This window comes from Centrocercus urophasianus, unplaced genomic scaffold, assembly GCF_019232065.1.
Source record: "Centrocercus urophasianus isolate 14NV4802_14NV808 unplaced genomic scaffold, USGS_Curo_1.0 seq_26, whole genome shotgun sequence".
In the NCBI taxonomy this organism is placed as follows: Eukaryota; Metazoa; Chordata; class Aves; order Galliformes; family Phasianidae; genus Centrocercus; species Centrocercus urophasianus.
In genome coordinates, this window is record NW_024884822.1 from 10,673,876 (window position 1) to 10,732,738 (window position 58,863).

At 44.3% G+C, this 58,863-nt stretch overlaps 1 protein-coding gene across 1 annotated transcript; it reads left to right on the plus strand.

Annotated features, from left to right (window-relative positions):
• The first annotated feature begins 12,737 nt into the window (after window positions 1-12,737).
• Window positions 12,738-51,053, plus strand: GLRA1 (glycine receptor alpha 1). Its single transcript, XM_042826646.1, has 10 exons — window positions 12,738-12,793; window positions 29,157-29,287; window positions 33,208-33,275; window positions 41,230-41,453; window positions 43,100-43,182; window positions 44,156-44,293; window positions 44,833-45,047; window positions 46,410-46,556; window positions 49,819-50,105; window positions 50,798-51,053. The coding sequence occupies exons 1-10, from the start codon at window positions 12,738-12,740 to the stop codon at window positions 50,889-50,891; spliced, it is 1,443 nt and encodes a 480-aa protein (XP_042682580.1). The 3' UTR covers window positions 50,892-51,053.
• Window positions 51,054-58,863: the final 7,810 nt, after the last annotated feature.

The window sequence follows — 58,863 nt, forward strand, 5'->3', positions numbered from 1 at the left end:
GGACTCCTTCTCTAAAGAGCTGCTGATAAAATGGAACTGATAAAACGGAGGTAATTTAAAGGTCAGATGAAATCCAGTTCATGTTCATCCTGCTTTATAATGGAACATCACCAAGATGCTTCATCAGCTAAAGGGCATTTATATGTATTTTTATTTTTTAAGAAAAATTGTTTATCTGTAACAGAGACACTGAATGCCTGATATGAACCCTTACCGCATTAATCTGCCCAACAGCTGGCATCCTACTGCCTGCCTGGGTGTTCTTTTCTGGAAACCAAATCTCCTATCATCTTTTTATCACACTACGGAGGAAAGAATAGGGAGCCAAATGTAGCATTCACAAAAGCAGCAGAAGAAGGAGCTGAAACTGATAGGGCTGCATTAATTCAAGCATGCAAGAGATGAGTATGAGTCAAGTTACTGCTATACAGTCACATTCCTCCCATAGTGCCCCTTTGTTTGTCATGGGACTCACAAGTCACACAGACTGAATCTTGACCTTGAAACCAAATGTCTGTTCTCTTTACACCTTTCCTTTTCTCATCTAAAGGCCAGTTAGGTTTCCTGATCAGGTTTTAGTCCAAGGCCATAGAAACTGGATGTCACCCATCGACCATAAACACCCCCAGGCCAACCAAAGAGATCCATCTCCTCTGGCTGCTCCATTTCCTTCTGCAGTAAAAGACTGCTGCAATCAGATCTCTCCTTCCTTCCTGTCTGTTCTCTGCCTCCATCCTTCACGTGCTCCTCCCTAAGTCCCTATAATTAATATTAAATGTTACAGTTTTGTCCTATTAACACAAACTGCCCTTTCCAGAGGCAGATTAAAGGGCTTCCATTGAGGATTTCTCCTCTCCTTAATAATTTTACTGCTGTGATCAGTGCTGACTGTGTCTCTTACTAGCTCCTAGGGGAAAAGAGTGGGAGGGAAAAAGAAGACAAACACTTATTAGCAACTCCTTTAAAGAGCTGGAGATTATGAATTAAACTGGTGATTAACTTCCATCTTACTGTCATGGCAGGTTCCCTTTTTCTTCCTCCTTCCGTTCTTCCTATGGGAATAATAGTTTGGAATCACACAAATCACTCGCAAAGCTTCGCCTTAGTAATTTACTGGGCAGCATAATTCAAGGCTCTTTCTTTTCCTCTCTCTCTCTCCATTTCTTTCTTTTTTTTGTTGTGGGGAGAAAATAATTGCACATAGAATACTTGAGCATATAGGCATGTGAGTGCGGAGGTGCACATGCATCCCCCTTCATGATCCCTCCAGTTTGGTTCTCGGATAGGAAAGAAACCTACTGGCTCTAAGGCAGGTCCAGTTCCCTTCCCAGCTTGGTCCTTAGATATTTTAGCTCTGAATTTTCAAGAGGCATTTAGGGACAGACCTGACTCATCAGAGAGCATCACCTTCATTCAGCATCACAAGGGCTGGCAGAAAGTGCCCATACTTCCAGCACCAGCCCACATCCTACTTGAACCCATGCATCAGCACAGCCAAATTCTTCCAAGTTCCCCCTGGGGCTCCTTCCTACCAGCAGTTTCCAGAGGTACTCAAGTCCAAAAGAGAAACTAGTTGTCCCCAATATGAATTTGTGAACTTGTGACTGCAGTCTTTGTCCACCTGCAAATTTGGTGATTTGTGAAATATACCCCACAGCCACATCACTTGTGCTTTCCCAGAGATGATGGGAGGCAGCTGAGCTTCTCCTTCCTAAAAGCACCATCCCAGGGGAGATTGACCAGCTGGTGTCATTGAGGGCTTTAGATAGAAAGCAAAACAATCCTGAATCTTTTGAGCCAAATGAAGAGGAGCATGCACGTTATCTGGCTTATTAGAAGACCATAAATAAATTACTATTTCTAGGGCTGTCATGACAAATGGATAACTGAATTTTGACACTCATAGTATCACTAAGAAAATCTGCCCCATAAGAATTCACTATGACAGCTCATCATACTAATCGCAAATCGATATTATCATGAGATTCAACATCTGTGAAGGTGCTTGTTTATAGTTAAGCTATTTATAATCAAGATGCACTTATTTAGTGTACAAATACAAAATCTGAGTTAAATACAGATCTATCTGTACACCCGTGGCATTTATTTAAAATGTTTCAGGATGTGGCAGCTCTTTCAAAGGGAACTTAATCAGTCCCTGGAGCTTTTCCTTCTCCTGCTAGGGAAGGAAAGTGCAGCTATATTGATTTCTAATGTACATTTCTGCCACGTGAGCCATTTTATTGAGCCAACAAACTGTTTAACGGACAGGGTCCCAGAGGTCTCTGATTTTCACAGGAGCATAGACACACCCTCTGTAGAAAGCTGATGTAATGTTAACTGGAATTTACAAGACAATACATCATGTTACACGGCAGAGCCTGTACTTCAGCCTGCCTGAAGTCCATTGGATGGGAATGACCCCGTGTCATTCATTTGCCACTTTGACCACCTCCTGCTATTAGTTCCATCATTTTCTAAACTACTTTTCTCCCTTCCACCAAAAAAACAACAGATTTTTAAAATAAAATACGTTAGAGTTTTGGCTCATGGTTCCCATACAGAAAGCCCATGAAAGTGTTTCTTCACAAATAAGTCTCCCAGCTCTCAAGTACCAAGAAAAGTGTATTAGAGTACTTGTCTCTGTGGAAGAAAGCTCTCTTAAAAATTGAACCCAGTACCCAGTACCTAACTTCTAGCTCTTCAATAGAGTTCTTTCAAATCAGACATATCTCCAGTGTTATTTGTCCATTTAGAAGTCAAGTATTAGTAACCAGTGATCTGTTTCTCCTTTACAATGCATAAGATTGCTTTGAACCAATTTTACCTCTTGCTTTATTCTCGTCATCACAGCCTGAGATGATTTAACATAATCAAATCAAAATAAAATAAAATTATCCACCAGTCAAAGGCATTGATTTCCCTATAGATATGTTATCTGGGAAGAGAGGGGCAGATTTTCTTTCCAGCTAGGAAAAATCTCTCCTAAACCAATATGCATTACGTGAAAAGTTTAAAAGTTCTATTTGCAATAGCATATGCAAGCAGAAAAGTGCATAGATATGTTATAGCATCTGCTACATTCAAATAGTAAGCCAAGGGAGAATACAGCTTCACAATCTTCTTTGGTTCCCACCGAAAGATGCCCATTGATTTGATTTACTGCCTTTTGTTTCCAGACAACGGCTTCATAGATTCAGTAACCAAGCAGCAAATGCAAAGTGAGGCCACGTCTGGTCATAGGCATGGAGATTTAATGAGAGGATTGTGATTCCCCATGTCTCAGCCAAGCTGTTTCTCACCCTCAGTGTTCCAAATCTTCCCTGAAACCTAACAAAGCCTTTTCTCTCAGCACAGCCTACATAAATCACTTTTGTCTAATTCAATCACCTTGGCAGTGAACTATCTACACGGGAAGGGAAAGCTATATAGAAGAAAAATGCTGTCATGTTGCAACATCACGAATGGGCTGCAATTTTTCTCTCCGATTTTTCCAAAGAAAGTGCATGATAATATTCCAGTTTTCTCCAAAAAGAACTACGTTGATGGTTGGAAGAAATCGGAGCATTTCCCCCTTTCTCCCCTCCCCTCAGCAAATTCACACTGTTTACATCCTGGGTTTTATGCTTCCATTCCTCTTAACAAGTAATGGCCACTGATGCGTTGTGCGAATTTGCAGAGTTTTTGCAACTTTAGCTTTTGACCACATACACAGCAGGCAAAGGCAGCAACAGAATGGTACCACAGCACTTGTGCCCAGCAGCACTCAAGCGCCTTCGCTGTAGCCAAACTGCAGACACAAAAGCTGCCTGCCTTCAGAGTTTCTCAAACCAGCAGTTACGTAAATACTTTGGAAAAAATATAAGAAGATTTGGTGCTGTTCCCCTGTGCATGACTCAATACTGCTCAGTGTGTAGAAGGAATGTCATTAGCCATTAGTGTCTCAGGAACATCGTGAGCTTCCATTCACTGACAGTGGCGACCTTTGGAGGAGGAGCTTTGTCAACTGCTGTGATCAAATAGGCCATGCACAAACTGTCAAAGAGGAATCTTTGACACTCCTTCCATTGGAAGGAATCCTTCCATTCATATTTCACAGAGTATGTCAGCAAAAAATAACTACTGCAAATTCCTTTTGCTAAACCTAATGAGTAGACCACGTTTTCTAGCACCTTTTTCCCAGTGGAGAATCGACTGCATCACACAAAAAGTAGATAACAGAGTACATTGAATAAACTTCACAAACATCTTATGGGGGCAAAATTTTGCCAGAGCCCGGGGCAAAGAGCAGGCTGAGAGATGGCACGAAAGCAGGCTTGTACCTGTCATAGGATTTAACACTGCAAGCTGCAAGGGAAAATATTGCCCAAGGCAACAACAAGCTACTTGGCAAGTGTGTTGAAATCCCAACTTTTTCCAGTCTTTATGAGAAGGGCACCTGAGGTGTGAGGTACCTCACCTGGGGCAGTGAGGATTTAGGTGAGGTGAGCATCGTGATTTGCACACAACCCAGCCAAGATTTTCAAATGACAATTTTCACCTGCAGGTGGATTTCCAGAAACAGAAACGTGCAATCCTAATGCAGAAGCACTCTTAGTAACCCAACAGCAGCTTTCTATCTCAAATAAGAGGGTAAAAATAAGGTGGTTTTAGGAAACATTGTTAGCTAGCAAGCTGATTGTTTTGGATGGCACTGAAGCAAACAGAGCTTCCAGAACATGTTAATAAAATAAGTACATTCACTAATCTGAGCAATTCAAAGAAACTGCGACGCCGAAGCAAAAAACACTTGTAGTGAGAAGCCTCTATCAGAACAGTACATCTCAGCAGAGCAATCAAATCCGGAAGCATCTCAGGTAGGTGAAAAGCTTTTTTTTCTGCTAATGCATTATGAAAACATACCTTATTATCAGCACTTTCTGGAGCACGGAGATTGTTAGAAAGAGCAGTAATACTTAATACTTCCTTCTAGAGTCAAAGATCTTCATTAGAGTGGATGGAGGATCAGACCATTCTTATTCACTAAAAGAAGAATGATCCTACAGGGTTTCATTTTATCCTTCACGTCTTTGACACGCAAATATTTCCATTGTCAAAAGCCTTAAGAAAACAAATGAACAGAAAACAACCACAGCTTGCTTCTTTCACTCCAGAAGACAAATTACTGTAGTTGGTCCTGTGAGCAAATTTGGGCATGTAGGAGGATGCTTCAGCCTCTAAACGTGTGGACACTGAGGGGCCACTTCAGCATTGCAGGCTGTCATCTCCCCATTTCCTCAACCTACTGCTGGCAGTTGGAATTTTCCTCTGCAGGGTTCTGCTTCTTGGTGTCCCCTCCACACACACTCCATTGAACTCAGCAGGCAAATAAAACAATGAAGGTAAATAACATTTGTTTCTTTCATTTCAGTTTTATGTATTTATTTTTAAACCACAACAAGAGGAATGAAGAGGATGAGGTGAACAGCTCTTGGACTGATATGCACGCCTCTGTGTAAGCCTCTCTCAAAACCTGGTCGCCCCTCACCTCAAAATAAATGGCTTCTTTCTTCTACAGTCAAGACACAGAGTAGAAAAGTTTTATTTCCTGCAGTACCTGAGAGGGATGCTGAGGCAGGAGCAGGGAGCTGCACAAAAAATAGAGATCAAGATAATATTCTCAACAACTGCATGATACTCAGCACCTGGAAAGAAAAGTTCCGGCAAGATTGGCTCTAGAAGCAACTCTGGTTTATTTCTTATGCATATGATATCGTAATCTAAGATGTTTTATAGGCAAGACCTTGGAAAGAAATAGTAGTTCTGGGTTCTCAGGGATCGCCTGGTAATTATTTTGTACAGGTCAGTACATAATTAACTTCTGACTTTTGGCTCAAACTTCCCATGGAAGGAGCAATGTATTTTCTCTAGGGCTACAAGGCCTATGCTGCATCTTAATAGTTACCCTCCTGATACTACATAAATCATAATAGTGCCAAGCCCATGGAATGCATCAGGACAGCTCACAGCTAAATTCAGGTGTCATTAATATAAAACACAAGACATTGAGAACTATTAATAAACCAGCAGTGATGGGGGGAAAACAACCATCCTTTCCTTTTCAATTCCTCTTTTTCAGGGATTACTGCCTTAACCTGACTCACACATCTGGCACAGGAGCCACACTCACAAGAAGACCTGAATGCCTCACTCAACAAGCTCTTCACACAGCCTTCTACACGCATACAATCTGTCATGCAGTCATCTAACCAAGGGCTTTGCACCACTTCCCAGGACTCCACAACCACAGATGGGCGATGACTAAACTTTCCATGGAGACTTTCCTCCGATGATAAACCAACACAGCCCCTAATCCTTTTGTCAATAAGTACATTGCCCAGGAGAATGAGGGTCAAGAACGATCTATATAAAAGCAGGGAAAGATGTAGGGTAGGGGTCTTCATATGTAAGACATTAAGCTAAAGTTTATATATGGCCTTACAAGAAGGGAAAGCATATCTGCATTGGTTGAAACACGACAGTCAGCAGACACTTTGAATGACAGCCTGCACAGCCTGTAGGGCAGGAGGAAGACAATGCAGCCTTTCTGTACAGGCCACTTCTGTTTTGAACATCCTTCAACCTGAGGTGCAACTCCCAATAAAGAAACATACAGAAACCAGGAGATAATTTTGTAGGGACATACCACACACGATGGAGTACTTCATAACCAATAAGCTCCAGCATAGAGACCATATACAGCTTTATTACTTTTTCTAACTAAAGCTCTGTTTCTAAGATTAGACCTCTCAATTTTTAAACAAATTGAAAACATTTTGTCACATGATACGGGCTCTGAATTTCAGCCAAAAATCACTCACTCACCCCACAGATCCCTCACCTCCACTCTTAATGGCCTCTAACTTCACTCTGCAATTTTCTATGCAGAGGTCTCCACTGGATGTTTTCCACCAATCCATTGCATATCAAAACAGACCTCATCAAATGTCTTACCAATTCAATTTTAAACATTCTTTTGGAACTGTAGATAAAACAGACCTTTAAATTAGTTTGAGTGGATTCTCTTTCATCTGGATATCTTTTCAGCAAAATTCTTGACTAATCACTTTAGAAAACACTGCAGGAACATTCTAGGGTGTTATTTTACCAGTAATTGTGAAAGAAAATGCCACAGGCTCTTGAGCTTCTAGGAAATTTTTATTTAGTTGCACTGTCTTACATACAAATAGTTCACTACACACAGAAATAAACAGGATATGAATGTACTTCATAGAATTCTTTGTAAAATCTACTAAATTTACATTTCAGATCTGCTTTTCATTTTACAGCATCAGAAAGGCAAGCATTAGTACTGTAGCAATTTGAACCTCTGCCTTGAGAAACACAATGAAAATACTGGGGCCCTGTTTCTTCATTAGCTATTCTCCACAGAACAAACTGGCAATAATGGATTTAGTATTCCCAACATACTCTGAGCGTTCTTTACTGTCATGCTAGCCACTTCTTCACTGAAAATTCTGTAACATATTTGGGGAAAGAAGGCAATGTGCATGTTCTGTTTTCAACTTGAAGGAGCTTACCCTCATCTATGAGTTTAGTATCAGAATTTTAACAAAGGAAAGAAAAGAAACTGAACATGGTGTTGCTGTAAAACCCAGAGATGAAAATCAGACCATAAACAGAACCAACTTGCAGCTGTGAACGAGACTTTAGGTGAATTATTCAAATGGGGTCCATTTTCATTTAGTCACAGAGGGATTTCCACAGCCTTACGGCTTCTCCCTTCTCTTAAAATGATAACAGGGGTCAACTATCAAAGCCAAAATGAACTCACAGACTTCCAGGAGCATTGAAAGATTCATTGACATGCTTCAGAGGGAAAGAATCAGTGAGTAATCATTTGAAAGAACAACAGATTCTAAAGGAATCTGGAGGAACAGGTACTCCCTGACTCTCACTAGAGAAAGAATGAAGAAAGAGGAGACACTTAGAAAGTGGTTTGTTTCCAGCCCGAAAAAGCTTGGATCTACTGACAGATGTATCACCTGAATATATGTACACTCTTTTCTACAGGTGTGCATGCAGAGTAACAAGTTTAGCAAGTCAAAAGCATTCTGCACATTCCTCATAGCATCCTAACAAAAAGGGCTGATCTGCTCCAACTGCACAAGGGATCAGGAAGAGAGATACTGAAACAGGCTTACAGCTACGTGTGTGCGTTGCAGCCACTCCATTCCAGATCAGATTCAACCTTTCATCTGTAATTAATATATTGCAAATAAAAATGCAGTGATTTTTATTCATTTCAAGCCTCATTCTAACAAATAAAATTCCGAAAGCTTCAGATGCAGCAACTGAGCTTTTGGGAGAGAAAATAGGCCGGGAGATGTTTTCTTAATAAGGTACAATTGCCTTATAAGACTGATCTAGTCCCCCTGGCCTAGACTGATGAAAGGGATGAGTTGAAGTAACAAGAGAAGGCAGAAGAGTGATTTCACAAATTCTTTGCCATGTTCCTGTTTCCATTTCCCTCAACAGCTGCCATTCATTGCACTGCTAATATGGCTCAGTCTCGATTACAGTCATATCCTGCTCCTTGCTATCACCATTCGTAGAACAGCCAAACGTAACACTGAAGATTAGTATCTCTTATAGGAAACAAGCATTAGAAGCCAGTTATCCCTAAGCACTAATGAAAGCACAAAGAAAAACAGAAAAACCATCAGATGAACTGGATGGACTACAGAGGCCTCATTCATCAGTACCAACTGAAATGTTTGAATCACCAGAAGGAAGGATAACAATCAAATTCACCTGTAGTGAAGACAGTAACAAGACTGATGATAAAACAGTTAAGATTTCTGTTGTAGAACAAGCATCTACAATCCCAACCATGCAACACAAGCAGCTTCATTTTTATTGAGGTAAGCCTAGAACTGCAGAGAACAAAGTCCCATCAGTTGCTTACTGCAAAGGTGACACTCTACTGTCAGCAGCTGCAATGTTTAATAGCATCTTCTGATGAAAAATTATCCACCAGTCACAGACCAGAAAGATGAGGACACAGAAGTTTCCTGGACAACTTTATCCAGAATGAGTTCTACAGGATTGTTATTGTTTTTATTGGTTTATTTCAAAATGCAGCAAAGTGAGCACGCAGCAGGTAATCCTGGTTTTGAAAGCCTCACTGAGATTATTATGGGTTAACTTTTATCCTGCTTGAATGAGTTACACAAAGGAAAGTCATTTCATAAATGCCTTTCAAAACCATTTGGACTCAACTTGAAAAATAAGAGATCTGGCAAGTAAGTCCTCCTAAACATCACAAAAACTCAGCAAAATCAAGCACAGAGCTAAAACCCAGCCTACGAACAAAGCAGGGAGAAATGTCTTGCCAACCAGTAGCATGAGGATCCTCGTAGAAGGGTTTCAGCAGGGGTCAGTTGCCTGTTTCTTGAATCAGCTGGATTAAGCCAGAGAATGGGAACTCCAAGGAACAGGAGCCAGCCCTAACCACATACATAAGTAGCAAATACAGGGCACTGTACCAAGACAAGCAAGTAACAACTGCCTTGGCACCAGGAGGACATAGAAGGGTATATAATGCAGAGGCAGACATTAGTCAAAATAAAAAAATAAATTAAAAATAAAACAGAAGAGACTCTGGATAACAGCAAAACATGTAATATGGGAAGTGCAGGTACATATGGGGCCTCCATGAGAAGACATACAAAATTCACATCTCTTAAATTCACATCTCTTGATTTTCTTACCTGATCTAAATTGTCCGAATGCCTAGACATGCTTCAAAACATGTTGTAACTTTTTTTTTTTTTTTTGCCTTAGTTTCCCCAAATATCAGAAAAAGCAAATTCTTTTCTTTCTCTTCAGTAACAAGGAATGTTCAAGGACCAGCAGAAGAGTCCCCAGACCTAAACAAATCTCTCCAGTCTGCCAACTAACATCAGCAGGACAGAGGGCTGCAAAGCAGGTAAATTCTTCCCCTGGCAAAACAAAAGAAAAAAAAAGAAAAAAAAAAAAAAAAAAGGAAAAAAAAAAAAAAAAAAAAAAAGGAATTTTGCTGCCTTCAGCAGGAACAGCTGTGAGGCATCGTTGTGTTACACACACAGACATCTGCTTTCTCAATCTTGTGCATAGCCACTCTACTCCCTAACCCAGGGCAGTGCAAGGAGAGCAGGTGGTTGGGAGAAAAGAAGGCAAGTCTGAATTCCTTTGTTATAAAGACGATATTTGCAACCAAAGGAGAAATCCCACAATCTGGTCATATCTTTCACAGAGCTGATTTCTAAGGGAAGCAGAGGTCTGATTAGCCTCAAGATTTAAGGCACAGCTGCCAAGAGATGTTTTTGCCTTCTGCCCTTGGTCCTGCTTTCCAATAGAAAACACAGGGAAACACCATTTCCCTTGTAATCCGTGGGTCCTATTAGTGTTCCCTGTTTGGAGCTCCTCCTCTCGACTGTCAACACAGTGGGGGCTGGAAAAGAACAGTGACAAGAATTTTGCCCATGTGGGGATAAATATCAGTAAAGAAAGTACAGCAAGAAGCCAGCAAGCAGCAGGGAGAATGCTCCTGCACAGAACCACATCCCCAGGAGTAACCATGGACTGAAATCAGAGCCTGTTATTAATCTAAGTAGACACTGAGACCCAGTAGCTGGAGTAAATCAGATTAAACTCCTTCTCTTCAATAGATAGGAGCCAAGCATATTAATTTCTTCCCCCTTTCTTTTGAATGACAACCCAGGGGATATTTTTGTCTGTTTGGCTATACAAACATACTAATTGGAAACAAATAGCAACTGGAGATCAAAAACATCAGGTTAATTTTGGCACTGAATAATGTCCATTGTGATAAAACCAAATGTGAGGAGAAAGACTTGGGTAATTCCTAGCCTGGGGGTTACAGTACTGGTGAAGCAAGCTGTCCGTTTCACACATCCCCACCCCACCTCCAGGATGGAAAGATTCTTTGAACACATTGGAAATAAAGAAAAACAGCTAAAAAAGTGTTAAAAGTGACTCTTTCTTTTCCACAAGGAATTTTACGAAGCACAGGACAAGTCAACAAAGTAGGACTTAAAGAAGAAAAATCCCCTTACAATGGGATAAAACAGAAGGGAAAAATATATCCTATGCGATGTAGGAGTGCTACATTTTTATTTAAATATTCAGAAATTAATGAGAAGCAAAGCAGAGTGGCTGACTTAAACTATGGCTGAGGAGCCCATTCCTCCCTCCCAAGCAACCACACTCAGCACCCTGAGAGCACAGCAGGAGCCCAGGGTACTGGAGCTTTTATATGAAACTGCTAAATGCTCCTTACCTGCCCCAGCCTTGATGGCTCTGGTGCTTGCCAAACCTCTTTGAGAAACCTCATGCGAGAAGGAAAAAAAGACAAAAAAGACCAAAAAAAAAAAAAAAAAAATACAGCAGGAAGAAGAAAAGCAACAGAGATGATCCTTAAAAACCAACAGCAACACATAGCAACTGCAACTCAAGTAAATCTTCCACGAGATGGAGACTTAAGGCACGTTACGCTTGCCATGTCAAGGGAGATGATTTCAGAGACTTCTTAAAAAGACAGTGATTTGAGTTAAAAAAATGGAAATAAAACAAAACGTATCAGCGCTTTAAAGGTTAACATCCTCTGCTGAACAACATGCGTTTATCCAACCACATCCTAGAGTAGTTTTTTCAACCCTGAGACCAATGAGCACAGCTAAGAGGAGGGCCTTTGGATGGTGGAGAGGCTGAGTTACCCCCTCCTTTCTGCTTTGCCTCTTTTCCACCACCACCCCCTTTTTTTTTTTTTTTTTTTTTTTTTTTTTTTTAGTTTAGTAAATTAATGCAGCAAGAAACTCCCAAGATCTGGCAAGCCCTAGAAGGGGAGAGAGGGCAGAGGGGAAATGAAATGCATTAGGAGGACACTGAGCCACTTCCTTCCCGAACGCAATGGGAGTGCTTCCCAAGAAACTTCCCCTTCACTCCCCTCCACTCTGGCCCTGAGCAATGGGACATCTTCCCTACAGCAGCAGTAACTTATTCGGGAGGAAAATAACCCAGGAAGCTGGAATCAACAGCAGCCAAACGGTGAGCAGGAAAGCGACACAACCGGGACTGCAGCACAGCTTCACACTGACAAATTCCTCTGGATGTAATTAGGAAGACACCCTGGCAAGCAGCAGAGATTAAAGCCCCGGGTTGTTGAGGATCGCCCCCTCCCATCCAACCCCACCATCCCTATGGCAAATCTACACCCCCTGCATCTCTCCCACTCGCCAGCCTGATGTCCGGAGCGGGATCCCGCTGAAGGGAGATCTCAGTTCTGGAAGCCTGTTCCTCCGGCCCCGAGCAGCACTGCAGTGGCGGGGCACAGCGGAGAGGCGGGCCAAGCCAAGCCAAGGCAGCGCCGGAGCGGAGCGGAGCCCCCGGCAGATCCGCAGGCAGCCGCGGAGCGCCGATCACCGCCGCTGTCCAGGGTGCTGAGCCGCGCTCCCGCCGAGCGCTGTCCGCGGTGCTGAGCGTGGCCGCCCTCTCTGCTGCTGTCCGGGGTGCTGAGGGAGCCGCCCGGCCTTGCCACCGGCTCAGCCCGTCTCGGGAGGGGTGGCTCGCTTCCCTCACCAATTCTCCCCAAGTGCCGGGCTACTTTATTGGCCAACCCCACCGGCCCACCCCTCGCGGAGTACAAAATAAACACCACAGCGAGAGCTGGAAAAATGTGCAACGTCAACGTGCTCGGAGTCTACGTGTGGGAGACGATCGTTTTCTTCAGGTAAGGCTCGGCTTTGCGGGAGGAGTGTGTGCACACAGGGCTGGACTTCCGTGCCCATCTTGAGATTGGGGCACAGACCCGGCACGGTCTCGGCCTTAAGAAAGAAGCGTTACGCCATTCTCGAGCTGCTTTTTCCCCTCCTCTCTGTTCCCCGAGATCAGCTATACTACCTCCTCGGGTTTGGGACTTTCTGTAGCTTTGAGAGTTTCTCTGTTTAATTAGCACTGCAATCTCGCTAACCGCAGTGCTGAAAACACCAACCCCCGGCTGGTTGCAAAGTGACAACTAGTGGTGGATGGGAATGCTGCACTTGAATTTGCCCGGGTAAATATCCCCGCTTCACCCCCTCCCCATTCTAAGATTGCAGGTTCAGATGAGTTCCATGGGATGCTTTCTCTCCTCAGCTCTGTTATCTTGAGATATTGGGCTTTCCTTCCAAGCAGAACCCACCCTATTGCCCCAGCTTGCCTACATTCACTGAAAGCAAAGAAATAATAACTTCAACTTTGTTTTTCTTTCTTGTTGTTTTTGATCACTTCACTTGTGGAATCTAATCAAAAGCAAGAGGGGTCAATGGGAGGGGTTTTTTTGCAATTATATCTATCACTGAGTAGCTGTATTTTGACTTTGTTTTAGATGCATTCCATTACTCACTTAAGGAGCAAGGTAGCAGAAGGAGCCGTTTTACCCTTCAAGAATTGCTTCCACTCTGACTCTCCTTGCAGTGCTTTTATTAACCAGATAAGGGAAAATACTCTAAGGAAGAAAACTCTTCCCATCTGCATGAATGGTGCAGCCTGCTGTATAGCAAGTGATAAGTGCCAGATACATGCAACTGAAAGAAAAAACACCTTTCATGATCTGAACTATTCAGTCTTAGATTTCATTTCAGTTACACGACTCTTGCTTCTACATTTCTGACTTTTTTTCATTGTCTCATCTTACAGACATTATTTGTATGCATATCACTGGAGTAATACTTCTTATTTTATAAACAACACTAACATTCCTGCTGACACTGGACAGAGCTTTCTAGTTAGCACTCCCTTTCTTTAAGAGCACCAAAGTGTTTCCAAACACAAAAATCAGGATATCTCTACTTCTCTTGTAATTCCATAGGAAGTCAAAGACAGGATGTCTTAACAAAATTTGTCTGTTAAACCAAGAAAGAAGTTCTGGAAATAGCTGAAGGTATATTCACTCATACTTTCTTATTATTCACTTAAACCTTCTCGTATCACTTATCATTATTGGGAATATCTGAAAAGCAATGTGCAACACTTAGTATTTCAGAGCCATTCTTTCCTGTGTTATTTAGTCATAAGCATATAAGCAGCACTACAAAACACAGTGGGGTGAAATAAAAAGATGTGTATGTATGTACAATGGAAACTCTTGACTAACATACAACATTGAAACAGATACGAAAAGCAAGGTTACATAGCACAAGTACTCAGGAATGGTCTTCAGAAAAGCTAGAAGACAAAAGGGGGAGGAAGGGGAGAGAAAAAAAGAGTGCATTTCCAGGCTTGAGTTTCCTATGGCTGTAATATTAAAGCCATATCTCCCTGAACTGCCTGCACAAATGAATTGGTACGCATTTGTCTTGCCAATCCTGTTTTATGATGCACACTGTTATGCATCACACTACACATCTGAGGACCTACAGGTTCTCAGCTCATCAGTTAAAGTCTCAGACATTCAAAATCTCAGTAAAACAGTACATTCAGGTTCTAATGTAAATGTTTACACTGTTATAAATAATATATATGCATACTTATATACATATAGTGTACATTTGATTATGACATATTGCATATAAAAAGTATGCAAGATGAAGCCCTCTTTGAATATCAAAGGTATGCAATATCAAGTCAAGTATTCTTGAAATAAATACTTAAGAAAATTCGAAAGTGTTTAATTGCAGGAAGTCATGACACCAAATTGTTCTCTGTACTGCAGGCATTTTCCAAACAAAAACCGATTCAACAATTCCTGCTTGAAATCGACTCTCAACAGTGCTTTTCTTCCCACCCTCCACCCCCCTTCATGTTACGCTTTCCATTTATTGCAGGCCAAAAATCTACCAGCCTTTCTAGTCTGGGAATAACTTTGCTATTTCAGCTTCAGTAAGAAAAGTTTATTCATTAAGAGTCATTCATAAACTTAGCATGCCAATTACTCAAGCGCTCAGTAGTGCATAATGTTAAAAAAACTCACCAACAACACACATACAAAATGATAATCTAATAATCCATAACACAAGTATACATTGCTTGAAATTACAGAGCGTACTACTTCATTGACAGCCTGTTGAAAATATTCTGGAAGGAAAATCCATGGTAATATATACACTACAAAAAACGAAAGAAAAATTCAAAGTCTCAAAGGAAAATGCAACAGAGCCAATACAAGAAGCAAGACTAGATCTGTAGCTTAACAAAAGTGTCCTTTGCCAGCCTTTTAAAAAACAAGACCCCGTGGGAAAGAGTAGCAGCTGGTGTGTGAACACAAACATCATGGTATTGCCAATGTAATATTTGTTTCTGCTACAGCCAGGGTGTTTTAGAAAGAATTTGCCATCAGCAGTTCATTCCAACATGCCTTTCTTTATGGAGAGCATTTCCTCTTTTGCTACCTTTCTCCCCAGGCTGCAGCCACTTAGCTATGACTAAGACATTTACTGAGAACCTGGGTAGACAGATAAGGATGGAAGCTGGGTTGGAGTGGGAGGAGAAACGGGTCTTCTGACAGTCAGACTGCTTTATCAATTCTTCCTTACACATCTCTGGAAGACAAAATACTATTTCTTGAAAATAATAATGGACTGGACAATATTTACACAGGTTCTTCCATATGCCTTCCTACCTCTGGAGATTCTCCCAAAGTCTAACTACGTACACGACATCTCCGTATCCCAGTTGGGAATTCCTTCAAGCAGAGCAAAACACTGCCCATGCCCCATGATGATATTGCCTGGACTTTTTGCTTTATGATAGCCTTCTAATGGCTGTAGTGATCCAGAAACACTGCTGCAGGTGCCTAAGGATTGGGAGATAAAAGAGAGCCTAAGGTTTGCTTTTTACCCAAGTGGACACTGTTCTGCGAGGCTCTGAGGTGGTTTGTGCCTCATTCTCATCTTAATCACTCTTCTGCATGTCAGGAACCAGAAGCATGACCTTCATCTAACCAAAATGAGTTAGCTCCTTCTGAACAGGGACTTATCAGCTAGCAGGAGTGATTTAAGCCAACTGCTCTGAGTAATACAGAGGCTCAGACACTATTGGATTCCACTACTAGGCTTTTCCTACTCCCTCTGATCAGTAACAGAGCTCTTCAATTTCATCTTTCATAATAAGAAGATACTATTGTGATGCTATTCTTAACTTCAGAAGAAAAAAAAAATTTGCTTTTCACAAAATAGACTTTCCAGTAAAATAGGTAATTTGAGATCTGCCAATTTCAGCTCCTTGAAAATGCAACAAAATGGAAGGCAGGGGAAAGAAAAGAGCAGTATGTATGCTTTTCCAAACCTTCTGCTATACCTCTGCAGTGCTAGATAGCATTGCAGAAATGTGACCGAAACATTAACCAGAGACTGACAGAACTGCAAGCTAAGCAACATAACAAACACTGTCAGTAGATAAAGAGTGGTTTACTTACACTAAAATCTCCTAGAAGTTGTGCTTTTGACCTGTTGTGCCTCTGCTCTGAGGCTGGTAGCTCCTCCATGAAATAAAAATGATTTTGCAGAGCCTTAGACTAGGCAGCTCTAAGGATATTCTTTAGCTTCTTCGATCTGCAACCTGTGACAGCCCCATTAGAGACCCTGCTTAAACAGTTACCGATTTAAGATTGGAAAGCGTGATGAGGTAGACAATTCTACCTAGAAGACCTTTTGAATCATCCAACAAAAGAAGATAAATTTGCTGTCATCTCACAGCAGATGCAAAATATTTGGGACTCTGTCTTCTACAGGGATTTTATGCACACTTCCGTCCATTCATAACAATTCACTCACAATTTAGGTAAGACAAATTAAAATATGTAAAACACTTTCTAACTTGCAGCCATCTAAACAGCTGGCTTAAAGAACCCAAGACCTACTCTCAGCGCAAAAGAAAGGCTCCATGTGAGAACAGAAGCTTTCTGCTTTTACAATGGATGCAATGAGCAGCAGAATAGTAGATAAGCAAGGGGATTAACAAACACATCGCCAAAAAAGCTGCTGTCTCGCATGCATCAACAAAATATCTACAACTCTGGGGCACTGGTGCTGTGCAGAATTCAGATTATGTGGACCAGCTGTCCACTCCTACTCCTGATGAACATTGCACTACTCTGCAGAGAGTCTCAATAGCAGAACACATATTTACTCTTCAAATACGTCATGGGAGCTGCTTCTGGAAAGAGAGCCATATGCAAAGGGAATAGTACACATTGGGGTGTTCCATCATACAAACTTTCTACAAAGAATTCCTTTAAGAACAAAGCTTTGGGCATGTGATTTTGGCCTTCCTCTTACTCCTTTCAAGAGGTGTTGGAGACACCTTTCTTATATAGAGCAAGTCAGTAAAGGGCCTTTGACTCTGTTTCAAGTGTCTCAGATTTGCTAGCAGAGACTAAAGGCTAACTCCTTCTTCCTGCTACATACCAAGTGACTCAAGGCAGAAAGGAAAGCACTTGTAAGCAGCAGCACGCTTATCTCAGCACGTTAGTGAGATGAATCTCATTAGCCAACAGATCCTTAGAAGACAACCTGAGCAGAAAAGGATTCCAGCATCTGAATTAGGATTTCAATCAGTGTCCAGAATTAAATTACTTCATTATCCCAACACTGACCAACAATCATCTGTGATAGAAAACCAGCAAAGAAGTCTGTTTTCTTCTTATTCTAACAGTACAGGTGAAAAGAGCTCTCCAAATTTCAGTATTAAGAACACGATGTCAGACCACCTAATGAATATAAACTGCTATTTAGTTACTGATGAAACAGAAAAGAAATGATTAAGAAATAAATCATGCTTTAAAATCACAACACCTAAGTACATCAAATGACCGGAGTCCATCCACAGAGCTTCACTTGCTCATTTTCTTTTAACTCCGGAGTTTCTCTGAGAATGCTGGAGTGACTAGCATTAAGATAGATAGAAATCAAAAGGAACTACCATTCTTATTTTGTCTGTATCATTTCTTCTTGTTGTGGCACATTATATCAGGGCATCTCTTTTTCCAGTAAATTACCTTTTTGGTTTGGCCATTGTCTTGCATACTTTCTATTGACCTTTGTGCCCATCAGCAAAGGCAGAATGATTTCCATTCTTACAAAGAGTGTGGTTACACTTGCACACTCCACACTACCTTTAGAGAAAAATGGTTGATTCTGTTCTGACATAAGACACACTAAGAAAAAGAATAATAATTTCTGCATATCCTCCCCACCATGTTTTGATTCACCAGACCTGACAAAAAAAAAAAAAAAAAAATTCAAATGCTTTTGAGAACCTCATTTTGGAGGAAGACGGAAAGCTGCTAACATCAGTAGTCCTGGGATAAATGGAGCACAGAGAAAGCAGTGAGATGTGCTCTGATGCAAGGAACAGGAAGAATCATTAGCAGCCATGAGCTTCATCACCATGCTGTCTGGCTGCTGCCTTCTAACCTACTTGCACAGCTCAGAAAAGAGCAACTTCTCCATTACACTCAACCTTAAATATTGCTTACTCAACAGGTCACTTTTCCTGCAAAGCAGCAAAAATGAATTTCCCTGTCCTCTCTTTCCTCTTCCTTTCCCCAAATTATCCAAACAGTTTACTTTTGCATTTGCAAAGCCAAATAACAGAGGGCATTTCCCCGGAGGGGGAAAATTTACATCAGTATCTCTTAACTATGATGACTACAGGATACAAAATAATACAGCTCCCATAACCTCTTGGGAATCTGCCAATTTGCTGTAGCTGATCTGGTCTTGGAGGTCTGCATGCTTTGATCTCAGTAGTGCTACAGATTAGATATAAACCTCCCAGCTGCTACTAAACCTCTATAGATACTTCAGGAAGCCAATGCTCTAAAAATGAAGGGAGAGAAACGGAGCTTTTGTGCCTCTCAGTAGGGCCTAAGCACAGAAAAATCTCGCAGAGAACAGAAATAGATGGAGACAGATGCACCCATCATTTACGCGTGCTGAGCACACCCCATTATGCAGACAATTATTTCATCCATATAATGCACCATGGTAAGCTGCTGATTTGGGGACTGCACCACATCTGGCTGCTACATAGACACAGTTGGCATTCTGTAAATACATCTCTGTTGGATTTAAGTTCTAGCTGAGAAAAACAGGAGAAATCTTAATTTAACAAACCCCACGATTTTGAGAGGGAAGGGGAAAACGAAAGTGTTCTGCACCTGCTTTCCTTTTGATTTCTCCTTTTACCATCTTTCCACCCTGGCTCACAGCTCACTAATGGAAAAAAAAAAAAAAAAAAAAAAAAAAAAAAGGGAAACAAATGCCTTAGCAGACAGTCAAGTAACTCTATTGTTTTTATCAGTGCCTCATTGTAGGGTGGGCAAAAAGGGGGAGAAAGCCACTAAGAGGTTGCCAAGACAAGGAGTGTCGCATGCACAGAACAGCAGGGCTTGCAGTGCAATCAATCATTGCATGTGCTGTCTTCAGCTGAACGCCCACAGCAGCTCCCAACACGCCTGCCCTCCGACCACGCAAGCCAGAATGCGGATCCTGTCCCCCAGCCCAGGCAGGGCTGAAGCAAACAAACACACAAATCAATGTGTAACAGCTGAAATCAATGGTGGATCGGACCGCTATCACACACCTCTGTTTCAGCAGCGAATTCAGTGAGCCAGAAATAGGGCAGGAAATCCAATAGAATCCATCAGTTATCCTCTCTACTCAATTTCATTGGAAGCTTTGTTTGTTTTTTTCATTTTGCATGATATGGGTAAACAGATGCTTTGCGTAAAGCCCCAAGGAGCCCAAGCACCTCCTTCCCCCTCTTACTGAGGAGGCATAAACCTGAAAGCATATAAGGGTCAGCTGCTATCAGCAGTGTTTTAAACAATTCTTAGTGCTAAATGTCCCTATTGGTGCCAAGAACACCTATGTAAGATGGGTAGAAGTCTAGCCATCATAGTAAGATCTATGCAACACACACATTAGTACAGCTGGGAGCAGGAAAGTAAGATGCTCTGAATTCTAAGGTGAGGCAGTTTTCTCTTATCTTGTAAGAATTGCAAAGTGTGTAGACGACAAAGTGACTTGTCATGGGTTATCCTTACAATCTTGTCTCCCTGTTGACTCCCACTTCTTTTCTCCTATAGAAATTCTGCTGAGCCAGGCAACCACTCCTGGCATACCCCAATCACAAAGAGATCATGTTCCTGCAACAAACCTCCCAAGATCTGATGTACAAATTAAAATGCACGCACCCCACCCCTTTTGTTGCCCCTCACAGCTGTGAACCACAAGTGTCCTCCAGCTTCCAGCCCCATCCATCACAGCATGACACAGGGCTGTGTGTTTAGAAACCAGCTGCTGACAAAGTACAAACTCCATCAAACATGGCTTGCTCTACTGCACCAATATGGACCCTGCAGCATTGTCAGGACTGAAAACATGGGGTTTTTTGGTCAGGGAGCTAAAAAACCCAGTCAGAGAGTGGCCAGGAAGGAAGAAGAGCCCACCTGTGCTGGGGTCCCAGAGCTTAGCCATTTGGTCCAGAAGTCACATTTCATTATAGATCATTAATAAGCCGATTAATTACACCAGAAATCAAAGATGGCACAGCAGAAAACTGTCTCTCTTGATGCCCTTATAAGGCTGGGCATTTGCCTTGTGTATGCATCCCCAAAGATACGCCAACCAAACCGCACTACGCCTACAACGCTTCTGGACAAAACAACAATTTGTTCTATCAGGAAGAGACAAAATAAGTTCTCTTCCCTTACACAATATAAGATACGTACATCAGAGAACACTAGCTGTACTGCAGGGACCACAGTTTTGTAGGTAGGTGGCATGTAAGCTCAGGTTTCTCCAGCGAAGGATCTGTAATAAAGTTTCAGAAAATAAAACCTCCCCGAAACTCAGCACTGGATGTTAAATCCTTTTTAAAAGGCTTCTATTCATACCACCTCCGATTCATTATAAATGAAAAAGGCGCTTGCAACGTTCTCACTCGCTCACAACAAGTAGCATAAATCCTTAAACTACAACTAATTTTTAACAGGCTGCTGTAGCAAAGGATTTGAACTGACGGAAACGCGGCTGATAGCGCGACTGCAGAGCTATAGATAGAAGAGCATCCGCGACTTCTCGTAATTCTCTGACACTTGTCTGGTCTGTGATCTAAAACCTTCTGACGTCAGTAGAGGTTCCCACTGCAGCTCTCCATCCTCACGTTAAATCAAGAACGCGTCAACAAAGAGCATATTACCACCTGGAATGTGAAATCTTTTCTTGTGGAGACGTTTCTCTTCTTTATTCACCACATTCAGGAAGGTGGTTTATACATAGCTTTATACATCTGACTAGTCCCCTTGACTTTAAAGGGAATATTCAGTGTGTATGAGGATAGACACACGCTTTTGTCTTCACAGGATCTTTTTTCCTTTGTTGTTCTATGAAACTGCAATTAAAAGTCTTTTTTTAAACCCTTCAGTATACGCACATGTAAAATTCAGTGCTGGTGTTTGCTGGATTTATTTCACATTGTTAAAATCTGAGCACTGACTTGTGATCCTCCACTCTCTATGAGGTATGTTTTCAACTCTGTCTCAATGGTTTGGGTTTATATATTTCCAGAAAGTCAGTACTTATGCTCTAAGTGATGTGCTCTCTTCTGGAGGAGATTTTAGTTGAGAACATCACCAGAGAGAATGGCTCTGATTTCAAAAGGATGAGTTTAATGTTCTCCTTGAGGGAGAAGGGAAAAAAAAACCAAGAACAAAAACAAAAAACCCATCCCAACCTCCATGAAGCAGTATAAAGAAGAAAACAGGCTTAGTTTGAAATACTAGCCACTGAAAGCTTAATCTGTAATAAATGAATGAAATCAAAGGCTGAAAGAACCTTCCCTGATAGCTGCCTGTGGCACATCTGGATGCCATGGGAGAGCAGGGAGAGCAGTGCTGCAAAGGTGAAGGGGCAGAGGTTCTGTGACATGCAGAAGGAACTGTGACAGTGCGAGAGACTTAGAACAGCAGCCCTTGAAGAGCAGGGATCTTGCATGCAACTGAACACTGCTACCACGCAAACATTCGTACTCACTGAGCTCTTTCCATCTCAACTATCTACAACACAGATTTCTTTTGCCCCCTAGCTGGTTGCATAGTCATTTATTATTTTTTATTATTATTGCTCTGTCCAGGCAGTGTCAGCAATTGTTCCAAGTGCTGGTGTCTTTCCATAGAGTTAATCAGAGTAATTGGGATGCTTTATAGCTCCAGACAGGATGTTTTGCCATATGGGGTAGGAGCCATGGGCTGCAGGAAAGGAGCAGTGGAATACGTAGACGTATGAATGCTGCAGTCTGACAAAGATTCTCTGGCTCCACTGAAGTTGTCGCAGATTCCCTTGGCTGGGAATGATCATCAAGGGTTAATTTGCTGAAGGCTGTGGAAAAGCAACTCCCAGCTCCTCTGCTCGTCTACAGCTACAGAGACAAATGGTAAAGCAGCGTGTGGGAACTTTAACCCAGAGGATCCCTAAACACTCACAAAACTTTAACTGATTGTACCCTGCGGCTACTGCAATGCAGCTACTTCTGGTGCAAGAGCTGGAATTGGTCTAAACAGCTCACAGCAACCGAGTACAACCACCCAGGACAGAGAGCAATATTTCACAAGCTTCCTTTCCCTTTTCTGCCTTTCTCTTTCCTCTGTGAAAAATGATATTAAATAAATAATAACCGAGCAGATCACTGCATAGCTTACTGCCCACTTCTTTTTCAGGGTGAAACATCTTCTCATATTCCATATCTTACCAGCCTCGCTGCACACTAATATCTTTCTGTCCTGTCCCATGCTCCTATTGCACAGAGGTTCTCAAATAGCAGTCCCCCTCCTCTCAGGAAGCCAAAACACAATAAAGTCCCAATTTTTCCCCCCTGGCCGCCACCCGCCCCCGAACTGTTGCAGTACACCCCACATCTGTACTGCATTGCCTCTAACCTCCAGCAGCTGAGCTTGGCCACATAGATTGCAATTAGCACACCTGTAATACTCAGAGCTTCTTCAGCTCTGCACCCCATCACACCAAAACACAGCACCAGGGCTCATGGGCTCATTGCTTCCCCCACATCTCCTCTCCTTCCATCCTGTCCTCCTCTACTGATGCAGACCAGAAATTCGGAGGCAACGTGACAGAAAAAAACATGCAGAAAATGAGATTCATCCTTTTTAATTGAATTGTATATCAATATTGATTGTGCTATTCATTTTGATAGTAAATCTAATTATTTTTAAAAAGTCAGCTTGCAGTCTCTGGCAAGCACTCCCAGGCCAGTGTCTGGCAGCATTTCCCTCAAGATAACACATCGATGTGCAGTCAGAAATAGCAGTCTGGGTGCGGGTTTTAGGGCTGCCCCTTCCACCCCTTGCCGGGAAAGATCTCATCTATCTGTCTGTCTGTCTGTCCTTCCCCCCTCCCTCCAGCTGCTGAGGAAAAGAGAAGCAGCCCCAGAGGCACGCTGAATGCAGGTTGGGCTGTGCTGGGCTCCAGCTGATGAGGTCTCAGAGGTGGGGAGACAGCTCAGGAAGCCCAGGGGAGCAGAGTGGGATGGAAAGCGCTGGTGGCCGTGCTGGTGCCTGGCCTGACGGAGCTCCCGCAAAGCCCCTTCCCACGGGAGAGTTGCCATGGGTACGGCAGCTCTCACTAGTTAATCATGGACAAGGCACTGCATTGCTGTGCCCAACAGCCTGGCGTTCTCCTTGCGCCTGTGCCTCTCCGCAGCGCCTGCTGTAGTCCATAAAACCTCTGAGTTGCTGCTCCATGATGCAGGTGTAAGTTGTTGGCCCTTCTGCAGCACCTGATCTGAGCACCCACTGCTTCCAGGTGTCATCAGGACTACCTGAGTTTTCTTTTCAAGACTAAACGCATCCAAACTGCGCCATCAGCATCCTTCTGCCTTTCCACTTCCAATGCACAGAATAGTGAGGTGCTGCTGCTTTTCCACCTCACTCCCAGCTTCTTCAGCTGCAATGCTGGGATCGCTCAGATTCAGCAGACTGCATTAACTTAAGCACTTTACGAGGAAATTACTTGGAATTCAAATCCCAAGAGAACAGTTTCCACCAGGAGCTTAGCTGGCCCAACTCAGCTACTTTGGCTTACAGAGGGGGGACACTGTTTGCATGTAAAGTGGCCAAAAAAACTAAAAAGAGGGAAAAAAAAAAGACACCTGCAAAAGCACACAGCATGCCAGCAGACAGGTGCTGTGCTTTATCATCTCAGTGCATGGTGTAGCTGTCACTGGTGCAGCCTGTCTGCTTCACTCTTTTTCTTCTTTGATGCCCAGGATAGGGATTGTTTCTTCTTCATCATGAATAACCCCCCTCATCCTCATCCAGGAGGAAGGAAAAATAGATGTCTCCATCCCAGTGCTCACAATCAAATCAAACAATCCTCCCAGGGACAAACTGGGACGCTCTCCAGCCTGGGAAGATGCTTGTGGAGGTATCAGTACTGCAGGGCCGAAGCACAGCCAGCTCCATGCACATCCAAGTGAACAAGGCAAAGGCTGAGACCCAAAGCTGTGCAGCTGCAGCAGCGGTGCTGCTGTGTCAGAGCTAACGAGCACGGACAGCAATTTCCTTCTGCTGCATCCCAAACCCCTCCAGTCACAGTTACAGGATGTGCCATGAAATTTGTATTATGAAGGAAATATTCCAGACTGAAATCTATCTGTACTGAGTTACTCCAGTAGTGCCTAGACCTAAATCTGCAGTAGCTAAAGATACGAGTAATGCCTATGGGAGCTGCATTGTATCCTGAAGGCCCTAAACCAGAGGCAAGCGTAGGATGTGGGAAACAAACTGAAGTTTGGGGTAAGCAATCGGGTATCTTCCTTTCCAACAACCTGCAGAGAGAGCCCAACCAGAGCGATAAACCCAGAGCTGCTCCCCTGAGCCACAGACGTTGACGTTGCACCTTTTACCCTCACAGACATCTGATCCTTCCACTGTTCTCAGTGATACATTTCCTCTGCGAACACTTGCTTTGCAATAGTTTGTGCTTTTGCTGCCAGACGGTCTTTTGGTTTTTTTCCCCCCCTCAGAATTAAAGATTAACAATTAAATTATTTGACAGGGGAATAGAGGCCCTGTGCTAATTAAATTCCTTGGTCTCTCCTCTTTGCAGAAGGAAAAAAAAAAAAGATAGCTCTCAGTATCAGCATTCAACCAGAACAGGGCAATGTGTGATGTCGGAGTTAATTAGATGGGCGGCCATGGGCACAGTGAAAAAAACAAAAAAGAAAGAAAAAGATTAAAATATTTCATGAGGGACATATAAATGTTGGGGGGAAAGAAGGAAACAGCCAACCAGGGAGCTGAGCAAACTGACACGCCAGACTGCAGCAGGCCCACCTTCTAAGCCAAATATCTGTTTATAAGAATATTTCATCTGTTTAGCCGAAACAATAACGCAGAGAGACAAAGCAAACAGTGCTTGCGTAGGCTGGGAGAAACCAGGAGCAGGTTTCCTGCAGAGCTTGACTGCTCCATTTTAAGGAATGCAATCCTTCAATGCCCTGAGCAGCTCAGTGGTACAATCACCAGATTCCACCCTTCTGTTGCCTGCTGTTGGGGGCTGCTCACACGCCAGCACCGATACCACAAGCACCGTCCCCGTGATGCAACCCTTTCTGTTGTTGTTACTGTGGTGATTGCGTGATGGCACTTTCTCAGCCAGATCCACTAGGGATTGCACCACTGTAAATAAGATTATCTGCTGTTTGGCTGCTGATAAAATGCACCGAGGCACTCAGCTCAGGCAAAACTGCACTGATGCAAGCTTCTCCCTCTGTGTTTTTGCTTTCTTTTGCCTCTTTCTGTTTATGCAGAGAGTAATTTTCTTTTCTCTCTGAACACAAGAACCTACCCTAAAGTTCCAGTTCTCTTTCATCATCAGTAACTTCCTAATCACTGAGATTTCCATCTCCTCATCTCAGACAGGCCAGGAGGTGACCAGTCCTAGGGGAATTCCAATGGCGCTTCCGCATGAACTAACAGACAGAGAAAACCCCAGAAAGCTCCCATGGGAGAACCTGGCCAGGACAGATCTGGAGGAGAACAGAACTGAAGGCTTTCTGAGTGCAGTCTGAGCTGCTCTGAAGGCTGTAAATCCCAACTGTCACACCCAGAGTGAAAATTCCAGGGCTACATTACATACATCTCATCTCTACAAATGATGGTGGGGTGGGCCAGCCTCTGTTTTATGTCATTATGGCTGACCTAGAATGTAGATACACCTATCTGCTGCTGGAAATGTTTTGTTAGCTCCTCATCCTTTATTGTCAAGTCTGAGGGGAAGTTGTTATCCCTAGTTTTAGGAAAACGTTAAGTAAACAGACACAAACAGGACAAAACTCAGGACTTATCATTCCTAGGTCACTGCGGTACAACATACAAGTCAACACAGCTCCTAAAACAAACACCAGGAGGCATAGAACCATTCCTGGCAGTTCCAGCACATCCCCAGTGGTGCTCACAGAAACTGCTCTTGAGGACGTGCACAAAGCTGCAAAAAGCAGTGGGGCTATGAGAGAGTGATCCTCACTCAGGCATCCAATTTATTAGACATATACTTCCATGCAGTAAATGAGCCTGTGAAATTAATTCTGCTTGCAGAAAGAATCAGAAAATGGCACCCAAGAAGCACCAGCAGTCTTGTTCATTTGAAGCAGTGTCAACACATTCAGCATGGGCTCTCACACTGAGTTTACAGAAGAGCTGAACACCCCTTCCTGCGCTCCTCCACCTCATTTCTTTTTTAAACAAATGCCAGGGGAACTGCAGGTTTTAATTATTTTTTTGCACTTAAAGGTTACTCTCTCTTCCTGCTCCCCACCCCCATTTTTTCCACTTCCATCATTCCTCCAGCCTAGAGTTAACGAGAAGAAATCAGTGTATTGCACTATCTGGCATCTTGCTGCTGAAGTGGCAGGACTTTTTGGTTACCAAGTCATTTGCTGCTTAATTGAAATCTTTTCTCTGGACTCATTGCCATGCAGGCACTCTATCGGAATGCAGCTTTCAAGCCCAGTATTGATCCACCTCCCACTCCCAGCTTTCCTCCTATATGCTTGCAAATCAATTGCACCAGTTTGTTTTCTTTCTTCAAAAAAAAAAGTAAAATAAAATAAAACAATCACCCACTCCACAACCCCATTTCTCCCTGGAACACATTGCTTGGGCTTTGCTTCAGCCCTTAGAGCAGAGATGGGGGCAAGAAATGTCACGTGGCCATTGAAAAATCTAGATCCCCACTTTGTGACACCAACTCCCAGCACAAGTGTGCAACAGCTAAGTTCAGATAAGGTTCAGTCTGGGAATAAGCTGTGAAGACACAAGGGTAAATGATATCCTAGCTTTAGACCCTCATTGGAAATTGTCTGGAATTTATCTCCCCTCGTAGCAGAGGAGAGTGAAAAGGGTTGGAGAACTCTAACAGTAGCAGCTTGCAAGAAGTCAGCCTGCATTTGTGGGTTGGCAAGTCATCATCTGCTAATACTGGAAAAGAGAGCCAGTGCAACACATGTTACTACTGACATCCAATTTAGAACTTGCTGGTTCAAAATGCTCTTGTCAAGGCTCACATAGAAAACATTTGCGTCCTGAGCCTCAGCTCGTTGGCGTTGTTCCAATAGGTCTGAGAGCTGAGTCACATTAATGCCACACACAGAAACTATCTCCAAATTCCTCTGGTGGATCTCATGTCAGTACTCAGCACTACTGTACCAAGAGGCAGTGGGACTGACTTCTGCAGTCTCCTTAGTGTTTTCACCTCAGAAAACACAAAACTTCCCAAAGCGATTCTCATGCTGCAAGAGGACTAGAAGATGATGCAGCTTACTACCTGTGCCTGCTGTAAACATGCTTAGGCCTCTCAGCTGCTCAGCCACAGCAGTTCCCAAACAGCTCTTATACTTAAAAAGCAGGAACTGAAGAGGATGAAACAGTGAACTGCACTTCCTACAGAGCAGCTCTCTGACTTATTATGTATGTGCATTGCAACACCTCCTGTAGGCTTCAGCCAGCAGTAGGCATCTGAACCCACAAGCAGAGACAAATCTTGTCTTAACAGCTGGCGAGTCACTTGTTTTTGTTGTTGTTTGGTTAGTTGGAGTTTTACTTGTTTGTCTGATAATCTGGATAATTTTACACCACAGCTTCAGCCTGGGAAGAGATCTGTGTTTGCATAGATGCCATATATCCACAGGGCAGGAACCAAATGGTGTCTATTCCTGCCTTGGAAGTCAAACCTTCCAGCAAGACCGAGGACAGGCATCTCATACCAGGGGCCACTTGTTCCTGCACAGGAGACCTCCTAAGCCAAAATCACCACCTTTCAGGTCCTGCAGGCTCCCATTTAGTCTGAAGACACACAGGCAGCCTCCATCAGGCTTCTAGAGGGAAAGATTTTCACCTTTGAGATATAAATTACTAGCTTCTGTCTTTCTGCTCTAGAACCATATAACTTCCCAAAAGATTTCATTCCCTTCCATTCTCAGCCTGAAATAAGCACAGTTTCAGAATCAGATTCCATACAACTCCTGGTCCATAGAATGTGTTTCTGTATCCAACAGCAAATGCTGACTTGACCAGGAAGCAGGAGGCAAACACTCCTATCCCCTGCAGTCCCAAATGCTCTGCAGGAGATATGAAATCATACAACATTCATTATGCTTCAAATTCCAGATTGCTCCAACCCTACTTGCCTTCAGAAAATTAGACTGGGTAACAAAAACGCTCCTTGCTATTTGCAGTGTAATTAAGCAGTAATTGCTGCCTAAGGCTAATCTCAGAGTGTATTTTTCCTGTGGAGCTCAGTGCCAAAGTTCACATTTGTAATTTAGTGGCATGCCAAGGATCTGTACCTAAACTCACAAAAGGATTTTCTTCACTCATCTTCTCTCTCCTATTTTGGTGGCAGCTGGGATTCTATATCCAGAGATGTTTGGGCTGGGCAAACAAATTAGCAGAGACCAGCCTCGTTAGGAATCCATGTGGGTACCTATCCTGCCTCACTGTGGGAGTAAGATACCAACTGCCCTGTTTCTGGACCCCAAAAATTCCCCAGTATGGGATGTGCATTAAAAACTCCTTTCTTTCTTTCTACTCACAGCCTGGCAGCTTCCAAAGAAGCTGAAGCAGCAGCACGATCTGCTCCCAAGCCCATGTCTCCTTCTGATTTCTTGGATAAGCTGATGGGGCGGACTTCAGGATATGATGCCAGGATCAGGCCGAATTTCAAAGGTATGCAAGAAAATTAACAGCAAAACAACACTTGCTTTGTAGATTTGTTTCATTATGTGACTGCAGACTGCATGAATACCTCACTGATTGAATACAGAACATGATGTACCTATATGTTGATACAGAATAAGTATGATAATAAGCATGATAATGAGAGATTTGGCATATGGATGCCCTGTGGATGTCTGAAAAGGCATCTTATTTCCACTCAGAACGAAAACAGCCTTTTAACAAATTTACATACAGTATCCATACTTAGATAACAATACAGAAAGAGATGAGGATCCTGCCAGTCCAAGCAGTGACCAGCAGAGAGATGAACCTCTTGCAGGTTAGGAAAAGAACTAGCACCTTCTGTGAAGCTCCTTTCTTATATCTGCAGGAGCCGGAAGGAATCCCTCCCATCAGCTCCAGAAGAATTCAGCCAGCTTTCAGGGACAGCATTCTGCAATGCTCATTTCTTTCATTTTCTTTTGTTCCTTGCCACCAAACCCTCCTCCTTCAGAGGAGTCACTGGCCATGCTAACACAGTACCAGGAACCATTCATCATGGTGACAGCACCTGCCATCCAGCTTCAAACAATAAGCCCTAGTCTGGGCTTTTAAATCCAGGATGAGAAGCTCGTGCCCTAGTAACCAACCAGGCAAGAGAAAGCACTGTCTGGAACACAAAGAGTTAAAAACACTTTGAAAACCGTTACTGAAATATGCACGCACAAAAAAGAAATTAAACTTTAATATTTAATGAAATGTGTACATTATCATCTTGCTGAAGGCATCTGTATTGCAATTTTATTTGAGATAATTTAATTTCAGTTTTATTTCTGTGAACTACACCTTCCCAACAGGGCAGTTTTGCTGGCTTAGCCTCCCACCCATAAATCAAGCTCCAATTTATATGGGACGTATAGGAGGTGTTTTACAGAGCTTGGGGTTGCAGCTCCCAAAGCACGTCGTTAAAATTAACCATCAATAACTCGTAAGGGCACCTCAATGGCTTAGATCTAAATGAAAATAATACCAAAGATCCCTATCAGATTGATTTTTTGGGGAGAGGAAAATTAACAAAAAGATGGCATTTTCCTAAAGTGCTGTGAAGGCTGAACTTAGTTGTGGATTTACATTTTGAGAAATAAGGAAAGTGTATCCAGACTTCTTGTTAAGACAGATGATGAAGTCCTAGAGGAGACTCAGGGGAGATCCTATAGCTCTCTACAACTACCTGAAAGGATGTGATAAGGTGGGGTCTGCTTCTTCTCCCATATAACTAACAACAGGACTAGAGGGAATGGCCTCAAGTTGCACCAGAGGAGTTGTAGGTAGGATCTTAGGAAACATTTCTTCATCAAAAGAGTGGTCAAACACTGGAATGGGCTGCCTGGGGATGTGGGGGGAGTTCAGTGACTCCTCTGGGAGTTCAGTGAACACCTGGAGGTGCTCAAGAAACATTTAGATGTGGTACTAAGGGACATTATTTAGTGGGGAAATATTGATGTTAGGCAGATGGTTGGACTGGATGACCTTGGAGGTCTTTTCCAACTTGGGCAACTCTATGATTCTAAATCCGTAACTCAGGCAGTGACAGACCTGGACCCAGGTGGTGTGAGACAAAGAACAAGGGCTGTAATAGCCTTAACCCCACTGCTGGAAACTTGGATGCCTCTGCAACCACATCCCACTGCACAGTGGTTATGCCTCCATGGCAGGCAGGAAGGCTCCTAGAGTCTAATAAAAACCTGTCTAAGAAAACTCCTATAAATAATAAAAAATAATATATATATTAAAAAAAAAAAATAGTTCAACCTGCCAAGTGCTCACAGTGAATGCAGCATGAAGAGCACAGTGCTGAAGGGGGATCTGTATTGTCTCAAGGGGGGATCCAGCCCCATAGAATCATGGAATCATTCAGGCTGGAGAAGACCACTAAGATCACAAAGTTTAACCCCAACCCACCCCCAGTGACCACGTCCCTCAGTGCCACATCTCCACAGCTCTCAGACACCTGCAGGGATGGTGACTCCATTACCTTGCTGGGCAGCCTATGCATCACTGCTTTTCCTGAGAGGAAATTTTTTCCTGATATCCATGCACTGGACTGAGCTCTGTCCATGCTCAGACTCAATGTAGCACAGGATCAGGATAACCAAGGCCAGAATCTTCTATGTATACCAGAAGCACAAGCATGTGCATTTATTGAGGATGTTAGCTCAGTGGTTTTCTTATGCTGAGGCCATTAGGAAGGGAAACCACACGTATGTTGACTTTCTGTAGTTCACAAGCTAGATGCAGAGAAGCATCCTCCTCCTCCTGAGCATTATAGCAGGCATAAAACAAGTGCTAAATCCTGGTCAGATGTTCACTTTTAGCTGCTGGATAAGCTGCCAGCAGAAGAGTTGATTAGCTCCAGACCTTTATTATACAGGCTCATTAAAAGCAGGCCTGCCACAAGCCAGTTGGATAGGAGGGATAGCAAACAGGGGAAGAAGAAACAGGCACCATTTTGTATCTGATATTTTAGCCCATGCTTGCATTTAATCATCTGGAGAAGGAACTGAGCAGATTGCACACCCTGGGAGCTGCTGCTGAGCTGGCAACAAGCTGTCTGGGAGCTGGTTAGACAGAAACGTGCTCAGATTGCTTGGGACTCATATCAAGAAAATCCCAAGCCATGAAAAGCACTGCTGTAACACGGCTGCAGCCTCAGTCCTACAGGGGATGGACAAGAAGTTTTAAATGAGGCCAAAGCAGGAGATGGGGAAAGGAAACAGGAGAGCAAAGCAAGCTCCTGCGTGGAAATGAATGATGTGCTTGGAAGAAGTTTGCACTGATTATGGGCACAAGCCTCTTGTTAAAGCACAAATGAATGCTGTATGATTTCATATCTCCTGCAGAACATTTGGGACTGTAGGGGATAGGTGTGTTTGCCTCCTGCTTCCCGGTCAGGTCAGCATCTGCTCTCCTGCTCTCTAGAAGTATCTCATCTGACAGCATCTGCCAGACTGCAGATGTGGCCTCAGAAGGCAAGCATCACTCCCCGAGTACTGCAGAGCCATCAGGCCATGTTTGAGATGCAGACACCATCCCAGTAAAGGATGGTGGAAGAATCTAAAAATTCCCACAGATCTATTTCTTCCCAGGCAACATTGTTATTCATATTCATTGATGCCAATGCCAAACAGACTGATATCCCCCAAACACTAACTACATCCTTTGAATCCCAAAACCGGCCCCTTGACTTTCCTAACGTGTACAGGTTAAACAAAGCCTCATTCTAAAAGCAAAAAAAGGCATGGCTCAAGAGAGGCATGGCCCAAAACCTGGCATTACCTTCACCCAAAACAGGACAGCCAGAAAACTTCTGCTGGCACATCCTGGCAATCTCTCATGCAGCTGTGAGCATCAGCAAACATGACTGTTAGCACATGGGATTATAGCTTCATTGCCCCACCTTTTCCCTAAGGCACACTGCTTAGTCCTGCACTAGGTCTATAAAGATCAGAGGGTCCTAATCTGGACATTCAGAGGGAAAGACAAAGACAGAGCTCTAAACACCAGTGCCATTCAGTAGTCTGTTGGCTCTTTCCAGTGCCATTATGTTCAAGGTGAGCTTAGCACCCACACAGCAATGTCAAGATATCTAAAAAGCAGTCCTGCCAGGCTGTGATCTATTCATTTTCATCAAAACAGTTTACAGAAGAGGTATATAAACACTCATCCAAACAGTGGAGCAGAGGTGAAGCAAGAGCACTGCCTGACGTCAAACTGGCGTCAGATCCAAGGCTAGACTCAGCCGGGTCATCCACACAGTATTCCCAACCTCACCTCTCAGCCCCACAGCAAGCTTCAATATTGCAGAGTGGAAATATTTTGTCTTTTAAGCACACAGTGAAGTGCTGTTCCAATCTGTATTTGTCATGCAGGCCCACCAGTGAATGTCAGCTGCAACATTTTCATCAACAGCTTTGGTTCGATTGCAGAAACGACTATGGTAAGTAAAAATCACAGCACAGCTGTTCTGCTACTGGCTCGGCCTCATTGCACTCCCAGCCAACACAGCATCCTTTGCCTTGGTGTAACCAGAAGGAAAATGTCTCTGTATTCCCAAGTTTACCTGAGGTTTGAGTAAATTCCTGGCCATCATGCACTTCTCTCAGGTTAAGATCACAGTTCATTCGCAACTCTATGAAAACATTGCACAGGCAAAGTATAAAGGTGAAAAAAGGGAACAAATGAAGTATTTCCTAAAACCTTGACCAAGACTCCAAGCTCCAAGACAGCTGCAGCAGCTTTGTATCAAAGAGATCACAGAACATTGATTCAAATCTCTTAAATGAAAGAAAAACAGCTGAATTCAAATCCAGTCTGCAACAGATTCCATATTTGCAAAGATCAGGAGAATCACTAGATTTGGATTTTCTGGGAGACATTAGAAAAATCATTGCCTAGCAGAAGTTTTTTTTCCTTCTCTTAAATCAATATCTGCAAGTTAAGGCCAACTTCAGGCAAAATTAGTGAACGTGGCTAAAAGCTTGATCTAATTGGCAAGGCACTAGGAGGAGAGAATCAGGAGAACAGGAGATAATTGCTCCATCTGAAAACTGTTAAAGATTGGTTGTGACATGATCAGTGAACAGCAAACAAAAGCTCTGGAGGTGCAGTACTTTAGCTCTGTGCTAATTAAAGATAATCCAGAAATATGTGTTTAATTACTCTTTGGTAATTCTTTACCTAGGAAGTGGCTGAACAAAGCATGAACAAAGACCTTACGTATGGGTCAGACCCCCTGATGCTAAAAGTTCCTTGTAACGCACACCACAGTCAGAGGACATCAACAGCTATTGTACACACACACACACACACACACAGTTATGAGTCTCTTCTAACACTACTCTTCATGCTTTTCTTCTGGCAGTGCTTGGGGTGGGAGGAGTTCAGTCCCAGGAGTATAAAATGGCCACGACTCTGTCCAAGCTCAAAGAAGTAGGTGGGTTGCAGAATGTCAGAGATTACAGATGGGAAGTGGACTCCTGGATTTATACACAACGTAAGAGAAAGAACTAGAACTGAAATACACCTCCGTTCCGTTCCCAGTTTACTGTTTTATTAGATACACCCTGTGATGTTACAGGCAGTTCTTCACAATTCAGCAGGGAAAACCCACAGACTGCAAGAGAGAACGGCAGGCCCACAAGGGATCCCTGTGAAACATACAGAGCACATTACACAGTGACATGGTTTTTTAATGTATCTGTCCTACGCCTCAAGATGCATTGGAGCTGTCATACAAAGATGCCACAGCATCCCTGTAAGAAGGATGATTCATCAAATTAGCATGAAGTAGCACAAGAATGAAATGCAATTCACCTCCAAGACATGCTGCAGGGTCTTGCTATCCTCTCCAGATGCCCCCCATTTCATATTCTATCTTCCGTAAAAAGAAATTCCCATGGGAACCCAAGAGCACCCTCTGGGCACATTGCTTTGTCTAGAAATACCCAAGCCAGCTCTGACAAGCTAGTCCAGATGTCAGGCTGACACAACACTGCACACAACCTGATATAATGCACTTCTTTGGGGACTGTGTTCTCTCTTGTAAATGCTGACAAGGACACGGACAACACAAGTACTGAAGCATTTAAAAATGAGGACCCAGCAAATAAGTGCAGTCTTTAGGATTTGCTAATTTGGGATTTACCCTGCAGAGAAGCCAGGCTCTCTTTGCAGCAGGTCCAACAGGCAATGCCAGCTCCCTGCCAACATTTTTTGGAAGGGAGGAAGGTCCTGTTGTGGAGCACTTGAATTGGAACAAGTAATCAAATTAGGGAGAAAAGTAGTTTCAGTGCATAAAGAAGGACAAAATCCATCACTGACTTGCAGGACTGATGACAATAAAACTCCACCAACTGCTTCAGTGATCACAAGGGAGGGAACAGCTTTGTGGTTTTAAGAAATCACAGCCATTAGGCACCCAAATGTTGGCTGCATTCAGGCCCAGGAATGCTGCATCATCCTATAATTTCCACTGGTAGACTCAGGAAGAAACAAATTTTTATAGGCGCCACAAATGTAATTAGAGAAAACCTTTAATCAGTAACGGCACTTCTAGTTCCTACACAAAACACTACTGTTGGTATTTGAGTTTACAGCAACTGAATCTTCCAAATCATGAGATCACCAAGCAGAAGGTTAGAGAGGTTGGAGGTGAAGGTTCCTTTACAGCTTAAAGCATCACAGGAGTTAGAAGAGGAAAAAATTCCACGTAGAGAATGAAGTAAGCATTTGGCATGGTCACTACTAGTGCAAGAGCACGTCATCAGTAGGGTAAAACTACTCTGTCTCATGACAATCTAATCTGAGCTCATGTTCATCATTAGTAGGCAAACAATTTAACACTTAAGGTCTACAGACCTCAGAGGGGAGGCAGCGGGTTGCAACTAAGAGAAGGCACGGAGCTCCCAACAGGTGCAGAAAGCTGGCCTCTGTTCCACAGAAATTCTAAAAGAATCGGGCAAGAAATGGAGTTCTAGAAACTCTGGCAAAGAGAGGAGGAAATAAATACAACAGAAAAAAAATAAGGGTCATCCACCATATTGAAATCCCCAAAAGAAACCTGAATTCTTCCCTAAAGCAAGGGAATTAAACTCCTTTCAGCATCCTGAAGAGCTGGAAACCAACCATAAAAGCCTTTAGTGATGCCCATAATTGATGGGACATTTATGCTAAATTGTGGCTCATATAGTATACTCATCAACCTTGCTTGCATTCAGCTCTAAGGACAAGGGAGCACATAATTGGGAACATCTCCCTGAACCAAGCAAGTGCATCTATTGGAAAGACACTACCAGATATAGAAGGCAGATGGGTCCAGACAGCCTCCTTCTGTCCCAAAGCATTACTACAATAAAGCATCCAACAGCAGGGGACTCCAGATGACAAACAGAGGATGCATCCACTTTATCAGCTTACTTTTATTTTAAAAACAAACTAAAAGAAAAAGAACAAAAGCGCTTTTCTTCCACTCTCACCAGAGTAGGAAACCTATAGCAAAGCTACCAAAATCATTCCAAAATGAAACAGAAGTCAAGCACCCAGGGAACAGTCTCTTTTTGCCAGCGAATAAACAATTCAGGATTATCTGAGCGCTTCATCTAACAAATTTCCTACTATAACGAAAGTCTTGGAATGAAGTGATGCCCCTGATCTCTTTTCCTGTGGAATTTCAGTTTTGTTCATAGACATCTAGCTGGCCTAGGCAGCTGGGAATATTTTCTCTACAATGAAGGCTCATAATGAAGGAGAAATATTCTTGGATATCATCACCTCAAGTTGTCAGGAGCCGAACTGAGTGCTCAAAGCAACTCCTCCCCATCCCATATTTTTAAAAGGGCTCACAAAAGGCTACAGAACTATCAGCACAGTCTCCCTCAGACACAGCACACGTATGCAAATTTACCCTTGCTGATTTCATGCCATAGTCATCCTGTCTAAAAAGAGCAAATCAGATGCAACCTTCCAAACAGCTGCAGCACAGCCACATTTGCTCTCCCAGCACCTCCTAAGGACAGGAGAAGCAAAAGGCTGCAACCGTCCAAATGCAAAATACTTGTTCACAGACATCTGCACATGAGCTTCCCAATCAGATTATTAACTATCCCCACAGCAGCAGAGGTCCAGCACAGGCTGCTGCCAGCAGCCCGAGGGGGGAGATTCCCCCGCTTGCTTGAGAAGCCCAGTAAAGTTTCCAGCACCAAAAAATGCACCTACGAAACATCAAGACACAATTTCTGCCCCTCACCACGCACTTACTTTCCATCCAGCAGCAGTCCCTCCTCAGCAGAGCCTCCTACAGCCATCAGGCAGCTCCCCACTGCAAATCTGGAACCAGCTGCAGCTGTGTGGGGCTATCAGGGCCTCATTAACCCAGCCATTGAGAACCTCCATGAGAACACAGGCTCTGTGCTCTGCCAGCCAGGTGGGAAATTCACCTGAGGAAGTTCAGGCTCTGCTCAGTTCAGGCTGTTTCTTCCATCAGCACAATGCTGAGTCTGAATCAGGGGCTGAAAGCTTTTGGGTTCCCTGGCAGCCCCCATTCCCTCAACTCACAGCCCTTCCCCAGCCTGCCACACACTGCCCAGCAGGTTCTGTGGTCGTGGTGCCCTGGCAAGGAATGGTCTCAAATGACCTTCCATCTCCTTGGCTCCCTGTGAGGCCACTAAGAAGAATTTCACTTCAGCACTGTCAAATTGAACACCCTGATTGCTTCAATTATTTTTTTTCCTGCCCTGTGGCATTTCCCTCTTGGAAGCAGAAGGCCTTTGTGCCGTATTGCAAAGCTGGATGCCATCACAAGCCAGGCTTGCTGCTCCCCAGCCTGCCAGAGGAGCGAGCTGCACAAAGTAATCAATGCCTGGATGTGATCAGCACACAAATGAGGGGCTCAAGTGATAAGGAAATGGAGAAAGTTTTTTTTTGTGTGTGTGTGTGTGTGCTGAGTTTGCATCCCCAGTTCAATCCTTTTCTGCTTGAAAGTTCACATCAGAAATTGGCTTGCACTGTCCATCACCTCGCACTGTGGACTTCTTGGTGATGCTAACTAAGATCTCAAACAGTAGCATCCAGGAGAAATGCTGTATAACTCCAGGTGGCCAAAAAATGAGCGTTATTCAGCTCATCACCTCTCAGCTTGACTGCAGTGCATAGGCACAAAGCTCTGAACACACAGGATCCTTTGGCTGGTACAGCCCATACTTCTGGCTGCATCACAGCCTCAGGCATGACATATTTGCTCTCCATGCCTTATGGTGGCACCTCAGGCAGTGTCATGTCCAGTTTGCAATCACAGCGTGTGTTTTCACATTGTATTTAAATAAGCCTGGATGCAAGAAATCTAAAAGGCCGCTCAACATGTCCACTACCACTGCATAGTTCAGCTACCTATCATTAAGGAAAACTGTCTATGAGGAGAAAACCATTCTCCATGGCCAGGCCAGGATTGTGGAATAAAGGTAATGAGAATAAAGACCTTCATACACACACACACAACTGAGCAGCCTCTAGAAGGGTGCGGAGCAGTTTTCACATTCACAACATGCTTCTCGAGTGTTTCCATTTAGGATGCAGCCAGAGGACACACTGCAGATGTTGTCTATGGTCTCACGACTGCTGTAGTGGCAAAGCGAACCACACTGAATCTCTTTTCTCACCTTTTCATTTTCTTTTTGGCAAGTTTTGCAGCCAAAGCAGTGATTTTAGTCTAGCAACAAAGCCTGCATGCAGTAACAGACCACTGTAGAGGGATTGGCTCCTTTCCCCCCCCTTCCAGTACTCCATCAGGCTGAGAACACTTCTGGGCAGCTCACACTGAAGTTGCTTCCAAACATGAGTTTAATTTGTGTTGTACATGACGTAAACCCCCATCTAGAGCTGACCTGCTTGCATCTAGCTTATTTGTAGCTGAATAAGCAAAACAACCTTTTCCTTTCTACCTATTAGGTCAGTGACACTGATTTCCCCTGCCTGCAATGGCTGCAGGTCTTTACACACAGAAAAGGGAGAATTGAAAGTACACAAGTTGCTTAAGGAGCTGCTGCGTGCCCTGGGAAGTGGAGATTCAGGGTTGCTTTCCTCTTTCAGGTCTGCATGACTGCACTAAGATCTTAGTTCCTAGCTGTCCTCAGCTATTCACATTTTCTCGAGGCACATTATCTGGGGGGGACAGAGCTGAATAATTAAGTCAGAGGGAGCCACTAGGACTCATGAAGGTGACATTTGGAATGTCAGCAGAAGGAGAGAGTGTTGCAACTCTTTACATGTTCAGAAGTCTGCTCCTTTTAGCATCAAATCCTTGGTCCATTTGCTGTTGTCACAATCACTAATGTCATTACCAGCTTCTCTGCTCTGAGGACGCAGATGCCACTAAGTGGTCTGAAACAGAGTTCCAGAACATAGGCTATGAACTACCCTGTCCAAAACAGCGAGTCACCCAATACACAATCATCTCCCAACCCTCCAGTGTGACAAGATCTGCAAAACTCACATCCTCCCACAACAGAGGCTGTAGGTTCATAGCTGAGTGAGCACAAGAGGCTGCAGTATCAGCCAGACTCTCCTCCAAATGAACTCTTCAAATCCAGAGCCTTGCGTTCTCCAGATGGAAAGAACAGATCTGATGGCAACATCAGAAAGCTGCTCACAGATGCCAAGCATTGTCTCAGTGAAAAAAAGATCCTAGTGCCTGCATCAGGTATTAGACACTGGCAAGCACATCAGAGCCCTTCCACGACCCATCTCTTAATAGAAGTCTTCAAAGTACATCAGTATAAGAAAGGCACCAAAGAAACCCTTAATCATGATACGAACTATCAGTTTGGGATATGCCAGTGAAATTGGTTTAATATGTGCTGCTCTTTAGAGATAGCTTGCTTCTATACTTAGAAATGTCAATTAATTTATGGACATGGCATTTTCATTCCTCTCCTGATAGCTGGCATGTCCTCTCCCTATTTCAATTTGTTGGCTCACTTTCTTTTGTGAAATTCAGCAGAAAAGGGACATGCAGTTTACCCAAGGAGAACAGAAACTGAGTTTAATTGTCTACAAGAGCATCCAGGACATCTGAGCCAGACCTCAGCAGCCAGCCTTGGCCTGGAGAGCTCAGGGGAGCTGTAAGACACAAGGCTGTGAGGTAGATATCAGTCAGTGTGTTGCTGGGGGACCAGCTACAGCTAAAGATGGCTAGCCCATAAAATCTGCAGCATTTATGGCAATTTAATGTTAGAGAGGGAAAAACAGAACACTCGTGATTAAGAGAGGAGATGCCATGCACATCCCTCCTGTGTTCATACACTCATCAAGGGCATCAGCTCCCATCAGTTCAGGTCAGTTACTGAATTTATATCACAGAATGGCCAGGGTTGGAAGGGACCTCAAGGATCATGAATCTCCAACCCCCCTGCCACATGCAGGGCCACCAACCTCCTCATTTAATACCAGACCAGGCTGCCCAGGGCCCCAACCAAATCTGGCCTTGAACACCTCCAAGGACGGGGCATCCACAGCCTCTCTGGGCAGCTGTTCCAGCACCTCACCACTCTTTCTGTAAAGAATTTCCTCCTGACATCCAACCTAAATCTTCCCTCCCTCAACTTAAAACCATTTCCCCTTGTCCTGTAGTTATCAACCCTTTCAAAGAGTTGATTCCCCTCCTGTTTGTAGGCTCCCTTTAGGTACTGAAGGCTGCAATGAGGTCTACCTGCAGCCTTCTTTTCTCCAGGCTGAACAAGCCCAGCTCCCTCAGCCTGTCCTCATAGGGGAGGTGCTCCAGTCCCCTGATCATCTTCATGGCTCTCCTCTGGACCCTCTCCAACAGCTCCCTGTCCTTCTTGTAGTGGGAGCTCCAGACCTGGACGCAGTACTCCAGATGGGAACACTCCAGACACACACAGGGCATCTCTCTTCCATGGGCTGCCTGTGTCACTGTGTCTTTTTTTTTTTTTAACAAGACTGAAGGAATCATAGATAGACATGATATGGGATGGTTCAATGCTGAAAGGAAGTTGGCTTCAGTGTCCCTCTCCCCCGGTCCTCTGCAACAGTTGTTTTGCTGATACCAGCCCTTATGACAACCGCAACTGAACATTGCTTCTGCAGCCCTGGGGTTAAGACTAGAGGTTCTGACACTTCACACATAGCTGAGTTCTGTGATGGAGTGATGCAGAGTTAGACAGCTGCTCATACTGTGAAATAGCTGTAAGCTACAGAGCTAAAAATATCAGTGGCTCCCTGAGAAATAATACAAAGAAGTCTTACCATAACTTGGGAACATAAGTCTAGATGGGATTTGATTTTGAGAGCAACTTTAGCACGTGCTCCCCATTTCTCAGCATTTTTTATCTGCCCTGAGCACTGACTGTGTTTCTCTGTTCCCTGTTTGCACCATGCAGGATTACAGGGTGAACATCTTCTTGCGGCAGCAATGGAATGACCCACGGCTGGCGTACAATGAATACCCAGATGACTCCCTGGACCTGGACCCTTCTATGCTAGACTCCATCTGGAAACCTGACTTGTTTTTTGCAAATGAGAAAGGGGCCCATTTCCATGAGATTACTACAGACAACAAGCTGCTGAGAATCTCCAGAAATGGGAATGTACTCTACAGCATCAGGTGAGCTGACTGAATGGGGAGAGCTCCAAAAAGATAGGAGAGGGCAGAGCTACATTCCTGATGTTTGACCCCAAAATAGGCAAGTGGACACTTTGAGCATGCCTTTGGGTAAAGGAACTGAGCTGTAATATTTAAAGGAGAACATCCATTAACAGTGTCATAGCAATGTGGTGAGAAGAGACCACTGGAGGCCTCCCATGCAACCTCCTGCCATGAATATGACTATTAGCAAGAGTCAAGGCTCTTGGAAGAAAGTGGACTTCGCCTCACAGACTCAAAGCTCAGTACTGGGTTCACCTAAAAACACCCCTGGGAATTTTGCTCCCTGATCTCTACTCAGAGCACACTTGTCCAGCACGTGTGTGCTGCCCATTGCTGCAGCCACGGTCACTCATTTCATGTCTGGTAGACATTTAATATTAATTCTTCCCAAAGAGCTTGTTCAACAACATAATTCAAGGCTTATATCTCATTGATCAGAGGTGGAGTCCTCTTCCAAAGACGCAATGAAAAAACATGGACAAAGGCTAGTGGAGGCTCTTTTCTACCCAGATATTGGTTTAAAAACAGAAAATTCAGTTATTTTCATAAAAAGAAGTTGTGAACAAGTCAATTCCTTCTTCTGTCACAACATCTTTTGTCACAACGTGTCTCTAAACTCAAGTAGAGAATTTCTCTCAACATGAAGATTTGGGTTAAAATATCTTTCCTTCTTGCTAAGTCCCTCATACATCTGATAGAAAAATTCAGTTCCTATCTTCCAAAAACTCTGCTATTTCTACATTGAGGCAAATAGCTGAAAAATCTAAATGTCTGAAATACATTAATACATCTGAAAATCGAAATTAATCTAAATCTAAATCTAGGGAACGGCATATTATCAAATCAAATAACACAAGTCCAGCTTGTGTTTATATGAATCACATCAACATCATTTCATAACAGCTTGTTGAACTAAGCAAACATTTTGAACGTAGATTGCAGTACAGCACAGCATCACAGCTTACCATGGGAAATGCAGCCAGCACCTAGTGGAAAGGTGAAGCTAGAGGAATCAAGAGGCACAGTGGGAATCCAGAAAGGTACAGTCACAGTGAGTTGCAAAGGGCATTTTCCTTGCATTTTCCTTGCAGAAATTTACATTCGCATCTCTTGTTCCTCCCACAGAAATCTGCCGTCTTGACCAAAGTTCTTTGTTTATTCTGATACAGAAAAGTTCTGTTCAGAGATTTCCAAGCAGCGTCAGTCGCTAGAAATGTATGTTGGGTCCAGAGGACAGGTTTGGGCTCACTGCTAATCCAGACTGTTGTGAGCCTGAGGCAAGAAATGAAGGCAGAGGCAGCAAAACTTTGATGTGGGAGCACGCTCTTCTGCACAGTCCAAGATAATATTACAGTGAAACAGCACCTGCCGTTCCACCAGTCCCTGCCAGGAATTATTTCACAGACCCAAATTCTTGGCATTTCTGATGCTTTCCAACAGAACGTGTGAAAGCACAGGCAGGAAAGGAGTGAATAATCAGTCATTCCCTCCATCACACCAGACAAGTTACCAGCCTGTATGCAACATTTGGCGTCTGAGAGGGTTCAATCCCTCATCAGTACCACAACTGTACATCACTGCCCTTTGTTGTCTTCTCTCCTCAGGATCACGCTGACTCTGGCCTGTCCCATGGACCTGAAGAACTTCCCCATGGATGTACAGACATGCATCATGCAGTTAGAAAGCTGTGAGTCCCATGCACCTCTCCATTTTCAGGAAGAGACAACGTGTTTCTCCTCTCCCCTTTCCATGCCTTCTCCATCCTCACCTGCAACTCCTTTCCTGTTCAGTCTTCACTGGACTCTCCCTGTATGGAAGAGAAAGGCGGGTGGGGAGTTTTGGGACGAGTTTGCTCACTGTGCATGCCTGGGGCTGCTCTCTTTCACCTTTGTTTCTCTCACTCTTCCTGCCAACATCCCCCTCCACAAAAACCACACAATCACCTGCATCTACGTTTTCAGCCAATGCCAGCAATAAGGTTTACAATTAGAGACAGGAAACTCTTAGAACAGATGAAAGCACAGCCTATTTAGATGCCACCAATACAAGAACCAACCTCTAAACTGCCTCAAGCCAGTGTGTGATTAGAGACCCCTACTCTTAGGTTAGCTGCATTTCACCCCATCCTATTGGGATGTTCGTGTAGGATTTTCAATTCATTCAGCATGTAACTTTTCCTAGACAAGCTAAACCTCAGAAGGTCCCAAGAGAGATGCCTGGCTCGCTTGTATTTACATTGGCCTTTCAGTTTGGAGGAGAAAGGTGAAAGTGCTCTCTGTTGCAGATGGGATGTTTTTCTCTCTGGATGAACATTTGCCCCTTGTTCATGATGTTTATCCCAGAGGAGGGAAAGATATGAATAACTTCTTTCAGAGAACGAGGTCAGGTTTGAGAAAACAACAGCTCAACAAGCCCTTTTTCAAGTGAAAATATGACTTACTGCAGACAATACACTGAACATCCCCACAGCTCCAGAGCAGGTCATTACCCTAGCTTTTACCATATACACAAGCAGTTCTGCTTCAGCCTAAATCCCACACTTCACAGCACTGCCAAAACACCAGGTTAAGACCCCATCTCCCAGCTCCCTTCTACAAATGTGTCCCTTTCCAGATGAGTGTCTAGTATGCATTTCACACTGATATTTGTTCTCTCAATAGTTGGCTACACAATGAATGACCTAATATTTGAGTGGCAAGAAAAAGGAGCTGTGCAAGTTGCTGATGGGCTGACATTGCCTCAGTTTATCCTAAAAGAAGAAAAAGACTTGAGATACTGCACAAAACACTACAACACAGGTCAGTGCTGTTTAACCTTTGCTCATGGATTCATCAGAGAGGAACTCAGGACTGTGCTTTACCAGAATCTCTTGCTATGTCTGATAACAGTCTGGTGACACAAGCTTTGTTAGAGATTATATAGAATAAAACATAGAAGCGTAATATAGAAACATGGAAATACAATTAGAAATGAAGATATGTTGCCAATAAAATCGTATAGAAAGAGTCAATAAAAAGCAAATCTGTGGAATCCTCTTGTCCCCAGTAACACCTGTATCAGCTAAAGGATGCTTGGCCTGGACCTTTTCTTCCACCACATTCCTTTGCCTTTAAAGTGGGGGAACAGGTGAAATTTACATGAAAAATGATATACAGCCAACATCTTTCTTTACTATGTCGACGTTATACGTAGTTTAGAACAGGTCAAAAGCTGTTTATTTCCTCCACTAAACCTTCTGGTTCTAGGCAGCGTGAGGAAGGTCCCCAGACGAGAGCTGAGAACAAGAGGCTCACTGTGCCTTACCAATAGCCTTCCATGTGTCTCCTGTCCTTATCAGGCAAATTCACCTGTATAGAAGCTCGTTTCCACCTGGAGCGGCAGATGGGCTATTATTTGATCCAGATGTACATCCCCAGCCTCCTCATTGTCATTCTGTCCTGGATCTCCTTCTGGATCAATATGGATGCTGCACCCGCTCGTGTTGGCCTGGGGATCACCACTGTGCTCACCATGACCACTCAGAGCTCTGGTTCCCGAGCATCACTGCCCAAGGTAAGGGGTGAAAATAATTACCTTCTGGGGCAGCACACGTGTAAGCAACACCACAGATCCTCCTGCTCAACATGAGTTGTTTTGCTGCCATTGCACTATTCCAGTTTAAGGGCAAGCAGAACAAATCCCAATTCCCTCCTATACAATTTTTAACTTAATTTCCATGACAAGGAATAGAGCTTCCCTAAAGAAAATGCTCACCCCAAGATTCTTTTCAGGTCTCAGTAGCCAGGAGCTCTGCACCTTACAACACTTGCAACAAGCAGACATGGATATGCATGCTGCAGCCTGGCTTAAACTCACTTGATCATAGTACTTGTACAACAGCACTAAATTTAACTCTTATGAACATAGTTTGGGATGCTATTTTCCCTGCATGTAAACCATCACAGTGAAGACATGGCTGAATTGTAAACTGTGGAATTACTGCTACTGAATAACACATAAAAAATTTCAGTCACCTGTTAATACATTCATATTAAATGAGATAGACTTTAGTATCCAAGAGCAGTTGTCAACCATAGCATGGCTTGGCCAAATCCTTCTAAAGATTTGGATTCCAGGGAGCAACTGGAAAGAATGACAAGTTAAAAGGCTTTTTGCTCTTGAGAGCAGCTCGGCAGAGAAGGACCTGGGGGTCCTGATGGACGAGAGACTGAACATGAGCCAGCAGTGCGCTCTGGCAGCTCGAAAGGCAAATGGGATCCTGGACTCCATCAGGAGAGGGGTGGTCAGCAGGGACAGGGAGGTGATCGTCCCTCTCTACTCGGCTCTTGTGAGGCCCCATCTGGAGTCCTGTGTCCAGGTGTGGAGCCCTCAGTACAAGAAAGACATTGAGATTTTGGAAAGGGTCCAGAGGAGGGCGACTAAGATGATCAGAGGGCTGGAGCACCTCCCCTATGAGGACAGGCTGAGGGAGTTGGGCTTGTTCAGCCTGGAGAAGAGAAGGCTGCGGGGTGACCTCATTGCAGCCTATCAATACCTGAAGGGAACCTACACCCACGAGGGGAGTAAACTCTTCAAAAGGGCTGACAACAGCAGGACTAGGGGAAATGGATCCAAGTTGAAGGAGGGAAGATTTAGGTTGGATGTTAGGGGGAAGTTCTTTACAAGGAGAGTGGTTAGGCCCTGGAACGGGCTGCCCAGGGAGGTTGTGGATGCCCCGTCCTTGGATGTGTTTAAGGCCAGGTTGGACGGGGTCCTGGGCAACCTGATCTGAATGTGTGTGTTTGGTGGCCCTGCTAGGCAGGGGGGTTGGAACTACATGGTCCTTGAGGTCCCTTCCAACCCGGGTGATTCTGTGATTCTGTGATTCTGTGGATGAACTAGCTACTACATCTTGTCTCCCCTTCTGACTCACAGGTGTCTTACGTGAAGGCCATAGACATCTGGATGGCCGTGTGCTTGCTGTTTGTGTTCTCTGCACTTCTAGAGTATGCTGCTGTCAACTTTGTGTCCCGGCAGCACAAAGAGCTTCTCAGGTTCAGAAGGAAGAGGAGGCATCATAAGGTAATACATAAGGCATGAAGGATATGGCTGGAATCTCTCTCAGCTTCATCTCTCTCCATCACTTCGTGGCCAACTGTCCAGGGAAGTCCCCTGTATATGGTCAGATAGTAAGGAGGGCCATGCACCAAGGAGCAGGGCAAGCTCAATAAATTTTATCTTTTTTAGCAGCTTGCTTGACCCCAGGGGTCTAGCAAACTGGTTTTTGTTAGTTAATTGAGCAATCTAAGCAAAAAGGTTGTTCTCATCAGGAAACAGAGAGATGTTCTGTTCCAAGCCCTCTTTATAAAACACAGCAATGGCTGGGGAGGCGTAAGGGATAACAGAGCATCCCCCCAACAAGTCAGTCTACATTAGTCTGGAGGTAAGTGACACCACTTTTGTCTCTATTATCTGCAACTGCAAAAGCTTCTGCTGCTCAGACTGACTGCAAATTCCTCTTGGAAGAAATACACATTCTTCACAGCCTTAGCCTTGCTCCATGCTCATTCGCTATAACTGACGCCAACCCAAGCATGCACATGTCCCAGAGACATGCACCCCCTGCAGCCTGGACTCTACATGCTTTTGGGCTGAGGTAGCACAGCAAAAAACTAATTCCAAAGGATGCACTAGAAGGAAACATAAAGGTGACTGAGATAAATTAAAAGCTGCCTTTAATTAACTGGTAGAATCAGGTGGCAGTATCAGTTTTTATCACCAGCCCTGGTCTATCCAGGACCAGGGGTAACACGAGGAAAACAAAGTTACAGATAGGACCATTGGCTGCCATTAATTTCATCAGCCCAGAGGAAGATCCTGCCATCTCTAATCAGCTGCTTTTGGTCAGAAGATGTTTAGTAGAACCAAGTAAAACCACTCATCGTGCTTTTCTATCTTCATCCAGATTCAAGCATCCTCTCTCTCTAAGCCCTGCTGTTTCAAGCAGATCACTCTAGACTACTGTTGATAAAACAATAAGAGGGAAAGGATACACTAGCATACAGAGGAGCTTAAAAGATATTTCTCAGAGTTGTTCCACTGAACACAAGGCTGCTATTGCAATCCCTGCCTAATCTCACAGCACTTTTAATTGGAACAAAGCATAAACAAAAGCACTTGAAAAAGCAAAATGAACAAGGTTTGCAGGCTCATCAAAAAACTGGGAGCTGACTGCAGATATGTAAATGGATTAGTACAGCTGCCAGAGAGCCTAATTGCTCCGTCTCTGTGTCCTGATGTGTCTGAGTAGTTCTGCCTGGGTCAGGCAGGGCATGCCTGGCTGAAAACAAATGAGATGCTGCACTGTTCATACTGGCTGAGAAAGGACTGCATTTATTAAATCTGCCCCAAATGGAACCCACTGGTCACTCTTCACAGCAAAATACCCCAGACCACGTGTCACAGTCTGGCGATAACACAAGTGAATCCAGGCACATTTCTTTCATAATTTCCTCAGAATTAGACCCAAGGTAATGGTTCATAAGAATATTTCTTCCTTTTTTAAAAATAGCTGTTGTCAGGTTTTAGTTGGCTCTTTCCACCTCTTACCCTCCTTCTCTTGGGAGGGAGAGGGTGAACTAGACTAGAAACTCTGATTAGACAGCTCTCTCTGAACCCTGACCTACATCCATATTTACTGGGTGATAGGTCTTGTGGGAGCCACAGTGACTGCAGCAGCTAGGGAGATAAAATTGAGCTATCTTTGCATCAGTGCATCCGTGTTTGTGCAAACAGGGAACAGCAGAGGCAAGTTTCACTTTTAACTGCAGAACAGGGATGTGATGGTTAAGAGGAGGTCTATAAGCTCTCAGCAGCTCTCGTTATTGCTAGGTGCTCAGCATCGAGGATCAGCCAGCCCCAGGATCACTCAATTACTAGGATCGCTCAGCTCCAAGAGCATCTGGATGCTGATTTCTAGTGCCTCAATATTCCCAACCAGGCACCATAATGAGGCAAAGACATTTAAGAACTGTCTCAGACACCAGCGACCAGATGGAGCACAACCAGAGCAGGGAAGAAACTATCCAAAGCCTGCACAAATTGTCTCAGCAAGAACTCTGATACAGATAGTCTCGCTGGTAGGTCATACAGCTCAACAACCTGCCACCCTGCCAAAAAAAAAAAAGGAAGAAAAAAAAAGAAAAAAAAAAGGCTTGATTTTGTTTGGTTTTGCTCAGATAACACCAATGTGCTCCTCCCTCTGCTTGCCCAGCTCAGAGCCAGCACAGTGCCTCCATCCCACGCAGCTACCCACTTGGTGCAGGGGCCATCCAGAAAAGACACTCTGCAAAGAGAAAAGACAGGGCAGAAAGGCATGTAGAGCTGGTAGATCAAAGGGAAGCGGTCAGGACGACAGCAGTAGGACACCAGACTGTGATGGGGGACACGGCATGCATCAGCCAAAGTGGCATTAATTAGTGCCATTGGTCTAGAAACTAGCCTTAGTGACCTGTAGTCAAGACCCTGGAGTTTCTGGCCCTGCCTATGCAGCTGATGGGCAGGTTGTGTTATCATAGCCACACTTAATTTTCCTTATGATTACATCTTCATATACAATAAAATAGGGCTCTGAGAAGCCTGCAAGGCATCCACCAAAAAGCAGTAGCTTGCTTTTAGGTTGGCAAATGAAGGATTTTTTTCTGCTCAATAATTTGAATTAACATAGTGAGCCATGCCTTAGCACTGGCACATGGAAAAGGCATGTCTGTTCCTTGCCTAGCAGAGGGCCTGGCAGAGAGGGGCTGGGGATAAGGGATGTCCTGCAGGCAGGTGGGCTGAAGGCTGGTGGTGTGCTGCCTGCAAAGGTCTTTTCCTGGACGGGTCTTGGTGCCTGCACGTCCATGTAACTCTGCAGGAAGCCTCACTTCAGCTGCATGAGTTACATGGAGCCCACTCCTTCTGGGCATACTGGTACCCCATGGGCAATGCAAAGAAGGTGCTGATGGTAGTGGGGGGAGGGAGGGGCAGAAGCAAACCAGGGGATGCAAGTGAAAAAATAAATGCAGTACTTTAAACCATTGAAGTTTATGTCAAAGATACGAATGGGGTAGAAGCCAGTTCTCCGCTGGGTGCCTGGATCCCCTGATTTGCGTCTGTGCATCATGCAGCTGGCACCCCTCTATAAGGCTGCTCTCCTGAGGAGTTGTACAGTAGAGCTGAGGCCGGGGTGTGAGATGGGTATTTTGCCCTTACAGAGCAGGGAGCAGTCAGCGGAGAGCCTTATAGCGAGGGTGCACTGTCTATATCTCATTTTAAGTAGAGTCCCATGCTGAATCTGTTCCAGGAGGATGACACCGGTGAAGGCAGGTTCAACTTCACCGCCTATGGGATGGGGCCAGCTTGCCTACAAGCCAAGGATGGCATCTCTGTCAAGGGTGCCAACAACAACAACACAGCCAACCCGGTCCCCCCGCCGTCCCGCTCCCCCGAGGAGATGAGAAAGCTCTTCATCCAGAGAGCCAAGAAGATCGACAAGATCTCACGCATTGGCTTCCCCATGGCGTTCCTCATCTTCAACATTTTCTACTGGATCATCTACAAGATCGTCCGCAGAGAGGATGTGCACAACCAGTGAGGGAAGGAGTGCAGCTGGGAGGGAGAGAGCAATCCTTTATATATGTGCAATAGCAATGCAGCAATGCATGAATTTAAGAATGTGGCAATATCTACTAAAAAAAAGGGGGGGAGGGGGGCTGGGAGGGACTTTTAATCGTGTGAACCAAGGTTAAGAGGCACAGGGAGGAGAAAACAAGCTCTTGAGTTGGGGAGCGCAAGGGTGGGGTTTAGTTTTACAGCATAGGAAGGTTTGGATTGCTCCAGCTGCAATCCAAGCATTGTAATATATTAATATATATTCATGCTTAATTATAACGCAAAAGAAAACAATCAAAAAACGATGAAAAAAATCCTTTTTTTAAAGCCTGTTAACAGCTTAGATTCAAGTCACTGGAATGATCCATAATTCCATGTGCAGAAACGACCACAATCACGCTTTACCTGACTTTTGCTATAGAAAGGCCATACCAGTAAAGCACGTGGGGGAAATAAAGCCCTAACAAAAGGGGGAAAAAAGGCAAGAAAATAATTCTATGCTTCTCTAGGTTTCACACTTAGAAAACCAGATAGATGGGGAAACTCAAGGAAGAGGCTGTGGCTTGTTGTTTATTTTATATATTTGCTTTTTTAGTCACGAGCTTGCTGATCAAACTTTATGACTTTCGGATAGAGGAAAGCAAATACATTCTCTCTCTCATCCCCATCAGAGAACATCCAATGGAAAATCCAAGAAGGACATCAGGGCCTTCATCAGCAGTCACAGGTACCTTCCGTCCTTTTAAACGACCTGGCAAGATTTGAGTCCCAGGCGTCAGAAACACCATTCAGATCATTAGAAACGATGAAGGATTTTTCAAATTGCACTTTCTGTTTTCCAATCCCTATCCTGCCATGTTTGTTTATAATGCGGGGGATAGAAGCGTTGGGTGAGTTAAAGCATAAATTCTGTTCAAAACCTGGGCACATTGATGCCTTGTCACAACAGAAATGGGCGAACGGCAATATTCTCAGTGAGGGGGGGGTGGGGGGAAGGTGTGTACAGAGAGAGCAGTTGTTATTTTCAGACATTTCATAGCACTAATATTAATAGTGAAGTTGGGCCAAAGGACCCTAAACTCTATTTTTGTAACTATTTTGGTGCTGTATTTAGCTTTAATGTGGATGGGAGAACGGAGCAGGCTGCTTCGCCCCTCTCTTCCCTAGGGAGGCTGGGAGGGAGTGCTGGGGATGGGGAAGAAGGGGAGGGAACAAAGAGGTCTTCCTTTGGCCAATGTTGGCACAGGTTGGCGTCGGTGTCTGGGGGGGGGGAGGGACATGCCAGGTGTCTCTGGTGTGTTATGTGGAAGGCCTGACTTGGGGCAGGCATGGGTAAGGGCGATCTGGTCTTGTTTGTTTGCACTTTAGCAAGTCAGGTAAAAGGGATTGGGAAGGAAGACAATCGGTCTGCACTGAAGCACTTGGCGTAAGGTCTGGATTAGGCACTAAAAGGCAGAGAGATGAGTGGCACCCAGGGATGCTCCCATTCTCCCTCCATCTCATGCTCAGGACTGCTGGCCTGGACTGCAGGTCTGATGCTCACACTGGGAGCACACAGACTGCCTTTTGCAAAAGCTGCACCCCCATCGCACCTAGAGCAGCTCATAGCAAAGCGCCCCCAGGCACTGCCATCCCCAGGTCTGCAGCACCCCAGCAGGAGATGGGAGGCTGTGGGGCTACGTACAGCCACCCGTGTCCCAGTCAGCATAGCAACAGACAGCTATGGGACAGGGCAGTGAGCACAGGGACCTGCCAGCTGTCCCAGCGTGGGGTCAGTGCTGAGAGGAGAGAGCAGGAGAGCAAGGCTCTCCTGGGCTCTAAAAAGGGACACCCATCTCCAATGGTGCCAATTTAGCACCTTTCACCAGCACTAACTACACTTTACTTAAAAAAAAAAAATAAATAAATAAAGAAAAAAGAAAAAAAAGAAAAAAGAAAGAAAAAAGAAACAAATGAAACAAAAGGAAAAACAAAACCAAAAGAACAAGAAGGGAAAAATAAGAGGGAAAAAAAAAGCAACTGTCACTGTGTGGACTAGGGCAAATGGCAATATTTCCTAACATTTTGGCAAAGGCCACCTATCTTTGTCTCCCTTGGCACTGCTGGGATCGGGAACGGTCATGCGATACCAGTGTGAACCAGTACATCAGCTTCTTTCCTCTATTCAAACAACAGAAAAGCTGTGGGCTGAGGATTGATTCCCCCTTCCCCTGGCAGACAGTGCTTTCCCAAGGAGGGAGATCTCAAGCTGTTGAGCAGAGCCGCTATCTGATGCTAGGACAACTTTCTGAGCCTTGGCTGCAGCCCAGGCCTGCTGCTGGCTCTGGTTTTGCTTGCTGAATTATTGAACTCTCTCTGCGTGCTCGACGGCTGGGTTTGCCAACTGCAGGTTACGCGATCGCTTTAAGCAGCTCATCCTTGTCTGAGACAACGAGCAAAACTCTCAAAACGAGAGTTCTCCCACCTGCCTGGCAGCAGAGAAACAGCCATCGTTCTGCTCTGGCTTAGAAGTGGGTCAGGAGTCCAAAGAACAACCCATACTTGCCCTAGACCTGCCAATTAGAAACATAGATAAGCTCATAGTCACTTCTTGGCAGTAGGTAAGGCAAAAGGAAGGCAAACGAGGGGGCTGGAAATCATCATCAGGGTACCTATGTTACCCTATAGAAGTACTTTGGCTGATAGAGGAGCCCACGCTAGTTTAGGGACAGAAATAAGAATTACATGCTTACCTTCTCGCCTCTGCATCCACTGCAGCTCTGCCAACTACTCAGCACTTGATGCTCACCATAAGCAGCATTACTTTCTCTTCATTAAGCAGCCAGTTTCCATTCGGGCCATCTTCCAGACCCAAAGCTGCACGGTGGAAGGGAAAACTCACAGCCGGACATGGAACACACTGGGGTTTTGGCAAAGGTCTGATGCTGCTGATAGCTGTCCCACAGACGTTCTGCCAGATCACTTCACCACATAAATGAGACCTTGGGACTGTCCTAGGAGGACATGGAAAATCTGTGGGATTTTCACAGTGAAACACAAGAAAGCACAGATGAAGGAAAACATTAATTTCTGTACTGCAGCAGAACTTGCTTTGATAACCTATCTCATCTCCAAAGCAGGCTGCTTTACTAGTGCCAACAACTATATTTATTAGTAAAAGGTATAGGACTTTGATATTGCAGGGCAGCTTCCAGGCATATTGATGCAATTTAAGTTGTTATCTTTCTTTAAACGCTGGGCTCAGAGGCAAAACCTCTGAATAAAATCAACAGTGATCGGTCTGGCAGTAAGGTCCTAATTCACTTGGACTCTTTGGAAAAACAAAGCCTTATCCCAGAACAACATCATTTCCAGATGTTGCTGAAGATGTATCACATCATAAACGGGTAAGGTAGGATAGACTTACTACTTTTTGCTTGGGCAGGTGGGTTTTTCACTCTTTAATTCTCAGCAAAAGCAGCTCTCCAGCTTGGATCCCATGGACAACCAGGATTGGGGCTGAAGAAGTTCCAATGCAGAGCAGGGAGCGCTGCAGCTGCGAGGCTCAGCCCTGATGCTAGCCAACACCAACTTGCCTTCAAACACGTTTGAATGCTTGTGACAGGGGTCACACAGTGCTGCAGCCCTCCTGGGCCAGACCTTCCTGGAAAGTTTGTTTTGCACTTTTTACTTCTTTTTTTAGTTTCCTCCACTTCTGAAGATCTTTATTTTTAAGTCAAACCCGAGGACCATGGAGGACTATAGAGGACCATGCTTGATGATGGCTGCAAAAGGTTATAAGCGTGTATTTTTAAAGAAAGGAATGTGTGACAGAAGAGTATTTTAAATGGCATCATATTTTTCACAGATTTTCTGCAGTCCTATTTTTGTACTTTCGTACCATTCCTTAAAAAATCCACAGCTCCTCTCCTTATACCAAATAATGACAACTTCGTCCCTTTCAATGGCCCAGCATCTGGAAGCATCTGAGCCCTGCAGGAAGGCATCTTCCCTCTCCTGTCTTGTCTAAGGGAAATGTGTATGGTACCTTCTGATGTTCCTCCTTCTCAATGCATTCCAATTGTTTCCACAGAGGCAGTATGCTATTTAAGTAGAAAATTAGTCACTTGATTGCTCTTTAGAGTGCTGGGATGAGCATCAAAGCAGAAGTTAACAATCGTTAATTTAACATCTCCAAAGTTACTTCAGGTCCATTCCATCTTTGCAGCCCCTCTCTCCTTCACCTGAACAAGTATTTTATTTCTTATTGGCTGTTTTGCATCTCAGTGAACCCAGCTGCTGAGTCTCTTATCTCATTCAGAAATATCACTTTCTTCTGCATTCACCTCCCTTCTTCCTTCCCTTGAACTCTCATTTCTGTGGGGATACATTCCTCTGCTCCACAGCCTTTGTAGGACCTGGCACGGGTTGCTAACTAGCAAAATGCAGAATGAAACAGAACAGCATTCCTCCCAGCAGTCAGGGCAGCAGCTACCGAATAGGCTCCCCTGCAGCAACTGCACCCTTTGTGAAAGAAAAGCAGTGTAAGAGAAGAGAGAAGGCAGAGCTGCAGCTGTTTGCCTTACGCAGCTCCATGTTTTTCAGTGAGGCAGCTATTCACTGGGAATTGGGTTCTCATCTTTTCAGTATCCTGCCACCAGCAACCGTAAGGTAGAAGAAGAAATGGCTTCCTGTGAATTAGGCAGCGTGTGAGGATGTTTTGCACAGGGTGTCAGCTGGCACCTATGCCAGGCGCTGCCTTGAGCTGATGGGGAGATGCTGGTGCTCACACCAAGTCATCCTCCCAGAAACACTGGGCAGCCCTAGGGGATGGACAATGCCAACACTGAGACAGCACTGAAGGACACAGCCTGGACCGGTGATGCTGGAGTTCGCTCAGCAGAGATGCAGAGGGTGAGAAATCCTGCCTGGGATCTCCCTCATTTGCATGCCTCATCAGCATCTTCTGTCATTTAAAGCAGAAAGTGACAACATGTATGTGCCATTATCAAAGCTGTCAAGAGAAATTAGACTGTACAGAGCAAATGATGAACACTGAGAAGCAAACTGCAGTCAGAGCCCTCATGCACTTCAGCGTCAGGCTTCCAAACAGGAATAACAGAGTCTTGGCATTGTGGTACTGCATCTCTTGTGTCTATTGCACACTGAGCCCTGAAGCCCACACTGGGACACAGCCAACTCCTGGCAGCAATGGGGATGGAGAAAGCAGGGCTTGACCCAACACACAGTGGAAGGAGCCTCAGCACAGTGAGATGCTTCTGTTTTGGGGGAAGTCAAGGGTGGCCCCACAGCAGTATGGGAACCTCACCAGTTCCTAAAACAGTGCTGCTGGGACCTGAAGGCTGTTCTTAGCACTGGCACCACCACTACCAGTGGCAAGAAACATAAAGCACAAGGAAGGGGCACCTCAACCATTTGCAAGCAGGGCAAATACTCAGCAAGGGGAGAGGATACAAAAATCTCTCTAATTCCCAGCCTGAGGTTGAAGGACATGGACACTGCCACTGTAAAACCAGTTGTCTTTAACTGGGCATGAAATGATAACACCAAGGAAAAAAAAAAATAAGTCTAGCTTGAAAGTAGATTCTATTTATAGATTCACTACTCAAAATGTAGAAGCAGCTCATGTCAAACAAGGTCACCTGCAGAAAGAACTTGGCTACACCCTATTGGGGCACAAGGCACCATCATTGATTACGTGCCATGTCTCCATGCTGCAAGCCATGTCTTTATTGCTGCAGGTGAGTGAAGCTTAGCATAGGCAGGGACAGGTAGAGCCAGCCTGGAGCAGCCAGGGCCAAAAGGCACAGGAATTCAGCATCCGATGGTGCTGGAGTTTTGGGGAGCTGAGTCACAGGCAGTACTGTAGCAAGATGGAATGGCCTTCCCCTGAGGAAGACAGGTCTGGCTTATTTAGACACCCCAATATCGAGGTGCTGTCAGCTCCCCAGTGGTTTCCCCAAGTCCTCACTACAAAGCACGCAGACCAGCTGAGCAAGCTGGCCAAGGTTAAGATGCATTTAACAGCATTTGGGCAGTAAATTATAGCTGCAGGTACAGAGCAGGTAGGAGCCTGATTCACCCTTGCTGTGAGGATGCCCTCACAGTAAAGGTGGAGACCCAACAGCAGCCTTGCTTAAATCAGCATTGCCCTGCCATGGTCCTGCTGAGAGCAATGGGCTCTGACTTCCAGCACTAGCAGCATCAGGGTTTGGGCACTGGGGGGGGGTCATTGTTTGATATGTAATCCATAAATAATCCTTGTTAAAGAAAACTATGCAATGCTACACAGATTGGGTCAAGGAGGTAACTCAGCCACGTCTCCTGCATATGCACTTAGATGTTTTTAAAACTGCCCTCATCACAGTTACTTGTAAGATGGGAAAGAACCAACATGAGCCCTTGTGGAGCAGAACCAGCTCTGGGGTTTGTGACATGCCATAGCTGAATACAAGTGTCATGAGCACAGCTGTTCATGAAATGCTGCAGCAAGAATTGAGCAGAGGACCCCAGGCTCATCTCTGCCAAAGAGAGGAGCAAGGGCAGGGAGTGGGGGATGCGAGGATGAGAAGAGCAGGGCTCAGGCAATGGACAGGAGCTTCTAGTACTTCTCTCTAAATGCAGCCATGCTTGCAACCCCAGCCCACGTGGTCCCTCTGAGGGCTGGAGTTGTGAAACACAGCTGATCATTTCTCAAGGGGTTGAGGTGAGAAATCACAAGGCTTCATGTTCCCTGTGGGCAAGAGGTACATAATGGGCAGCATCAGCTCTGAAACCAAACCTTGACAAACCAGCAGTTAATGAAAGCAGGCTGAGGAGAAAGTATGACAGCAGTAAGTGTAATGATGTGCTGAAAAACACATCTCCTTGAACAAGTGCATCCTAAGCTGAAGAACACTGGTACATCCTTCACAAGCAGGAGTGAAAGGAACAGTCCTGGCAAGTCCTTATGTGTATGGATATATGCACAAACTTGCAATCAATTTTTTTTTTTTTTTTTTTTTTTAAATAAGGGGGGAAAAAAGCCTAAAGTCACACTAATGAATTGAACTATCACTACACTTTCATTTGTTATTTTGTCCAAGTAACCACGGCCAGCACTACAGGCCACAGGCACTGTAGCAGAGCTCAGCACTACAAGTGATGCTCTGCTACAGGCTGGGCACACAGCACCTTAGCAGAAAGGAGCACCATTTCTTTCCCCTTGTGCACACCTAGGCTGGGAAACAACCAAACAAGGGCTTTGAGACACTCTCTTCTGCCTTTGCCTACATTGAACTTGCACTGCTTCCTTTCTCTCCTGCTATTCCCAAACCCAAGTACGTTTCTGTCCAAAACACTTGTGTTCTTCTAATGCCAAGGTTAGATCAGAGGTAAGCAGGGAAAAGAAGATGGGAACAGCATAGACCAAGCTGACAAATCCCTGTTAGCCAACTCAGAGCACTCACACCCCAGGGCAATGGCCCCCCTCCAGCACTGAGCTGCATTACTAAGCAGGGCAGATGAAAGGCACATGTATTTCAAATCCTTAGTCGATACATCCCTCCTTAGATGAGCAGGTGAACACAGGGATCTGTCAGCTTTGGAAGGGCCCCTTTTTTCCAAATTAAAAAAAAAAAGAAGTGTAAATAACATTCTGTAAGAATCTGAACAGCAGGTATGAAATCCACCTTCTCCCTGAGGGGGAACAGTGATCCATTGGGCTTGAACTCTTCCTGTGAGCCCTTCCTGCTGCTCAGCAGCACCGTGCAGTAGAGCTCAGTGACTGAGGCAGGAAGGCAGCAGACAGCCACCTGCAGAGCTGACAGACCGGCCCAGGTGACATAACTCAGCACACATGTGGAGTAAGTGATCCTGAAATGCACTGCTTGGAGCATCTCATCCCTGCTGTGAAATGGAATTCAGAAGCAAAAGATCAAAGCTTGTGTTTCCTGAGCCTGGATTGGGCATTGACAGCAGTGATCACAGCTAGAGCTCACCTCCTCTTTCATGGGCTTACTGAGCTGCAGGAAAGAGATGACTTTCTCAACAGAACTTCGAAGGCCACTGTGCTAAAAGCCATTCACACGTGCTTTAGAGTGACAGTAAAACTTCAGTGAAATAAAGACATTCACTGAGCCATCTGGAGCTGAAGCAGACACTGAGGACTTCACCAAAAATGGCCTGACAAATGCAAAGGTCACACAGCACATCTCATTGCAGTTGACCATCCCTGCAGCATCGGTGAGCGCCATTCTGGAAGCAGCCTTTGCAACCTGACAGATGCACAAAGCTGGCCCAAGCAGCTGCTTGCAAGCACCCACCTGAGATAACAGCAGCCACAGCCGATCGTTGGCAGTGACACCCTCTGGACTGTGTTGTCTCCTCACATTGACCACGATGTACAGCCTATCATGCTTATTATATTAAAACTGAGATGAAGAGTAATGAAAAATTGATGCATAAGCGATATTAAGAAAAAAAAAAAAAAGGAGGGGAGGAACCCGGGAACTTCTCCTTTCCGACCTACAAACGCACACCCATTTACATTGTTTTGTAAATGAATTTATCTTCAGCAGAAAAAAATAAAAATCTTAAGATGTTTCTGTTCGAGACAGCCATTGCACATTTGATTTACTTTGGAAGGGAAATACAAACACAGCGGGAATACTTTCTAACTGAAAACATACAAAATAAATAGAAGTGGGAACAGTTCAGCGCAGTGTGTTTCATTGTGTCCTTTATAAACGCATCTCAG

What these genes read in the sequence shown, in the direction of transcription:
- GLRA1 (XM_042826646.1), top strand. Translation starts at nt 12,738, where the DNA reads ATGTGCAACGTCAACGTGCTCGGAGTCTACGTGTGGGAGACGATCGTT. An exon ending in GATCAGGCCGAATTTCAAAG is followed by an intron (nt 29,288 to 33,207) that starts GTATGCAAGAAA and finishes TTTGTCATGCAG; the next exon opens with GCCCACCAGTGAATGTCAGC. An exon ending in CACAAAACACTACAACACAG is followed by an intron (nt 44,294 to 44,832) that starts GTCAGTGCTGTT and finishes TGTCCTTATCAG; the next exon opens with GCAAATTCACCTGTATAGAA.